Source organism: Hevea brasiliensis, chromosome 14 (assembly GCF_030052815.1).
Source record: "Hevea brasiliensis isolate MT/VB/25A 57/8 chromosome 14, ASM3005281v1, whole genome shotgun sequence".
In the NCBI taxonomy this organism is placed as follows: Eukaryota; Viridiplantae; Streptophyta; class Magnoliopsida; order Malpighiales; family Euphorbiaceae; genus Hevea; species Hevea brasiliensis.
In genome coordinates this window covers 1,160,731-1,232,819 of record NC_079506.1, presented here as the reverse complement: position 1 = coordinate 1,232,819, position 72,089 = coordinate 1,160,731, and the positions used below count along the sequence as shown (strand labels likewise).

General features: G+C 33.1%; 2 protein-coding genes, 1 non-coding gene and 1 pseudogene across 12 annotated transcripts; 1 reads left to right on the top strand and 3 right to left on the bottom strand.

The window, feature by feature from the left end:
* Positions 1-12,183: 12,183 nt before the first annotated feature.
* Positions 12,184-15,440, top strand: LOC131173125 (beta-glucosidase 12-like; annotated as a pseudogene).
* Positions 15,441-28,326: 12,886 nt separating this feature from the next.
* On the bottom strand, positions 28,327-28,434 carry LOC131173634 (small nucleolar RNA R71). Its single transcript, XR_009143948.1, has one exon. It is a non-coding gene; the product is annotated as a small nucleolar RNA R71 (small nucleolar RNA).
* A 10,527-nt stretch (positions 28,435-38,961) lies between these two features.
* LOC110650976 (putative disease resistance protein RGA3) lies at positions 38,962-43,966 on the bottom strand. Of its 10 annotated transcripts, none has more exons than XM_058134806.1 (7): positions 41,781-43,966; positions 41,577-41,667; positions 41,389-41,486; positions 41,176-41,285; positions 40,314-41,008; positions 40,109-40,182; positions 38,962-39,062 (listed from the first exon to the last, which is right to left on the bottom strand). In XM_058134806.1, the coding sequence occupies exon 1, from the start codon at positions 43,924-43,926 to the stop codon at positions 41,806-41,808; it is 2,121 nt and encodes a 706-aa protein (XP_057990789.1). In that variant the 5' UTR covers positions 43,927-43,966; the 3' UTR covers positions 38,962-39,062; positions 40,109-40,182; positions 40,314-41,008; positions 41,176-41,285; positions 41,389-41,486; positions 41,577-41,667; positions 41,781-41,805. The 10 variants fall into 10 exon arrangements, with proteins under 10 accessions (XP_057990789.1, XP_057990779.1, XP_057990782.1 ...); XM_058134796.1 differs by lacking the exon at positions 38,962-39,062 and adding an exon at positions 39,069-39,602 and having other exon boundaries at positions 41,389-41,458; XM_058134798.1 differs by lacking the exon at positions 38,962-39,062 and adding an exon at positions 39,679-40,011.
* Positions 43,967-49,326: 5,360 nt separating this feature from the next.
* LOC131173408 (putative disease resistance protein RGA4) lies at positions 49,327-50,955 on the bottom strand. Its single transcript, XM_058135737.1, has one exon. It carries the CDS (start codon positions 50,953-50,955, stop codon positions 49,327-49,329), a length of 1,629 nt encoding a protein of 542 aa, XP_057991720.1.
* Positions 50,956-72,089: the final 21,134 nt, after the last annotated feature.

Sequence of the window (72,089 nt, the reverse complement as noted above, 5' to 3'; positions counted from 1 at the left end):
TCCTCCCATACAACGCTTCATATGGAGCCATTTTTATACTGGCTTGGTTGCTGTTGTTGTAAGCAAACTCTACCAAAGGAAGATACTTCTCCCAACTTCCTTCAAAATCAATGATGCAGCTTCTCAACATATCCTCCAATACCTATTATATGATTCATGTCATTTTTAGTAGTCTTTTAACATTTATAATAATTTACTAGGTTTTAAGGGTTACCTGAATCACCCGTTCTGACTTTCCATCCGTCTGTGGATGAAAAGCCGTACTGAAGTGTAGTCGAGTGCCTAAAGACTCCTGTAGCCTCTTCCAAAACCTCGAAGTAAATCTTTGGTCTCGGTCAGATATGATCAATGTTGGCACTCCATGTAGCCAGACTATCTCATCTATGTAAATTTCTACTAATCTTTCTAATGAGTAGTTGGTTTTAACTGGTAGGAAATGAGCTGACTTAGTCAATCTATCCACAATCACCCATATAGTATCATGCTTCCTCTGTGTCAATGGTAGCCCAGTCACAAAATCCATGGTAACAACCCTGATGGAACCTGATGCTCAGCCTTAATCTGCTGGCATGTCAAACATCTAGTCACAAAATCACCAATCTCTTTCTTCATTCCAGGCCACCAATAATGTGTTTTCAGGTCTTGGTACATCTTGGTACTTCCTGGGTGCATAGCATGGAAGCTACTGTGCGCCTCTTTCAAGATATTCTTCTTCAGTTCCTCATCTCTTGGTACACATATTCTGCCTTTATAGTGCAGGCACCCATCTCCCTTCAACTCATAATCAGTCTACTTCCCCTTTTGAGTTCTGCCCATAACAGTTAGCAACTTTTCATCCCTTAACTGTGCTTCTTATATTTGCTGTAACAAACTTGGCTTTACACACAACTCAGCTAAAAGTACCCCATCCTGTGCTAAAGACAGCCGAGCATTCAATGCTCTCAAAGCCATCATGGACTTCCTGCTTAGGGCGTCAGCCACTATATTTGCTTTCCCAGGATGGTAGTCGATCACACAGTCATAGTCTTTAAGGAATTCAATCCATCTCCTCTATTTCAGATTGAGTTCCTTTTGAGTTGGCAAGTACTTTATACTCTTATGATCAGTGTAGATGTAACACTTCTCACCATATAGGTAATGCCTCTATATCTTCAATGCAAATATTATTGCTGCCAATTCCAGATCATGAGTTGGGTAGTTCTTTTCATGTGGCCTTAGCTGTCTAGAAGCATAGGCAACTACTTTCCCTTCTTGCATTAGAACACACCCAAGCCCATTGTGAGAGGCATCACTATAGATCACATAGTCTTTCTCTAACTCTGGCTGTGTCAACACTGGAGCTTCTGTAAGCATAGCCTTCAGCTTCTCAAAGCTGGTTTGACATTTTTCATTCCAGTCAAACTTTGCATTCTTATGCAGTAACTTAGTCAGTGGGGCTGCTATAAGGGAAAATCCCTTCACAAATCTCCTGTAGTATCCAGCTAACCTCAAAAAGCTTTTGACTTCTGTTACATTTCTGAGAGGCTTCCATTCAACTATTGCTTCAATCTTCCTTGGATCTACCCTGATTCCATCTGCTGACACAATGTTTCCAAGAAAGGATATCTCATCCAATCAGAAGTCACACTTGGATAACTTGGCATACAACTGTTTTTCCCGCAGTGTCTGTAGTACCACTCTCAGGTGTTCATCATGCTCTTCCCGGTTCTTAGAATACACCAAGATATCATCTATAAAGACCACAATAAACCGATCCAAGTAGGGATGAAAGATGCGATTCATTAGGTCCATGAAAGCTGCTGGTGCATTTGTTAGCCCAAATGGCATCACTAGGAACTCATAGTGTCCATCTTTGGGTCTGGCGATTTAGGAACATCTATCTCCTTCACTCTCAACTGGTGATAGCCTGATCTGAGATCTATCTTGGAGAATCCTCTAGCTCCCCTCAACTGATCAAACTGGTCATCTACCCTAGGTAAAGGGTATTTGTTTTCAGATCACCTTATTCATTTCCAGTAGTCTATACATAGCCGAAGGATACCATCCTTCTTCTTCACAAATAGCACTGGTGCTCCCCAGGGTGACACACTAGGGCATATGAAGCCCTTGTCTAGTAGCTCCTGTAACTGAACTTTCAACTCTCTCAGTTCAATAGGTGCCATCCTATATGGAGCAATGGATATTGGCGCAGTACTCGGCATAACCTCTATAGCAAACTCCACTTCTCTATCGGGTGGCAAACCTGACAACTCTTCCAGAAACACATCTGCAAAATCACATACAGTGGGGATCTCCTGCATGCTTGGGCTAGTCTTCCTGGTGTCAACCACATGTGCTAAGAAAGCCTCACAGTCCTTTCTTATCAATCTCCTGGCTGTTGTGGCTGATATGATGGTGGAAAGACAACCCGTTCCTTCACCCACAACTGTAATCACATCCCCATCTACTATCTGTAGTGACATTCTCTTTAGCCGACAATCTACCATCGCCTAATGACGTGATAACCAGTCCATACCTAATATCACATCGAACTCATGAAATGGTAGCTCAATCAAGTCAGCTAAAAACTCATACCCTTGTATTTTCAGAGGACAACCCTTATAGAACTTTTTCACCATGACACTATGGCCTAAAGGGTTTGTGACTTTTATGTCCTCCTCTAGCTCCTCTACTTATACCCCTCTATCAATTAATGGTGTGATACACACATATGAATGTGTGGAACCCGGATCAATCAATGCACATACTAACAGGTCATAAAAAGAAAATGTATCTCTAATGACATCAGCTGGCTCTGGCTCATCTCGAGCTCTCATGGCATAAGCACGAGGTGCTACCCTAATCTCCTGCCTCTGGACTGTCTCTGCAGTAGGCCTCTGTGATGTGCCAGCTATATCAGGCATCGCAGGTCTCCTACCCCTCTGTGCTGCTGGGGCAGACCTCTCCATCTGAGGTGGAGCAATGGGAGCACTAGTGTTCCTCTGTGGACAATCCTTCAGGAAGTGATCCGTAGACCCACATCTGAAACATCCACCTGTCAACAATCTACACTCTCCTCTGTGGGGTCTACCACAATGTACACAAGCAGGTGGTGGGGCTGATCCCCGTGTAGCTGCACCTGGTGAACTACCCACTGATGCACCAGATTGTCCTCCTCCTCTCCTTGGAGCAAACTGAGACTTATGTTTCTTGCCCCGACCTTGAGTCTGACCCTGAGACTCCTTGGGTCTCTTACTACCCGTGTCTGCTAAACTGGACTGACCAGACCCAGAACCCCTCTTGTGTTGCCTATCCTTTCTGGACTGCTCTTCATTTCTGACTCTCTCCACATCAAGGGCTGATGTTATCAACAGAGAGAAATCTGTGAAGTGGTGAGATGTCACTATCAACCTGATGTTGTCATTCAGTCCATCCTCAAATCTTCTGCATTTATCAATCTCTGCCGGCATCAACTCCAATGCATATTCGCTAAGTCTCACGAATTCTCGCTCATATTCGGAGACTGTCCGCTGCCTCTATCTCAGTGCCAGGAATTCTCTCCTTCTGGCCTCCAAGTACACATGACTGATGTATTTCTTTCTGAATTCAGCCAGAAAGAAATCCCAAGCGATCTGTGCAGGCTGTACCACTCTAGATACTATCACCCACCATCTATATGCATCCTCCTATAGCGATGTGAGCACACTCCAAGCTGCGCTCACGGGGTCGATGCAAGCTAACTGCAATACCCTCTCTGTCCTCTCCACCAATACTGCTCTGGTGGATCATCATCCTCTTACCTCAAGTCAATTGCCTCATACTTTCGCATCTCTCTAGTGGAGATCTGTGTATAGGTTCTTGATTGTGGGGGTGGAGGGGCTGTCACAGTGCTCCTATAACGATGTGTGAGCACACTCCAAGCTGCTTTGCTCTAGGGTGCGGTGCAAGCTGCTGCAATACCCTCTCTGTCCTCTCCACCAATACTCTGCTGCGGTGGATCATCATCCCTCTTACCTCTGAAGTCAATTGCCTCATACTTTGCGCATCTCTCTAGTGGAGATCTGTGTATAGGTTCTTGATTGTGGGGGTGGAGAAAGGCTGCAGTGGTGGTGGTGGTGATGGTAGTGTGTGGTACATGTGTGGCTGTGGAGATGGAGGCGGTTGTGGCTGGGGAATAGCTCCGGTGATCTGACGGAACAACTGTGTTATCTGTTCATAGAAGGCCTGCTGTGCCCTACTCACAGTACCTCGAGATGACTCTGCTCTACTACCACTTCTCCCCCGACTAGGAGCAGGTGCATGACTCTCTACTTCCTCCTCTATCAGTCCTGGAGGTCTGTGCTCTGAAGGATCAGATGCCATCGATCCTATAAAATAGACAAAGAAACAGACCTGCATTAGTGTCACCTCGACTCTATTTAAAGGCCCATGCATGTAATGCAACTATTTCTTTCTATCTATCTAGGTCTAGCACCGCTTAAACCTCTTCTCTGATACCACTAAATGTGACGCCCCTTACCCGTCTATTGTATAGCCAAGCAAGAAGTGCCACATTCGGTGCCGGAGCACCCTATCTTGTCTCGCCATGTCTATTGTAAATTTTAATGTCATTTAAATCAGGTAATTTACGTGTAGAAATTTTTTTTTTTTATCTTATTTCTGTGGAGACTCTGACAGATCCTCCTCTGTTTTATTAGCATCTGGCGGGTTCCACTATCACTTGTTAACATAATTATAGTCATCTCACATATTTCCATATCATATTCTCTTTTATCATATCATTCACAACTATTTATGAGATCTCAAAATGAAGTTTCATCTATTGCATTCATATGGAAATTCATAGATAATAAATTATAAGTTTTCATTTCAAGTCCAAAATGAAATACATCATAAACTAGTAATTACATCATGACTAAACATAAGGAACGAAAATACTAATCTATACATGGGCCCTAACAAAATACAAAAGACCAGTGAGGTAACTCTGGACAATGGCAGATCTGATCAGAGCTGCCGATTGCATTCTTGTGCTTCTTTATTTGCCGAGTCTTGCGGCCTTGGGGTGATCTCTCCAGTACCTACGCGATGGAAAACTAATGCGCTAAGCATAACGCTTAGTGGTGCATAATTTATAATAACAGTAATTTAACATTTGAAATAATATCTGCAACTCATAATTTCTGGGTCTTTTATATTTTTGTTACTCTTTGGAAATAATTAACATTATCGGGATCTTTTATGATTACTTATTGCATTTTAAGTCTTAATTAATTTTTATCAGTGCCCAAGAAACCTATAACAAATTATAAAAGCTGGATGCATGGGTGTATACTAGTTAAACGACCATATGTCTATCCAGTATACATCATCGAACCACGAGGCGGTATCGGACACGAGACCATTGTCGAGCTTGTAAAGCCATAAATAAAGTAGGCACAATGGCCAGTAAGTAGGCATATAGCTTGTAAAACAATCATACCAGACATATATTGTCAGTTCATGATTTTTTCGGTAGGCAGTACTGCTATCTATAGTCCCTAATTGGTATACCAATTTATCCAACTAAGTAAATAAGTCTAGGTATACTATGGGCAATTAAATATTTTTAATTAATTTAGCACTATTCACTGTTACTATTTTCTAGTACTGGTCATTGGTACCATTAATTTCATATTAATAGGACATTAGTCCTAATTTACATATTCATATCATTTTTAATATTTAAATTTTTCTTATGAGTATTTTAATTATCATATATAGCATTTTTCCCATGAACCTTTCTTTAGGTTCATGTTGATGTATTATCTTTATCTAGGAATTTGACTAGGTTAGGATGTCCATTTAGTCACACTTCCTTCATAACAATTGCTCCTCTATGTTTAAACTTGAATTTCAGTTTTTGAATCACTGAATTTGGGATTATAGAACTCAAGTTATGGTCAAAATACCAAAGGAACAGTATTTTGGGACAATTTCTGGGTTGGCAGTTTTAGTAACTAAATTTGTGCTAATAATTTGATTTGGTTAAAGGCAAAACTGGGTTAAGTGGTCTTCATGAAAAGTGTAGCACTATGTCTAAACTTTCCATTGGTGAAATTTTAGGTCATTTGGACCAGTATAGAGAGAGTTATGACTAAATGAACATGTACTGTTCATTTGGTCATTTTCTGGGTTGGCAGTTTCAGTGACCCAACTTATGCTAACAATTTGAATTGGTTAAAGGAAAAACTGGGTTAAGTGGTCTTCATGAAAAATGTAGCCCTATGTCTAAACTTTTCATTGATGAAATTTTAGGTCATTTGAACCAGTATAGAGAGAGTTATGATCAAATGAACAAGTACTATTCATTTGGTCCTTTTTTGGGTTGGCAGTTTCAGTGACCCAACTTGTGCTAACAATTTGAATTGGTTAAAGGCAAAACTGGGTTAAGTGTCTTCATGAAAAGTATAGCCCTATGTCTAAACTTTCCATGGGTGAAATTTTCGATTATTTGGACCAATATAGAGAGAGTTATGACCAAATGAACACATACTGTTCATTTGGTCATTTTCTGGGTTGGCAATTTCAGTGACCCAACTTGTGCTAACAATTTGAATTGGTTAAAAGCAAAACTGGGTTAAGTGGTCTTCATGAAAAGTGTAGCCCTATGTCTAAACTTCCATTGGTGAAAATGTAGGTCATTTGGACCAGTATAGAGAGAGTTATGACCAAATGAACACGTAGTTTTGGTCATTTTCTGAGTTGGCAGTTTCAGTGACCCAACTTATGCTAACAATTTGAATTGGTTAAAGGCAAATCTAGATTAAGTGGTCTTCATGAAAAGTGTAGCCCTATGTCTAAACTTTCCATTGGTGAAATTTTAGGTCATTTAGACCAGTATAGAGAGAGTTATGACCAAATGAACACGTACTGTTCATTTGGTCATTTTTTGGGTTTGGTGCAGGGTAATCCGAATTTAGGCAGTATTTAGGTCAAGTTTTGGACAGAATTTGGGTATGGTTTCTTCATAGAATATGGGCTATTTTGGGTCTAGTTTCACCTCCAATTAGCCTCATACCAATTGGGGTCACATAATTTCATTTATGGTCTAAAATGTATACTGCCCTCAACAAACACAACCTGCAGAAAATGGCACTTCCAATAATTCATTTCTCTTCCAACTTCCTTGCTTCAATTTGACATTCAAGGCACTTCTAAATATCATCAACACATCTCAACAATCCCAATTGCATAGTATAATACAAAAATACCAAAGTTAGGCCAAACCCTAACTCACAATTTCAACCTCATAAAATCTCAATGTAAATCAACTTCTAATACTTATAAATGCATCAACCAACATCATTAAATCACTTTATGTACATCATAGTCATCAAAAACTATCACTCACCATGGGTACCAAAAATTCACTCCCCTCATAACTCACCTATTTTTTTTAGTTTCTTACAAATTTCACTTCATTTTAACCTTAACTCAAGGATTAATAAAGAAAGAAAGGAAGATTAGGCACTAATCTCTTGGGTAACTTGTTAAACTTCAACTTTTCTTCTTCTTTTCACTATCAATGGCTTCCTTATGGAGTGGGCTAACTTTTTAATGAAGGGGACTATAGGTTTTGGTGAGGAGAAAGCTTGGAAAATCAAGCTTTAAGGAAAACAAAAATGGAGGGAGAGAGCTCCCATGGTGGATAGCTCAAAGAGAGGGAGAGAGAGAAGAGGGAGGAAGAAGATGGAGGCTTAGGGTTGGTGGAATTTTGTCTCTTATCTCATATATATATATATATATATATATATATATATATTTGTACTTTAAATTTTAAATTGTCATAAGCTCTTTATTTTCTTTTCTTCCCCTTTTCTTTTCTCTTCTTCTTTTTCCTAATTCAAATTCATAAACTTGTAATTTTAATTTATGTTAATTATTTCATTCTCTAAATTTTAAATTTGACATTTAGGTCAAAATTCACCTCTGGGGGGTGAAATGACCAAAATGCCCTTCATGGTGCATATCAGGTTATTTTTATTATTTTTGTATCAAATAAATAAATTCTATAAATTTTTCTTTATTTCCTCTAAATTTTTCTAATATTTTCTTAACATTTGTTCTTTTAATTTATGCCCCCTTATTATAGTTTAAGTGTAGTTCCAGACATTCTGACTGTTCGAACAGACATTAGTCGTCGGAACAGTAAAATGTGCAGACTACCTACGGTGAGGGCGTTACAAGTGTAGTTCCAGACATCCTGACTGTCCGAACACACATTAGTCGTCGGAATAGTAAAATGTACGGACTACGGCGTTACAAGAATTAATTTGAATTTTTTTATTACAAATGAATTATTTCAAAAGAAGTGTAATAAAAGTTTAATGTAATATTTTAAACTTTTTAACTTGGAAATTATTAATAATGCAAAAAAAAAAAAGTTGTGTAAATCTCCATAAATAAAATTTCAATTTAAAATTTTTATGAAAGATAGATATATGTTAAAGGAATAAAAAAGTAAAAGATGAAAAGAAATTATCACTTAATTTAAAGGTTGTAATGTTATAATTATTATATGATATTTTGGTGATGATAAAGGTCAAAATTAAAATATTACTACTTATCCTCGTTCTTGGATTCCTTCTCCTTTTTAAAGCCATCAAATAAAAATTTGTCAAGAATTATTAAACAAGTTCTTTAAAGGCTCAATGATAATGAAAAAAGAACTGTGCTTTTTAATATTGTGACTTTTTAATTTGATTTATATTTTCATATGTACTATTAAGATTTAAATTCTATACATTATGAGAGATTCGCAAATAGTAACCCACTGCACCTCTTGAAGGGAGAATACAGTTTTGATTTTTCGAGGGGCATTGTTGGGAGAGATAATTATGAATCATGAAAGAATTAGTCTTTTGTGAATCATAAAATAGATATAAAGATACCTAATGTGTAAAAAATAACTAATCCAATCACTTCTACTCAAATATTTTAATTTTAATAATTTTTTCAAGATTTAAAAATTGTTTTATTTTTTTAGATTAATTTAAATTAAGATTTGAAGTAAGACTTCACAGGCCTAGAGACGACTCATATTTTCAGAGTCACAATCCAGCTATCTCTTCTTCTCATTCATGTTTGCCTTCCCCAATTTACCCAAAATAGATATGTCGTTGTTGCAATTAGCGTTCCATTCAAGCTATTCTAAAGGAGGGAGAATCCAAGAGTGAGGAAGAGGAGTAATTTTTACATATCATCCCTAAATTTCCACTGTCATCATGAAAATCAAATGATGATGAACAAGTTAGTTTCTTTTTATGAAAAATATTTGCTTATAAAAAAAATCAAATGATAAGGATTGTAACTTTTCAGTCCCTAAATTAGGTGACAGTTTCTTTTCGTTTTCTATTATTCTTTGCTTTTGACATGAAGCTATCTTCCATTATAGAGATCTATGCAAAATTTGAAAATGGGTCCATCCACACAGAATCTATTTTTGCAGCTTAACCATATATAATTACTTAAAAATTCATAATTCGTTCCTTTAAGCATCGAATTGAGTTCGATTTTTGATTCTGAAACTAAACTCATGATTTTTTCCAATCATATATACATATTTTCAAATTATACTTCAATTTATACAGTTTTTATTTCAAAATTTAACTCATCTGCATTATTATACTTCAATTTATATAGTTAAAAGTTCTTTTCTTTGGGATACATCAATGAGAAGTTCATAAATAATGAATAATCTAATCTAAATATTTTGACATAATTTTAAACATTCATAATTATCAAAATTCTAATGTTTATTTTATAATATAAGATATCATGAATTCGAATCTATGTACTTTTAAGAATTTTTAATATAGAATAAAAAAATTATTAATTTAGTCTTTTAATTAAATTTTATGTTATTTGAGTCATGTAAATCGTCACGTTAATTCTCAATTAAATTATTAATTATGTGGATCATTTCTAATTTTTTTATAAATTATAATGAATAGAGTGAATTCGAATAAGATGATAAATTGAATAAAAATTGATCACATCTATCAAAAGTATTAAACAAATTATAAATAATCATAGCATTTTGTGCTGATATAAAGAAAAGAGGTTCCTTGGGACCAGGTCAAAAGAAGAGGAATAGGAAAAGAAGAAGAAACTAAAATAGCGTGTAACTCGATCAAGAAAGAAAGGCCAGGGCAGTCTTGTTGCATAAGGTAAAATGGGTCTATACCTATACTTATTCATGCTTCAAGTGTAACGAACTTTTTTATAAGGTCATATAATATAAAAAAGGTAAGGATATAGACCCACTTTATTGTGCACTAAAATATTCAATTAATAAATGGGTGATTAGATTCCAACTCTGAACTTTTTAATTTGAAAAGACCTAATATCATATCAACATATTATTCAACCTAAATATTTAAGCTTATAGGTGAGATTGTAAAAAATAGTATTTTATCTTTGTTATACCCCAACAAACCTCATCTCTCACTGTGGTGTTCCTCGTTTTTGGTCTGTTGCAATGCAGCCTAATTTATATGGTTAATTATATTAAGAATGATATGATTTTTTTTTTTTTTTTTACACAAAAACCTCCTCCTCTTCATTATCTTCTATGAACTATCTCTATGGATCAAATGAAACCATATAGTGGATTAGTGACGGTAATTTACTCAGGTGCCCAAAAGCTATTAAGTCTATTATATTTCAAAGTGGGTTTGATTTTACTCATGGTTTCTTAATTTATGAGTTATAACGTTGCAGTATTCTATTTTTCATTTACATAGTAAAACTCCTCAAGCATTAATTGAATGAACACTGAAATCACTATCACTTTCAAAGCCTTGTAGAATATCCTCGTACTTGGATTCTCCCTGATGACTTGAATGGAACACTGATGGATCTGTTGCCATCGACAGATCTATTTTGGACAAACTGGTCCCTGCTGGTGGTAAATTAGACCATATTCTCTAGCCCTTGTTTCATTGTTTTCTCTTTCAATGGTGGTCCGTGGCAGCATCTTCGAATTTCGAACAAGACTAGTAATATTTTGAGTCTCTTTCCTCAAGTGCGGGGCAAATTTTTGCTGGGTGGTCCATTGGGTTTGGTATTTTCTAGCTTTACTCTAGTGTGTAGCTCGTTAGGTTAATCTATGGATCTATCTGAATCTAGCTCAATTAGTTCAATCAATGAGTTTGGCTCGGTGCGGCTTAGTCCACTATTTTGAGATCCTGAATCTATGACTATTCAGTCTGATTAATCCCACCATCCATATTAAGTCTAAACAAATTGGTTTTAATAGGGTCAATTTATATTCTCACAATCCTAAAAATAAGTTATCACTAAATTAGATCTCATTTATAATAGGTTTTGCATTTTGTTAGATTCTATGCGACACTAGGCTTTTGCTGTTTGAATTTATTGATAATTTTAACTTCCACTGCATGAAATTTTCCAAGTGATCTGTGAAATTTTATCACTATGATTCCACGTAGACAATATTACATAGAATGATAATTTAATTAGCGAAAAACATAAAGATAATAATGAGCCCTACAAAATAATAACAAACCACTGACTAATTATTTTAATTTTTTTATTTTTAAAATAATTATTTTTTATAGATTTAATAAGTAAATTTACATGTCTTTCTTTAATTGGATTGCTATTCCATACCGAAAATCCTATCTGAATCATGGTTCCATGGTATAATTACTAGTGAATATGAACAATCCCAAGCCACACCAAACCACACCCCCCACACCCCCCCCCCCCCCCCCTCCCCCCTTTCCCCCTCCCTTCTTTTTTTCTTTCTCATTTTATGTTTTCATTATTTGGAGCTCTTTGAAATCATAAAATTTCCATTTGACCTATTAAAAATGTAAATTTTTCAGTATCACCATTTTTTCTAGTCCTAGTCGGAACTAACTGTACTTAAAAAAATAAAAAATAAAAAAAAAAAAAAAAAAAAAAACACAAACTTAGGATTAGTTCCCTAAATTTAAGAACGTTGCCGTCATGAAAGATTTGTTTTTCCCTTTTTTAAAAGAAAAAGTGGGCCTACATCCATCGAATCTTGCTTTGGCTTTAATACCTTTAGATGACGACGGGACCCTAAAAGGGCAAGTGCACAATCATGCATGTGGATCACGTTACCATGAACTCTATATAAAGGGGGCATTGTCATGACAAGTGAAAACCACACAAGCACTTGAAAATCGTTACAACATCAATATGTCTTTGGCTATCAAACACTCTCTTCTGTTGGGGATGCTCGTCTTCCTCATAGGCTTGTTGGCTCTTTCTCAGCCAGCAACCGCTGATTGTAACAATGGAGTCCCGGATAACTTTAACCGTAGTTATTTTCCGGATGACTTCATTTTTGGGACAGCCACTTCTGCTTACCAGGTATAAACTTTCATTTTTGGGCTTCTAGTTTTCTAGCCGTATGTGCTCTCCCAACATCTATTGGTTTCCAAGTTTGCGTTACTTACTCAAGTTTGCTTAAAAAAATCATAATAAGATTCACTCTCACGTTAGAATGAAAGTTCTTCATGTTAAGGATGAAGATAAACAACTAATTAATGAACAACTATGTATATATTCTGAGTATTTGTTCACTAACTGTTTAGGCTTATATGAACAAATAATTGTTTAATTCCTTGTTTATGGTATTCAGGTTGAAGGTGAAGCAAACACAACGGGCAGAGGACCTAGTGTCTGGGACATATTTACCCATGAATCTCCAGGTATCCTTGTATGTACGTGTGTGTCTGTGTCAGCATAATATATGTAAGTGCAAAATGTTTATAATTTCTATGTAATCATGCAGAGAGGATAAAGGATCACAGCAATGGAGACGTTGCAGTTGATTTCTATAATCGCTACAAAGTATAATAGCCAAACATTTTTTTCCAATTTTCCCTGAAAACCCTTGTTCATTGCCAATAATGAAATTAAACAAAATTTGTGAAACTGATGCTGCAGGAAGATATACAAAATGTAAAGGATATGGGTTTCGATGCTTTCCGATTATCCATTTCATGGCCCAGAGTTATACCTAGTGAGTATATTTTTATCAAAGTTTGAACTTACTCAACATGTGTTGGCTTCATATGAATTTTGCTATAAATTACACGTATTTATAATTTCTAAATTCACTCCTATTGATTTTATGAATTTTTAATATTCAGGTGGAAGGAGACGTGAAGGAGTGAACAAGGAAGGGATTAAATTTTATAATGATGTTATCAATGAAATTAAAAACAATGGCGATAATTACCTCCTTTCCTCTTAAAGGATTCAATATAGCGAATAGAAATTTTATACCCTTAATATTAAAAAAAAAAAAAGCTATCAAAAATAGTAATATATATTGAAGAGCAATGTACCCATTGAATTTTTTTTTTTAATTTTAAAAGCATAAACACCAAACATTTATTGAAAATTTTGAAAACTACAATTAATTAACTATCTTAATTACATTGTCTCCTAATTCCTACTTTTTTTTTTTTTTATCAAGGGAAAAGACTTTCATCTTCTAGCTCCTTCCTGAATTATAAAATTACATCAAACTTCTAATTTATTTTGTTGCAAAAAAATTCAGGCCTAAAACCTTTTGTTACTATTTTTCATTAGGACACTCCTCAAGGCCTAGAGGACAAATATGGTGGCTTTTTAAGCAGTAATATCGTGTAAGTATACTACTTCAAAACATATTTTCAAAATATTAAAATTCAAAATATTACATCAATTTCTTTGAATAATAATATTCTCATCTAATTGCATGGCATATAGGAATGATTTTCGTGATTATGCAGATCTTCTCTTTGATGAATTTGGTGATCACGTGAAGCATTGGATGACTTTCAATGAACCATGGGCTCTCAGCAGATTTGCATATGATGATGGAGTTTTTGCCCCTGGTCGATGCTCATCTTGGGTGAATCGTCAATGTCGTGCTGGAAACTCAGCCACTGAACCTTACATAGTTGCCCATCATTTACTCCTTTCTCATGTTGCAGCTGTATGAGTCTATAGGGAAAAGTACCAGGTTCGTAAAACAAACACACATATGTGTTTATTCTCAAGTAGATAAGTATCTAGATTTAACATTCTTATTATATTGATCATGTAGACAGCTCAAGATGGCATGATCGGAATAACACTCTTTACATTCTGGTTTGAACCTCTCTCCAATGAATCAATTGATATAGAAGCATCTAGAACAGCCCTTGATTTCATGTTTGGATTGTGAGTCTTTCTTCCAAATTACTATAATAATTAACCTTTGCATTGTACAAAATTTTTTAATCAATATACATTTTTTTTTCATATTTTTTAGGTGGATGGATCCTTTAACTTACGGTCAATATCCGAGAAGGGTGAAGGATTTAGTTGGAGATAGATTGCCCCAATTTACTGATGAAGAAACTCAATTGCTTAGAAAATCGTATGATTTTCTTGGATTACAATATTATACTTCCTATTATGCAAAACCAAATGCTCCATTTGATCCAAATCATGTTAGATACAAGACTGATAGCCGCATTATTGAAACTGGTAAGTTAATATGGAAACATAATACATTGAAGGTTATATATATAATCCAAATAAACTTCTATATTTATATATATTTGTTCATAAGTTTTTCTTTTTTAAAAGAGTTTAACTGATAATTTATATATATATATATATATTTTTTTTTTTTTCTTCACAGCTTTTGATTATGATGGCAACCCAATTGGTCCACATGTAAGTGTATAACAAAATGAATTTATGAAATATAGCAAAGAGAAAATTATACATTTATGGATGGCATTGCTAACATAAAAATAAAAAATTTACAGGCTTACTCACCTTGGTTTTATATTTTTCCGAAAGGCATCCGACATCTTCTAAACTACACCAAAGATACATATGATAATCCAGTAATTTTCATTACTGAGAATGGTAAGTATTTGATGACTTTCTCATGTAGCAATGCTATCTAGTTGACAGTTATATTGTATTCTCACTTATTTTTCTACGCGCTAATTTAGGGGTTGATAGATACAATAACGAATCCTTAACTCCTGAGCAATTTAAGGAGGATAAATTCAGGATAGACTATTATCGGGAGCATATGTGGCATGCATTGGGATCCCTCAAGTGAGTCTAAACTCCAATTTACTAATATAGAAGTTTATAATCCTTAATTAATTTTCCTAACGAAGGTTGGTTTTGGTAGGGAATACAATGTTAATCTCAAAGGTTACTTTGCATGGTCATATTTGGACAACTTCGAATGGAATATTGGTTATACTTCAAGATTTGGTTTATACTATGTAGACTACAACGATAACCTGACAAGATCCCAGAAGGATTCAGCTAAATGGTTCACGGATTTCCTGAAGCCAAACAAGACCACCAAGACTACTTCAAAGGGTTCAAGGAGGGTTGGCAAATACTACATAATGTAGTCTGTGTTGTGCCTTGTAGAGGTGCCATAATTATGTGTGACTTCTATGTGTCTTGCAATTAAATAATATCATTGGGCTACTTCCAAGCTCCAATCCAAGCTCCAATGACAGCTTGTGCTGTAATAGATTTGTGTGACTTTTTGTGTGTCTTGCAATTAAATAATATGATCATTGGGCTAGCTACTGCTTAGCTCCAATGACATGGCTTGTGATTTTTGGTGAAGTTGTATCTCCTATAGGAGTTCCAAACTTATGTTGTATTGCTGTTCCTTCTTTGAAATGTTATATGGTTTTAAGTTGTGTTTTAAATTAATATTGTCACCCTTTGAAATTAATTTTTTGATAACCCGGTCGAAACTAAATTTTATCAAATTTTAAAAATAAATACGACTAAATTAAAGTATATTATTAACCATAACAAAAGGTACAAAATTACATTACTAGCAGTTATAAAGTAGATTAAAAGAAAATATTAAACAAATTATTGAAAGAGATGCATTGAAACCAGGTCAAAAGAAAAGAAAAGAACAGAAACGAAAAATAGACTATCTCCAGATTGAGGAAGTGCAACGGTTATTATCATTTGATTTTAATGATAAGAGTTCAATGTAATATTCTGATTTTTTATTTTAATTTTGAAAATATTAATAATGTAGATGAGTTAAAGTTTGAAATAAAATTGTATTAATTGAAATATAATTTCAAAGTATGAGATATATGATTGGAAAGTTATATGAGTCTAGTTTTAGACTTAACAAATGAAACTTAATTTGAAGCTAGGCATTATAAAATTTTAAGCAATGGTCAAGCTCCCTTGTAGTTTGTAGGTAGACGGGTGTAACGGGGTTGGATCTATTAATCATGGGTTCAGCTCAAGCTGATTTTTAACTCTTGTAACGGCCTCACCGTAGGTAGTCCATACATTTTACTGTTCCGACAACTAATGTCTGTTCGAACAGTTAAAATGTCTGGAACTACACCTAAACTATAGTGAGGAGGCATAAATTGAAGGAATAAATGTTAAGAAAATATTGAAAAAAATTTAGAGGAAATAAAGAAAAATTTAGAGAATTTATAAATTGATACAAAAATAATAAAAATAACCCAATATGCACTATTAAGGGCATTTTGGTCATTTCACCCCCAAAGGTGAATTTTGACCTAAATGTCAAAATAAAAAAAAATTAAAATTAGAGAATAAAATAATTAACATTAATTAAAATTTATGAAATAAATTAGGAAAATGAGAAGAGAAAAGAAAAGAAAAGAAAAGAAAAGAAAACAAAGGAAAAGAAAAGAAAAGAAAAGAAAAGAAAAGGCTTAGGAAAATTCAAAAAAAAAATGTATATAAATAGGCACTAGAGGACAAACTCCCACCCACTTCCATCTTCTTCCTCCATTTCTTCTCTTTCTCTTTCCCTCATTTCCTCCATTGTTGTCAAGCTTCCAAGCTTGATTTTCCAAGCTTCTACCCATCAAAACCTTTAGCACCCTTCACAAAAAATACTCCCCACTCCATAAGGAAGCCATAGATACCCATAAGAAGCAAGAAAGTTGAGGTTTGGGAAGCTCAAGTAAGGTTAGTGCACTAATCCCTCTTCTTCTCTTTATTAAACATGAAAAGCATGTTTAGCTAAGCATAAATACCATTAAAACAAAAAGAAAATCTAGAGGAAAGAACCCTTGAATTTTTGGCAGCCATGGAACTTGAAGTTTATTGCTTTTAAGTGATAAAAAAATGGTTCCATGAGAATGTGTAATTAGTTGAAATATTTGGGTGTTTGATTGTGTAGTGTTTGTGTAAATTTGAAACTTTGAAAACTAGGGTTTGTGTAAATGTTGAGGACTTTGTGTAAAATGTTGAAATTGACCTATTGGGATGAGATTGTTGCTTATAGAAGTGTATTGCATGCAAATTGAAGTAAGGAAGTTGGAGGAGATTGAGTTTTGGAAGTGTTAATTTTCTGCAGGTTGTGTTTGTTGAGGGCAGTGTATATTTTAGGCCATAAATAAGATTGTGTGACCCCAATTGGTATGAGGCCAATTGGAGGTGAAACTAGACCCAAAATAGCCCATTTTCCATGAAGAAACCATGCCCAAATTCTGTCCAAAACTTGAGCTAAATACTGCCCAAATTCGGATTTCCCTGCACCCAACCCAGAAAATGACCAAATGAACAGTACGTATTCATTTGGTCATAACTCTCTCTATACTGGTCCAAATGATCTAAAATTTTACCCATGGAAAGTTTAGACATAGGGCTACACTTTTCATGAGGACCACTTAACCCAGTTTTTCCTTTAACAAATTCAAATTGTTAGCACAAGTTGGGTCACTGAAACTGCCAACCCAGAAAATGACCAAATGAACAGTACGTGTTCATTTGGTCATAACTCTCTCTATACTGGTCCAATTGACCTAAAATTTCACCCATAGAAAGTTTAGACATAGGACTACACTTTTCATGAGACCACTTAACCCAGTTTTGCCTTTAACCAATTCAAATTGTAAGCACGAGTTGGGTCACTGAAACTGCCAACCCAGAAAATGACTAAATGAACAGTACGTGTTCATTTGGTCATAACTCTCTCTATACTGGTCCAAATGACCTAAAATTTTACCCATGGAAAGTTTAGACATAGGGCTACACTTTTCATGAAGACCACTTAACCCAGTTTGGCCTTTAACCAATTCAAATTGTTAGCACAAATTGAGTCACTGAAACTGCCAACCCAGAAAATGTCCCAAAATACTATTCCTTTGGTATTTTGATCATAACTTGAGTTCTATAACCCCAAACTCAGTGATTCAAAAACTAAAATTCAAGTTTAAACATAGAGGAGCAATTGTTATGAAGGAATTGTGACTAAATAGACATCCCAACCTAGTCAAATTCCTAGATAAAGATAACACATCAACATGAACCTAAAGAAAGGTTCATGGGAAAAAATGCTATATATGATAATTAAAATACTCATAAGGAGAATTAAATATTAAAAATGATATGAATATGTAAATTAGGACTAATGTCCTATTTATATGAAATTAATGGTATCAATGAACAGTACTAGAAAATAGTAATAGTGAACAGTGCTAAATTAATTAAAAATGTTTAATTGCCCACAGTATACCTAGACTTATTTATTTAGTTTGGATAAATTGGTATACCAATTGGGGACTACAGATAGCAGTACTGCATATCGAGAAAATCATGAACTGACAATATATGTTTGGTATGATTGTTCTACAGGCTATATGCCTACTTTATTTCTGGCTTTACAAGCCTGATAGTGGATCTCGTGCCCGACAGCTGGCCTCGTGCCTGACAGACGTATTCTGGATAGACATATGGCTGTCTAACCAGTATACACCAGTGCATCCAGCTTTTATAATTTGTTATAGGTTTCTTGGGCATTGATAAAAAAAAAATTAATTAAGATTTAATATACAATAAGTAATCATAAAAGATCCCGATAATGTTAATTGTTTCTAAAGAGCAATAAAAATGTAAAAGACCAAGAAATTATGAGTTGCATATATTATTTCAAATTATTAAATTATTGTTATTATAAATTATGCACCACTAAGCGTTATGCTTAGCGCGTTGGTTTTCCATCGCGTAGGTACTGGAGATCAGTCCCAACAGCCGCAGCAGCCGCAACAGCAGCACCAGTAGTGCACTGACAGAGCTCTGATCAGATCTGCCATTGTCCAGAGTCACCTCACTGGTCTTTTGTATTTTGGTAGGGCCCATGTATAGACTAGTATTTTGGTTCATTATGTTTAGTCATGATGTAATTACTAGTTTATGATGTATTTCATTTTGGACTTGAAAGGAAAACTTATAATTTATTATCTATGAATTTCCATATGAATGCAATAGATGACACTTCATTTTGAGATCTCATAAATAATTGTGAATGATATGATACATGAAAATATGATATGAAAATATGTGAGATGACTATGAATATGTTAACAGGTGATAGTGGAACCCGACAGATGCTAATAAAACAGGGGAGGCTCTGTCTGAGTCTTCACAGAAATTAAAAAAAAAAAAATTTCTACACATTGAAAACATGTTTTAAATGACATTAAAAGTTTACAATAGATATGATAAAACAAGATAGGGTCTCCGGCACCGAATATGGCACTGCTTGCTCGGCTATACACTAGATGGGTAAGGGGCGTCACAACTCTTACTTTTATCTTAATAAAATTTTGCTTATAAAAAAAAAAAAGGCAATGGTGAAGCTGGCAAAACATAATTTATGCAAATGAATCGATTTTAAAATTTTGTGTAGATTCTTATAAAATGAAATTTCAATTTAATTTTTATGGGAAATTGCCATATGAAAAGAAAAAGAAAAAGAAGAAGAAAAGAAACTATCACCTGATTTTGGGGTTGAAATGTAATTGTCATTATCATTTGATTTTAGTGACTCATCTGCTTATAAAAAAAGAAAATTAGAGATGATATGTAAAGATTATCCGTTATCCTCTCTCTTGGATTCCTCCTCTTTAAGAATGGCTTAATGCATCTTTTAGATGATATGCAACGCCACCTTGTACTATAATCAAATTATCTTTCTATTAAAAATTGATGATAAAACATATATTTTTTTTTATTTTAATTTTGATTAATTTTTATCAATGTGACATTTTTCAGTATTTCAGTCAGGATAACTACTAGAAAGTTGAAATTTCTGAAAGGATTGATCTATCAGGTGCAGAAGTAGAGAAAGAAAAGTACTGGATTGGAGGATCTTGTTGGTATAGGCCCCATTCCATGAGAATTCTAGTGGGACTTCCTGTTGAGCTCACTGCTAGCCAATTCTCCTCTCGCAATGAAAGATCTGTGTTCCTCGAAGAGTCTATATCTAATCTCATACGACTTTTGCTTTTTCCTAGTCAATGATATGTTATAACAAGTACACAAATTTCAACTTTATATACACAATCGCACTATCACAATAAAGGGAAGAGAAGAGATACAAGATTTATATGATTCAACTGTAAAATTTATGTTCACAAGCAAAACATAAATAAAAGGACTAAGAGTTGTGTGGGCCTTTTTGTGTCCTTTTAATTTCAATAAGATTATTTTGCTTATAATAAAAAAATAATGAATGTAAGACACTCAAAGTTCTCAAATCCCAACCATAGTGTATTTTCCAAATTTTTCATAATACTGCCATAATCGGCAGCTATCAGCCCTTATCCTTTGATAGACCTTAAAAAATATTATAATCGAGTCCCAATACAAAACTTTCAAGCCAGGTCATAAATTAATTACCTTAGCTTGAAATTACCTTCGTCATAAAAAAAAAAATAAAAAAAAAAATTCAAGCCACCAACTACACTACACTCTTAGTCCGTTTCTCCGCCTAAATCTAATTTAGGACATTGTCAATTGCAGAAGAATTTTCCTGGAATTGGGAATTCTGAAGCTCTCAATTTGGTGGTAATTTACTATATATTTTTCCTTCTTCTAATCGCAGTCTTACCATTTGATCATTTTTTTTTTTTTTTTTTGCTAAATCAATTTAGTTATGCTTGGGAGAGTTCCCCTTGGCTTTGTTTCCAATGGCTCTGTGGTGTTCTTTAGTTTTCTACTGTTGCTGCCACAGTGCTACCCTTCACTTCATTCTGCATTAAGAATTTCACTTTTGGTACTCCTGTTGAATTCCGTCTGCCATTTTCTTGGTGTTGCTGCACAAGCTTGGCAAAATGATTTATTGCTTGCTTATTTGGTTTATCTTCTGGCATTTTTTTCGTCTTGCTTTGGAGTTCCAGGCTTTGGGTTTTCTCCTGTTGGTTTTTCGTTTTGCTTCTGTTCTCTCTTGATGAATACAATTCAATTTCATTATTTAAAAGAGAGGTGGGGAAGGCTCCTGATTTTGTTGCAGCAATCTGCAATTGATGGATTCTTTCTTTATTGGGAATCTACAGCAAAGTTATATGATCAATAATGAATAGATTTATTTTGATGTGAGAACTGGGATTCAGTGGTACAGATGTACGCTCCCTTTTTTTTCCCCCAGAAGATTAAGATTGATGGTCCATGTGGATGTTGACATAAAAAAAAAAAAAAATGTTTTTGAACTTATGATTTATCATTTAATTTTAGATGCCGTAATGTCAGTGATCAAAGTACCCTTCCTAGTAAGTGGTAAAGTTTTTGCTAATTTAATCCGAATCTGCTTGATTTAAAGTGATCCACAGTTTGTTTTAATTCACACAAAACTTTAAATGATTTGAACTTGAGTGATCTGTAAAATTAAAGATTTAATAGAAAATCAATTTGACAATTTTATTTATTCACATTCGATCTTTCCTCATCACCACCAAATATCATTGCCATTTGATGTCCCATGAATATCAAAAATGAAATTTTAAAGGCATCGGTGGTAGTAATAAGGCAAGATTTTCATGGATGATCACAGACAAATAAAAAAAAAAAAGTTAAAAATTCAGTTGACAAAATTAAACAAAATTACAACTCCTGACAATTTGAATAAAATTAAAAATCTTTAAAATATTTGACATTTTTTAAATATTATAATACACACAAGAATTTAAGACTCACACAATCGCATATATAAAATATAAATAAAAGAAGAAAAGTAATTCTACTGCAAAGCCAACGTTAATGGATAAGACACTAGAGAAAATTCCTTTATAATGAAAAAGAACATGTTACAATTACTTGACAATTTCTAAACTTTAATCCCAATAAATTTATCAAAATTTTCATACTTTATCGAAATAAACAAAATTTACAATATTTACGCTAGTTTGTATCGCAAAGGCATTCAACTTGCAAACTAATCTAAATTTAATATGAAATTATTTCCATATATCGACTTAATAGATGTATAGCTCAAATAAAGGCAAATCAAAATGACTTGTAGACTGACTTGTTTATCACCTTTACTATTGGACAAATATTATACTTACAATGACATGTCAATTTTTTTTTTTTTTCCTTTTCAAAAGTAAAAACGTAATAATAAAAAAGAAATATGCCCATTAAAAAGAGTTCATTGGAATATATAATAATGAAAAGCTCCTCCTTGGGATGTTCTCTGTGGTTGGGATCAAATCAAACCATGGTACTGATTTGCTTGATCGAGTTCCTATAAGTCCTGGTAACATACTTTCATTGCCTTGCAGAATTTAGATTAGAACTTTTTAATTTATTTCTACTTAAATTAGGATCTAGAACTTGATAAATATCCATTATATTTTTATTATGCACAAGTTTTTCATATTTATTCAATAGAGTTTTCTTTTTTATAAAGTTACATTTACTTTATTTTATTCTTAAATTTTGGAATTGAATCTTGTGTTATTTGAAGATCTTGAATTACATTTTTTTTTCAAGAGTTTGATTATGTATCGATACTTTTTCGTGCTATACGCTTCGTAAAAAAAAAAAGTCATGAGTATCGAACTCAATTGGAAGCTTAAAGGAATGAGGCATAAATTTTTTTATGTAATTATACATGGTTAAGCTGCCAGAATAGAGTGTGTAGATGGACCCATTTTCAAATTTTGCATAGATGTCTATAATGGAAGATAGCTACACGTCAAAAGAAAAGAATAATAGAAAATGAAAAGAAACTATCACTTAATTTAGGAACTGAAACATTACGATCGTTATCATTTGATTTTTTTTTATAAATAAATATTTTTCATTCAATCTGAAATTCAAAAAATAAAAATAACTTATTCATTATCATTTGATTTTCGTGATAACGGTCAAAATTTAGGGATGATACGTAAAAATTACCCCTTTTCCTCACTCTTGGATTCTCCTCCTTTAGAATAGCTTAAATGGAACACTGATAGATACATTTTTGCAACAACGACAGATCTATTTTGGGTAAATTGGGGAAGGTAAACATGAACGAGAAGAAGTGATAGCTAGATTGTGACTCAGAAAATATTTTTGAGATCATTTTTTCATAATTGGAATCAGTGGTCAGGACAAGACTCGATAACCAACAACTAATTAAACAACTAATATTGTTTCTATTTTTCATCATGTAATCTTCTCTTTTGTGAATAAAGTACAGTTTCATTATTAAAAGGGGGAGGCTCTTTATTTTGTGGATTTTTTCTTTATTGGGAATCTAGAGAAAAGTTTGTATGATGAATGATGAATAGAGTTAATTTGAGGTGAGAGTTGGGATTCAGTAGTGTAGGTGGATGCTCTCTTTTTTTCCCACCCAAAAAATGGAAGCTCCAAGCGGATGTGTAACATCATGATTTATCATTTAATTTTACACGCCCTAATATTTGCGATCACAATAATTTAATAATATTTAAATTTTTATAATTATATTATAAAATTTTAATAATAATAAAATTTTAATTAGTTATAATTTTATTTCAAATTTAATAAATAAATAAGTTGATTAATATATTATTTTTTTTATTAATCTTTAAATTATTTGACATATATCAATAAATGATAAATAAATAGAAAGAAAATACATATACCACTTGGAGATTTTTGAAATATCATTATTAAAATTCTTATGTTTTAAATATAGGAAATATTTTTAAAAATAAATATTTAAATTTTTTAAATAATTTTTAGTGAATATATATATAATTTTTAAATAAAATTATTATTTAATATGATAAGCTAATTTTTATAGATAAATTTGAAAATAAAGATAAAAAAATGTGCCACATGTCAATTTTGTAAATATGTTTATTAGTCTATGTGGTATACTCTCATAAAACCTTTTTTAATGCTTAACTTTAATATATATATATATATATATATATATATATATATATATATATATATATATATATATATATATATATATAAATGACTCAAACTCAAATGGTTTGTAATTTTATCTAATTTTTTTTCAACTAGTTTTTCAATTTCATTTTTTAACTGATCAAAAAGCACTTTCAACCCATTACTACTACTACTACCAATATCTCATATCTCAAAATTGTTAGCCATTTAATTAAATTGGGGTGGTTTTATAAATTTATTCTCTCTTCTCGCCACTATCAAGTATTGCCATTTGATTTCATATGGATGTCAAAATGAAATTTTAAAAGTGTTGGTGATAGTGATAAGGTAGGATTTTCATGTACCATCATAGACAAATCCAAAAATAGCGTTGAAAATTTGGTAGACAAAAATTAAATATAATTACAACTTTTAACAATATTTTGATGAAATTATTAAAATTAAAAAATCACCAAAATATTTGACTTTTTAATCTGTTATAATAGGCGCATGATCTAAACTACACACCCAATTGCACATACAATATAAATAAAAGAAGAAAATGAAGACAGAAGATTTTACGCAATTACCATGTATATATTCACAGACAAAATGCGAGAGAATTTTCACTATGATTAAATGAAAAAAATTACAATCGCTCGTAACTCTTCAAAATCTAATCTCAATAGATTTACTTAAACTCATACATTATGCTGAAATAAGCAAATTTACAATATTGCTATTGATCCATACTGCATAGCCATTTGGATTGGGGCTTGAACCTATTACGACATTCCCTCCAGTAACACCACATACTCCACAAAATATTCCATTTAAATTGTTTCAGATTAAGTCATAATTTAAATCAACAAAAAATATATATTTAAATTTCAAGCCATATCATTACATTATCATTAGCCCTAATATATTCTATTGGAGGACTATTATTTTACTTACAACGACATGTCAAATTTTATTTAAAGGAACAACAACGTAACTTAAAAAAAGAAAAGAGAGAGAGAGAGAGAGAGAGAGAGAGAGAGAGAGAGAGAGAGAGAGAGAGAGAGAGAGAATATGCCCATAAAAAGAAAAGGTGCATTGGAATAACAATACAATCCTACAGCATAAGCTCCTCCGATCAGCATCAAACAAAAAGCTGTGTCCTTGGAAAGTATCAAACAAATTAAATTCATCATATTAAGCGTATCCATATAAAGAAAAGAGGAGCTTGGGATCTGGTCAAAAGAATGAAAAAAAAATTTAAAAAAATGTTTAAAAAGGAAAAGTAAAGTGTGTGTACTGATGCATGTATTTTATGTTATCATTTATGTATAATTTTTTCACATAATTTACCCTTGTTCATAGCTATTATATAGATATTAGCATATATTTAGTCAATTTTGCCTTTTTACACTTCTTGGTTTAATTTTTAGAATTTATTTATTTTGTAGGTTAAATTTAGATAATTTTGGTGTATTTTGATCAGAGCAGCAGCCATTGAAAGAAATTATAGTTGAATTGCAAAATTTTGAAGTTGAGTTAAAGAAACCGAAAGTTGCACAATTTGTGACACAGCTTGTGTCACAGGTTGTGTCGTTGTCAGATATGAAGTTTTTCTCGGGCAGAAGGTTTCACAACCTGCAACACAAGGCGCGACACAACTAATTTAGCTTTTGTCGTTTTAATAAAAATGGCTGACGTGGCACTTTCGTCTCTCTGATTTAATACATCACTTTCTCTAGAATCTTCTGCCTTTTTACCCATTCTAGGGCAGACTGATGCATACATTTTGCATAATCATTTAGGTTTAATTTCATAACCATTTTTATTTGATTATTAGTCATCTTTAGCTAATTTTATTAGTTAATTAGTTAGTTTTTCATAATTGTCGATTTTGGATTAATTTGTAATTTTTACTTTGTTTTGTAGGAAAAATGGTGTTTTTGAAGGACTAAAGAGAATTTTGCCATTGAGGAGTGTCTTCTACAGCAAAAAGATGTCAAAAACAAGTTTTCAAACTGAAATATGCATTGACCAAACTGTGCATAACTTGCCGCATAAGCTATGCAGATCTGCATAAGGAGAAAGATCACTGTTCCAGAACCAGCCGAAATGTGCATAAGGAGACTGCATAGCTTATGCACATTCTCGCCTCCCTTATGCACATTCACGAAATTGTGCATAACCTATGCACCAAGTCATGCAGCTTCGCATAAGTGACCCAGAACCAGCCAAAAACTGCATAAGGGACTGCATAACTTATGCAGTCCACTTATGATCCATGAAGAGTTCATTAATGAGTCGGGAGATTCCCTCAAATAATTCCTCCTAGAACATACCATTTTAGGGCTCCATATCAGAAAAATGCTATAAATAGTCCCATTTTCTCATTTTAGAAAGGAGGCAAGGAGAAAAGAAGAAGAGGAGAAGAGAGGCAGAATTTGAGGAGTCATTTTCACCTTCCACACCATTTTTAACCAAGATTTGCAGATTTCTTCCTTCCTTTACATTTTTCTACATTTCTAGTGTTTAATTTCTTACTTCTTAGCTTAGATTAAAGCTTTATTTCCATTTAAACTCATCATATCTTGTAAGCATTATGGATAGTGAGTAGTTTACTTTTGATTCTTGAGTAAGGGATGTAATATTTTATTTATTATAGTGGATATGAAATGGGTTAGACCCAATTTAATGAATATAAGAGGTTTAAACCATTACTTGTGTGCTTATTCACATGCTTAAAGAAGAGCCACATTAAGTTATATTCTTAATCCTTGGTTGAAGCAGAAAGGAGAAAACCAAGTGATAGTTAATCAAGAAATTGGACTTAATTAACTTAGATCTAGAAATAGACTAAGGGTTAAGAGGGTTTTAATAGATTGATTAAAGAACCTAATGGGTCTTGGTTAATTTTAACTCCACGAAAGTAGGATTAAGTTAATTAAGGCACTCTTTGTCTCACTCGAAAGAGTTTTCAAAGGATTTTAGAATTAATCTCCTTTAAACCCATAAATTTCATGGATTGGGCTAGCTAGGGAAAATCCCAAAATAGCTTGAATATGAAATCCCGAACTCCGGAATCGCCTTTTTACCATTGTTAATTTCTAATCGAATTTAATCATTTGCCATTTTAAATATTGCCATATTTGAACTTGCTTATTTCAATTTGATGCAATTTTAGTTTAATTAATACATTGTTGAATAGAATATTAAATTTGCACATTTAGATTTTGTACTCCATTACCCATTAATTCATTATTTTAATTTCATGAATACTTCAATTTAGTCAACTTTTATATCGAAAATTCAATCATTAACACAACTCCTCGTGGGATCGATATCTTTTCTATATTACTTGTACGACCCGTGCACTTGCGGTTGGGACGCATCAAGTTTTTGGCGCCGTTGCCGGGGAGTTGTTTGTTTAAGATTGAATTCTTGATCATTTTAGTTGTTTTTAGTTTTATTTTTGTTATCTTTTCATTTTTATGTTTGTTTGTTCTTTTTCAGGTACTTTTAATCTTTTATGAGAAGAGCTAGAAGCTCAAGTGATACATCCTTATTGTTCAATCCTGAAATAGAGAAATTTTGTAAGGCCAACAAGAAAGAAACCAGAAAAAGGAAGGAAGCTTTGAGAGAAACCGAAATTGAAGCAGATATGGCTGATGAAAGAATTAGAATTGGTGTTGGTAATGCTGGAAATGGTCAAAACAATGAAAATGAAGCCCAAGGAGAAGAAGTTGTTAATGCAAACGTGCCTAGGGGAAGTATGATGGATCATGCTTTTCCACGTTTTGATGATTTGAGAGAGAGCATAGCAAGACCAAGGATTGATGCAAATAGTTACAAGATGGATTTTGGAGTTCTTCAAATGATTCAGAATTCTCAATTTGGAGGACATCCTTCTGAAAATCCACACACACATCTGAAGAAGTTTGCTATGATTTGTGACATGCAAAAACAACTGGAGTATCGATGATGCAGAAGGCTAAAATTGTTTCCATTCTCTTTGAAAGATAGAGCATTGGATTGGCTTGATTCTTTACCTCACAACTCAATTACAAATTGGGAGCAGCTCACTGATGTATTTCTTGCCCAATACTTTCCACCTGGAAAAACTCAAGAGTTGAGGAATCAAATGATTGCTTTTAGACCAAGAGAAGATGAGACTCTTTATGAGTCATGGATGAGATGGAAGGAGTTGGAGAGACAATGTCCACATCATGCCATTCCTAAATGGATGATAAACCAGAATTTTACACAAATGTCACTACGCTATCGAGGAATCATTGATGCTCAAACTGGAGGGGAATTCATCATTAAGCATGAAGATGAAGCTTATGAGTTATTAGAGAAAATAGCAAAGAATCATCTATGGAGTAGTCCAAGAGGGTCAACTCCAACTCAAAAAGGCAAGTTCTGGAATGTATGAGCTTGATCCATTCAACATGATCAATGCCAAATTTGATGCACTCACTAATGTCCTTGCTAAGAAAATGGAGGATTTAAGTATGCTAGTCGGTTCATCATCATGCTCGAAGTTCTCAACAAGTTACTTATGCAGAAGGAACAATGAGTCATGGAGTAGATTATCCTTCATATGCTTGGAGGAATCATCCCAATTTTTCATGGGAGAATCAGAAAATCAAGCTTCAACTCGTAACTTTCCATCACAACAACAAGAGCATCAATACCAACAACCTAGGCAACCACCACCTAGTTTTCAAGAAAAGAATGCAAATCGCACCTTTACCAAGACAAAGAAGAACAAAGTTCCACCACAGAGGCTTTATTACAACAAATTCTTGCTAATCAAATTAAGCGTGATGAAGAGTTGAGAGAGATGAAAGCAAGGCTGGAACAAATGCAAACACACAATAGGATCTTTGGAAAATTAGATTGCACAACAAGCATGCTCATCAAGTACCAATTCTATGGGGAAACTTCCTAGTCAAACAGAAAATCCAAGGGAGCAATGTCATGCCATCACACTGAGGAGTGGTAAAATAGTGCATAATGAGAAGAGTGAAAAAGTTGAAAAGAGAGAAAATGAGGACGATTTTGAGGAGATGAAAAACAAAAGAGTGAAAAGGGAGTGCAAGAAAAGGTAAAGAGGAGGTTGGAGAGAAAGAAGAGAAATATATACCTCCAGAGCCTTACAAGCCACGACTTCCCTTTCCACAGAGATTTCAAAAGCCAAGCTTGATAAGCAATTTGGGAAGTTCTTAGAGGTTTTGAAGAAGCTATATATAAATGTGCCTTTTATCGATGCTCTTTCCCAAATGCTTTCTTATGCTAAGTTTTGAAAGAAATTCTCTCAAACAAAAGAAGACTTGAAGATTATGAGATCAGAGCCTTCACTGAGGAATGCAGTGCTATCCTCCAAAGGAAACTTCCTCCAAAGCTCAAGGATCCAGGGAGTTTTTCAATTCCATGCCATATTGGGGAATCATGTTCTATAAAAGCTTTATGTGATTTAGGGGCTAGTGTAAGCCTTATGCCCCTCTCCATCTATGAGAAGCTTAACATGTGAGATCTTAAGCCAACCCACATTTCTCTTGATTGGCATGGATCAATTAAATATCCGAAGGGATCTTGGAAAATATACCATCAAGGTTGGAAAATTTTACATCCCGATTGACTTTGTCATTTTGGACATGGAAGAGGATTCTCATATGCCAATCATTTTGGGAGGCCTTTCACAGCTCTGGTGGTGCTTTGATTGACGTGAAAGGTGAAAAGCTTACTCTTAGAATCGGAGAGGATCAGTTAGTCTTCAATATTGGCAATGATAAGAAGAAGCAACATGAAGATGTAGACTCTTGTTTGAGAATTGATATAGTTGATGAGTTAGTAAAAGAGCACTTTAGAAAGAGCTATCCGAAGGCTTCTCTTGAAAGTTGTCTTAGCCATGAAGGGAGTATCAATGATGAAAATCCAAAAGAGGCTGCATTTGCACAAGATTTGAATAGTAATCCACCTTGTCCTATGGCACCAATCTTTCAAGTTGAGGAAGTGGAGAAAAGTGAAGTAAAGCAACCATCTCTCAAAGAAAAAGATGCACCAAAGGTTGTCAAGAAAGAAATGGTCGGATTTTTAGACAAAGCAACAAGGATCTTCTCATGTGATGGAAAGAAAATGAAGTATAGATTCATTGAAGCACCTATTGGAAACAGAGGCAACAAATTCCAATTTCAGCCACCATGAAACATGAAAAGAGTCTAGCTAAGGACTATAAATTAGCGCTCTTGGGAGGCATCCCAAGTCCTTTTATTTTGCTTTTGTTGATTTACTTTCATTTTCATTAATTTTGTTTTTATCTTAAATTTCCTCAAATTTAATTTTTGACATTATTAAATCTTGTCCCTTGTAGATGTATATCAATGAAGAAAGGCTGGTGAACTATTGGGAGCTGCAATATGGTTATTGCAGAGGAAAAATGCAATCTGCAGAAAGGAAAAGTCTGCATCATATAGATTCTATCCTTGAGCTGCAATCTGGTTTATGCAGAGAGGAAGAAGAAATTCTGCAGCAAAGAGGGTGTTTGCAGCAGATGGCTTGTGTTTTTGGTGAGGTTGGGTGTGAGACTTTTAAGTATGTGTGATTTTAATCTTAATATGGTGGTAAGTGAGTCATTTTTGCAGTTTTGAGCTTCTTTGGGTTGTAGGATTCAAGGTAAAAATGCTGCATTTTCTTGGCAAAACTTGGAGACTTCATTTCATCATTTGTGGTTAGATGCAACTTCATGCAAATTTTATGGAGTTTTATGTGCTAAATGTTGATTTGCAGAATTTGTCTTAAAATGGCATAGTTCTCAAAGGTCTTTTATGTAGGATCCATTTTTACATGCTTGTGTGATGCCTTTTTGATATACTTTGTATATATTGATGTGTTTTTGGTGAAACTTCTCATGGTTTATGCTTCATGGAATTATATTTCTTCATTTTAGGGTATTTTTCACACTTGCAAATCATGTTTCTTTGCAATCTTAATTTTGTTGAATTGTGCATAAGCAACTGCATAGCTTATGCAATCCTGCATAACCACAATTCTTGCCATTTTTCACCTTTATTGCAAGTGCATAAGGAGAGTGCATAGCTTATGCAACTCTGCATAACCTCATTTTGTCAAATTTCATATCTGTCAAACCTTGCATAAGGTGAGTGCATGACTTATGCACATTTGCATAACTTCAAATCCTTCATTTTCTCTCTCTGCCGAAGTTTGCATAAGGAGAGTGCATGACTTATGCACTTCTGCATAACCAAAAATCCAAAACTCCACTCGCGAAGAATTGCATAAGCAGAGTGCATAACCTATGCACTTCTGCATGACCAGAAACCCAGAAAAATCAAACCTGCCGAAGGGTGCATAAGGAAGGTGCATAAGTTATGCACTTCCGCATGACCAGAAACTCCAAAAAATTCAAACTTGCCGAGGGGTGCATAAGCAGAGTGCATAACCTATGCACTTCTGCATGACCAGCAACACAGAAAAACCAAAGTTGCCGAGACCTGCATAAGCAATGTGCATAGCCTATGCACTTCTGCATAACCAAAGATTCTGAATTTCAAAACCCACCGCAGAGTGCATAAGCAGAGTGCATAGCTTATGCACATCTGCATGACCACCAACCAAAATTCCAAAAATTGCCGAACAGTGCATGAGCAGAGTGCATAACCTATGCACTTCTGCATGACCCGATTTTCTGAACAACCACTTCTGCCGAGAGATGCATAAGGGGAGTGCATAACTTATGCACTCCCGCATGACTTCGCTCCTCAAAATTTCAAGGGTCACCGAAACTTGCATAAGGGGAGTGCATAACTTATGCACTCCCGCATGACTTCGCTCCTCAAAATTTCAAGGGTCACCGAAACTTGCATAAGGAGAGTGCATAACTTATGCACTTCCGCATGACCAAAAAAAAAAAAAAAAAAAAAAAATTTTGCAAATATTTTACATAGCCTATGCAACCCTTATTGCCACTCATGCAGAACCGCACGGCTTATGCACCCTACTTATGCACATGTTATGGAAAAGTTAAAACCAGCTGAGAATTGCATAAGGATAGTGCATAACTTATGCACTTCCGCATGACCAAAAAAAAAAAAAAAAAAAAAAATTTTTTGCAAATATTTTACATAGCCTATGCAACCCTTATTGCCACTCATGCAGAACCGCACGGCTTATGCACCCTACTTATGCACATGTTTTGGACAGCACTTTACTCTGCATAACCATCTGACCTCTTATGCATCACCATTATTCCTTGAATTCTCATCCATCTATACTGTAACTCTTTCCTTTTGCTCTTAAATTTCACAATTCCTGGTAATTTCTCTTTACTTTGAATTTTGATAATGCACTACTTGAGACATTGAGGACAATGTCTAATTTTGAGTTTGGGGGTGCACATTCATTTTGATTTTTGCTTCATTTTTTTTTACATTTTGAGTATAGGAACATCTCATCCCATTTCATTTACATATATTGTAAATATTTTACATATACATCCATACATACATATACATAACACATTTACACACACATTATACATCACTTAGAAATTATACACTTTGCACACAAATAGACTTCTTCCATTTAGTTAATGCATTGCTCATTTTTAGGAATCATGCATCATGCATTAAAATCTTTTGCCAAATCCCTTGAGTATTGAAAAGTTGCCTATGAGAGTGATTTGACTTACCTTTAGTTGGGTTTGTGGATCGAAAGTTTCCTAAGAGGTGCAAAGTTTTGAAGTGTTTATCCCTTGCCTATATCTTCTTAGCCAAAAAGCCACCCAACTAGTCCTTCAGAGATTGGAGTGTTTAGAGGATTTATTGGATATAAGGTAGTCAAATGATGTCTCACCAATCCTAGAACAAATTTTCTAAACCTTTCAAGGCGAAATATCAGCTTATACTTGAAAAGAGAGATGATTAGGCATTCTTTGATTTAAACCTTCTCATTTTAAACCTTTGGCCCTTTTTCCTAATTAAAATTGACCTTTGAAAACCCCTTTGAGCCTTTTTATCCCTAATTTTTCTTGAAATCCTTATTGCTACCTAGCCAATGAACCAAACACTCCAACCCTTTTCATGAGAATAATATTGAATATTAGGTACACTTTCTAAAAAATAAAAAAAAAAAAAAAAAAGAAAAAATATACAAAAAAAAAGGGAGAAGAAGTGCTTGTCATCTTGTAAAAGTGCTAGTATATGTGCTTTTCACTATTGCCATTCAAAATGAAAGAAATCCACCCAAAGTATTAAAAGAAATGAGTTTGGGGTGGCATTTTAGGGACACTCATCAAAAGAATTTGCAAAATACAAGTCTAAAGTATCAAAATGTCCCTCCATTTTTATGTGTTTTGTAAACTATGCTAGCACTTGACAATTCTCATTGTGTACTTCTCTCCTCCATATATACAAAAAATAAGAAAAAGAAGAAAAGAAAAAAATTATAATAAAATAAGAAGTGTACCTTATGTTTAAAAATTGAAAATATTCTCATGCTTTGAATACTTTTACCCATCTTTCTTCTTAGCCTCATTTTAAACCCCATGGCCTCATTACATCCCTAAAAGACCTTTGATCTCTTGATAGTACTTGCTACATTAGTGGAGATAGGAGTAGGGAATTTGCCTATGGGATTGGAAAACTATTCATCTATTCATTCAATTCTATCATTCCATGTTGAGATACTTTGGTTATCAATTGTCCTAGAATTCTTTTTGAGCATGACTATCTCTTTTGATTTGTTGGTTTGGGGATTTTGAATGATAATTGACTTGATGGCTAAGCGGTGAAAGCTTGGATAAGCATTATATTCTTTGCATTTTGAAGGATGGGTATATGGATTCTTTGGTATGGCTGAAGGTGTGTTAAGTTACTTTAATAGGTGATTTTCATAGTTCTTTGGATAAGGCACCCCCAAAAATTTTTTGCATTTCATTTTAAAGTTTGCTTGAGGACAAGCAAAAGCTTGAGTTTGGGGGTATTTGATGCATACATTTTGCATAATCATTTAGGTTTAATTTCATAACCATTTTTATTTGATTATTAGTCATCTTTAGCTAATTTTATTAGTTAATTAGTTAGTTTTTCATAATTGTCGATTTTGGATTAATTTGTAATTTTTACTTTGTTTTGTAGGAAAAATGGTGTTTTTGAAGGACTAAAGAGAATTTTGCCATTGAGGAGTGTCTTCTACAGCAAAAAGATGTCAAAAACAAGTTTTCAAACTGAAATATGCATTGACCAAACTGTGCATAACTTGCCGCATAAGCTATGCAGATCTGCATAAGGAGAAAGATCACTGTTCGAACCAATTAAATGTGCATAAGGAGTGCATAGCTTATGCACATTCTCGCCTCCCTTATGCACATTCACGAAATTGTGCATAACCTATGCACTAAGTCATGCACTGCATAAGTGACCAGAACCAGTTAAAATCGCATAAGGACGCATAACTTATGCACCACTTATGCAGTCCCATGAAGAGTTCATTAATGAGCTGGCAGGAGATTCCCTCAAATAATTCCTCCTAGAACATACCATTTTAGGGCTCCATATCAGAAAAATGCTATAAATAGTCCCATTTTCTCATTTTAGAAAGGAGGCAAGGAGAAAAGAAGAAGAGGAGAAGAGAGGCAGAATTTGAGGAGTCATTTTCACCTTCCACACCATTTTTAACCAAGATTTGCAGATTTCTTCCTTCCTTTACATTTTTCTACATTTCTAGTGTTTAATTTCTTACTTCTTAGCTTAGATTAAAGCTTTATTTCCATTTAAACTCATCATATCTTGTAAGCATTATGGATAGTGAGTAGTTTACTTTTGATTCTGGAGTAAGGGATGTAATATTTTAGTTATTTTTGTGGATTTGAACTGGGTTAGTCCCAATTTAATGAATTTATGAGGTTTAATCCATTTCTTGTGTGCTTATTCACATGCTTAATGAAGGGCCCCATTAAGTTATGTTCTTAATCCTTGGTTGAAGCAGAAAGGAGAAAACCAAGTGATAGTTAATCAAGAAATTGGACTTAATTAACTTAGATCTAGAAATAGACTAAGGGTTAAGAGGGTTTTAATAGATTGATTAAAGAACCTAATGGGTCTTGGTTAATTTTAACTCCACGAAAGTAGGATTAAGTTAATTAAGGCACTCTTTGTCTCACTCGAAAGAGTTTTCAAAGGATTTTAGAATTAATCTCCTTTAAACCCATAAATTTCATGGATTGGGCTAGCTAGGGAAAATCCCAAAATAGCTTGAATATGAAATCCGAACTCCTAATCGCTTTTTACCATTGTTAATTTCTAATCGAATTTAATCATTTGCCATTTTAAATATTGCCATATTTGAACTTGCTTATTTCAATTTGATGCAATTTTAGTTTAATTAATACATTGTTGAATAGAATATTAAATTTGCACATTTAGATTTTGTACTCCATTACCCATTAATTCATTATTTTAATTTCATGAATACTTCAATTTAGTCAACTTTTATATCGAAAATTCAATCATTAACACAACTCCTCGTGGGATCGATATCTTTTCTATATTACTTGTACGACCCGTGCACTTGCGGTTGGGACGCATCACAGACCCCTGAACCATATAAAAACTTCTTTTTCTCTTTCTTTCCAAAGAGGAGAAAAAGAGGGAGATTTTGCAAAAGAGAGAGAGAGGAAGAGGAGCTCGTGAAATCGTTTTGCAACAGCAGGGGACATTTTCTGCAATACTCCAGCAGCAGATTTTTCACCATTTTACTGGGTTTTCTCTGTTCCTTAGCTTAGATTTTCATTATTTCTTCATTTCTATACTTAGGTTTGTCTTGAAATCATGATTTTTGAGTAGATTTTTGAGATTCTAGAGATGGGTTTGTAAATATTGCTTTGTATTGTGGTTTTTGAACTGATTTGGTCATTTAAATGAGATTTGCTACATTTTGATTTATTGCTTGTGAGCTTGTTGCCTTGATGAATGGGCCCTCATTAAGTTAAATTTTAATCCTTGATAGATGGACTAAAAAGTGAATGTTTGGGATAGATAATCTTGCAATAAACTTAGTTTTTTTGGTGTTAGGGATAAGCTAAGAGGATTAAGGGGACTTTCAAAAATCAATTAGAGCTTTAATTGGGTTTTTGTCAGGTTTGAAATACCGTAAAAATAGGGTTTGATTCGATAAATACCAACTTTGAAATGCTTGAAAAATGTTTCAAAGAACTAAGAATTGATTTCCCTTAAAATTGCAATTCTCATGTGTTTGGCTAAATTGGGAATAAACCACATGAAAACAATATTGAAAACCCTATCTCTAAAATCACTTTAATTTTTATTGCTCCCATTTCATAATTAGCAATTTCAATTTAAATTTTGGTAATCTAGTCTAATTAATTTAGTTAATTGTTTGATTTAGTTTAAATTCCTCAAATACCAATTTTAATTTTAAATTTTATTTTTAATATCTTTAAACTTTACCATTCTAATTAGCTTATCCTTTTATTTCTAATTTAAGTACAATTCCCTGTGGGAACGATATTATTTTTAAAACTATACTACTGTGACCCATGCACTTGCGGAAGCTATTTCACAGCTAACACATCATGTACCCTACCAACCTCATGTGCTATTATCAATTTTCTCACAATGTTCTTTCATTTATGGTTTCATGCAATGATGGAGCTCGGTATACGTGGTTTCTTTTATAGGATTAATAAATCAACCTTAATGAATTGTATTAAATTACAAAATTTGAATTATAAGTACCACAATGGATCTAGGATGAAAAGCTCTCACAGCGAAGAGAAAGAAAACTCCATGTAAAGAGGATAAAACTTAATGAAGAGAGATAAGAAATGAAAAATTGGAAAAAAAAATCCACAAAAATTGAGAAAAACAATAAAATTCAGATAAAATTGCATACTTTATTAAAAAAAAATAAAAGGGAATGAGGCCCATCACTGATGAAAATAAGTGGCGACTTTCACAAGATTTTTATTTTTTTTGAATTTTTTTATAGCTAGAAAAGTAGAAAGAAGAGGAGGAAGGAGGGCAGCTAGGGTTCAAAGTTTAATTATGCATGATTTATTTTTTCTTTCTTTTTATACAAAAACATCCTTCTCGAAATGATCCTCTTCATGTCTTCTACTATATATAAATTATCTCTGTGGATCAAATCAAACCATAGAGGATTAGTGGCAGTGATTTTACTCAGGTGCCCAGAAGCTGTATATTAACTCCTGGTCTTATACTTGAAATCCTTACAGAATTTGCTAGTGGATTCCCCCTCCCTTTGGTCTGTTTTTGCATACCGACATATCTATGCAGTAAACTGGGCCCTGCTAGTATTGGAGAGCTTTTGCCTGACCAGATTCTGTAGTCGTTGTTTCATGATTATCTTCTTCGAATAGTGGTCCAAGGCAGCATCTTCCTATTTTGAACAAGACTGATAATAATATTTTGAGTCTCTTTCCTCGAGTGGCAAATTTTTGCTGGTTCTGATCCTTGCCCTTGGCTTTTATCAATGTTTCTGCTCGAATTTGGCAAAGATGTTATGCAATTTTTTTTTATATAAACAGTAATTTTATTGAAATAAAATGCCCAGGAAAAACGTAACATGAGCATAGTCGGCTAAACCCTTGCAAATCGGCCACGTGATCGTTTCACAAAGACAAATTTTGGGACTTCATGTATCGATTATTGTTGTAGTTTTGGTGGTGCTGAATTATTTGCTGTCACCAATGTTATTAGGTCCAGATGATTTAATAGCTTTTGCATTTTTTTCTCCTATTGAGCTCGAAGTTAGGTTATTCGATTTCATAATTATTTCAATTTCACCAAATCAAATTTTGTATGACTCTATGGCATTCTGCTTTGAAAAATTTTTGCCTGCACCTAGCGTATTATATCAAGTTACGCAAATTCTTGCTTAGACTGATCGATGCAATATGGATTCAAGGTATAAACATAATTAATAAATGGATCGTATTATATATATATATATTATATCTTATATCCATAGTGGACTGAATTTAAATAATTTAAATAAAAAAAAATCCATGAGTTAATAAATAAGTTTTAAATATGGATGAGTGCTATTCTGCTTTAAAAAAGTTTTTCCTACACCTAGAGGATGAAATGTGTTTTAAAAAACACTATGTTTGGAGGGGAGGGATTCAGAGGGATGTTTTTGTAGGGAAAAATGCTCATGATTTGTTTCTTTAACAAGTGAGCTCCACAGCCCATTGTCCTCCTAAAAGTCATTCCTCCCCTCCGCTTTCCATCCTTTCCCAAACAAAGCCTAAAGTTCATTGGATTCCTTGATATATAAGGACCAAAAAACCCATGGCGGAGGGCCGTCTGCTCAAAATTTAATACAATTTTTCTTTTTATAATTAGTTCTAATTGGAGTTTGAAATTGAAACCTCATGTTCTTACAAACGATTTTAGTATCACTGAATTAATTAAAGTAATTGATAAATTTTTATTTTTTATTTATGCCAAAATATGCATTGTCCCTCGCAACCTTTGAAATCTTGAAAATTTTCCATTGTTATCTTTAAATCTTGTTCTTCAAAGAAAAGCTACTACTTGACTCTTAAAATTAAGGATAATTTTGTAGATGTACTTTATGATTCAGCATTTTATTGCTTACAAAAGAAAATTTTCATTTTCATTAAAATAGTACCCTGAACTATTTTCTGTCAGATTGTTACTTGAAGTTAGCATTCTATTAATGGCTTAAAGGAAATCTTAATGTTATTAGATTTGATCTTCAACAACCTTAAGTCCCAAACACTTTGGATCTCACTCGAAACATGCATTTGGTGACAAAAGTTCCAAACAATTCTGCAATCACATAAATGATCTTTAAAGTGAAGAAACATATGAAAATAATTTATAAAAATGTAGAAGTTACATAAAAAAAGGAAAAAAAAAAAAAAAGAACAGAAGAGCATTGAACAGAGCATGTTTCTTCTAGATCACAAGCCTGGAGATTCGACCTTAATTTTGGGCAAATGCTTTACATTTTCTCGAAGAAACTCCTGATTTTCATTTTGTTTTCCCAGAAACCAAATCAAAGAAAGGTAAAACTATGGGGTTTTTGAGATTTAATTATTGTACATGAAAATATAACAGTAAAATGATAGAAAAAAACCAACCCGGTAATATTACTTACCACACAACTGGTGGAAGGAGTAAGATTTGAAGCAATATCAAGTGTTGAATCTCCTTTTTTTTTCTTTTTTTTTTCAGAAACAATGATTTTTCCACTACTGAATGCCGTATATCAGAAGACAAGGTTGTTATTTGTGGACAATCCCAAATATTATGGCATTGAAGTGAAGTGAGGTTTTGCAGCGAGTTCTCTAGCAGAAATTCTAGATCCTGAATAAGCAGAATTTTCAACTGAATAAGCAGAAATTCTAGATCCCATACACACGCACACACACACACGCATTAATTTTTGAGAAAAAAAGACCATTAATTGTTCATTTAAAATCTAAAGAATGAGGAAATTCCATCAGCATGTCCCACATTGCTAGTTCTTACTTGTGCCTTCAAAGATCATAGTTGATTTCTCCGTAATTTTAAGTTGCTAGAACGAAATTCAAACTAGTTCTGAAACATCTGGCTGTGATATTAAATTGCAGTAAAAAACTGCAATTTCTTGTGCAATATTAAATTGCAAGTCCATATATATAAATCAATTGAGCAGGTCTCTGCTAGTGAGCATCATTGAACCTTTCCTGATTATAACTATTAAATTTGCTTGAATCAGATGTTCACTTCAGGCCTAGACACAATGACACACATTAGAAGTTTTAGTTTTTCAACACTTCCCAACTTTGTAGAAGCAAACAAGAGAATAAGGTCTCTAAAAATCTCCATACCTTTAGCAGATGATTGCAGATAAGTTAGATGATCAGTTGTCCACCTGATAGGCATTGGCCCCTTAATTTTCATGCTGTCGGACATGCAAGTACAGCAAAAGCAGCAAGCATTAAGATTGATGGAAACTATAAGATATTACACACCAGTCAGTCATAAGAAGCAGAAATAAACATGTTCCAGTCATAGCAATAAACTAGCACTTACTAGCACACGAGAGGCCAATCCACAATTGCTCGTCTCTGGCATCTTTTGAAAAGACAGAACCAACCATCATCAATTTCCAAAGTCTAAAAGTGAAGAAGCAAGGGTTGCAGAATGCTCATTTGACACTCCAAAGCTCACACAAGCTTATATGGGAATGCTTCAATTTCTTTGCAACATATTGCCACTTAAAATGCCAACCAGTTCAAGATGGGGAAAATTATGCATTCTGGGCCTCAAAATCTCCAAAACAGAACCACACGCAAGAGATAAGATTTGCTTTCATGTAACTGTAAAGCAGTGAACTGTAGGATCTTTTCTTTTTATGCCAAATACAACCTCTCGGAGGTGAGCATTCTTGGGCTATCCCTTGAGTTCTCTAATAATTGCAAGGCCAATTCACAATTGCTCTTTTCTGGCTTCTTTCAACAAGATAGAACCATTATCAATTTCCAAACTCTGAAATTGAAGACCATATTTGCAGAATGCTTATTTGAAATTCCATAGCTCACTTAAAATTACATGGGAATGCTTCAATCTACTGAGTCGCACTATCAGCAGAACAACCTCAGACTACCATTAAAAGGATAAACAGTAGCCAAAGTTCCTCCATTCATTTGATTGATCGCAAACCATGTTTGATTTAGTACTGCCCAATAGTATAAATTCACAGAACACATTGTGACCAAGATGCCAAACTGTTCAAGTAGAGGAAGAAGAAATGATTTCCAGTCTTTAAAATCAGAAATGAGACTGAGAATATTTTAAAACCAATCTGTAAGAGGTGAGAATACTTTGGTAGAGCTTCTGTTACTTAATGTAATATGGGAAAGCTAAATATGACAAGACAAGAAAAATGGAATACCAACTTAAAATATAATTCTTATTAGATTTGATCTTCAACTGCAATCTTAACCCAACCTGAAGTCCTGAACACTCAGAACATGCATCTGGTGGCAAAATTTCCAAACAATTCTGCAATCATATAAATGATTTCGAAGGTGAATAAACATATGAAAATAATATATAAAATGTAAGATTACGAAAAAAGCAGAGCATCATTTCTGATGGTGAGTACCTTCCAGATCACATGCCTGGAGATTAGACCTCAATTTGGTGCAAATGCTTTAGATTGTCATTTTCTTTTCCTGGAAACCAGCTCAAAGGAAGGCAAAACTGTGGGCTTTTTGATATTTAACTTGTTCATGTGCAACAAAATTTCAGGGAAAGTGTTCATAACAATAAAATGATAGCAATAAGACTTACCACACAATTGAATGGAAGGAATAAGTAAGATTTCAATAAGCGTGAAAAGTTGAATTTCATTTTGTTTTCAGAACAAATAAATTTTCCATCTCTGCATACAGGACCACAAAACTTGCAAGCATTTGATTGAATGCCAAACATAAAAACGCATCAACCACAAAAACTAGCGTGTGCGTCTAAAATAGAGAGACAAAGACTGCATACCCCAAGAAAAGTCTGATTCTTCTGATTATAGTTTGTATATGCCATCCACTTGAATCCATCCTCTCTCAATATCAATATTTGGTACGTGAGCAATCTTGGGCCAATCAGCACCCATTTTGCTTTTGCATCTTTCTGACAGTTGAGGACATTCGCGAATCCCAAAAGCTTGTAATGCGGTAAGGCTTCCTATCCACTCCGGTAAAGATATCAAATTAGGACAACTTTCGATTAGGAGTCTGCGCAGAGTGGGAACATGTTGAAGTCCCTTTGGGAGGGACGCCAATTTGTTCAAAGTTCTCAATTGAAGCTCCTGGAGGCTTCTAAGGTACTGCCACGGCATATCACTATGATCCTCTGAATCAGATAAATCAAGCTCCTCACAAGCCAAGAAGACAAGATGCTCGAGGGAGGTTAGATGCTGCAAAGCAGAAGACACCTTTGTTATTCGTGGACAATAACGAATATAAAGTTGTCGGAGTGATATGAGATTTGTTAGCAACTCCTCTGGCAGAACTTCTAGATCCTCAATATTCTCGATATGCAGACTTGTCAATTGAGAAGGGGAAATCGAAGCACAAGAAGAGGTAGATTGTGACACCGAAATCTTCATCTTCAGTATGTCCTCCAATGACTTCTTGCTGGCATTTTTTAATACCAATTTTTGGACAGATGGAATGAGAGGCATTGAAGTGAGGTTAGGGCAAGACATGATTTCCAAATAATCAAGACAGTGAAATTGTAGCAACTGAGGCGTGGATGTATCCCTCCTCCATCCCTTCAGATTTGGGCAGTTTGAGAGCCAGAGTTCCTCTAAGGAAGGGAATAATAATGCATTGTCGCAATTAATCCCACTCTCTATGTACTCCAGATCAGTTGAATTATAAATCCCCAAAGTTTTAAGTGAAGGGAACCGATCCAACGGTGGAAAATGCTGGCATTTTTTGCAGTTATCAATTCGAAGTTTCACCAAATTAGTGAGGGAAGAAATCCAGCTTGGAAACATGAGTCTTCCGCACCCAAACACAATCAACCATTTTAGATTAAGGTGTGGCCGCAGCTCTTCCAATGACATTTCTTCATCATTTTCACCATCATCTGGACCACTATCACTATTATTATCATAGGGATCGCCCAATTTCCATGATAATCTCAAGAATCGAAGGTGTTGCTTCTCTTTCAAATTGGCTGCCTTAAATTCAGATGCTGGATTTTTCACATACCGTAGATTCATGATCTCTAGACTTCCTCCCAGCTTGTTCAAGTCACGTAATTCACCTAGTCCACCGCTACGTTTGGCCACCATGAATAGTGATAAATTCTTAAGGGAAGTCAGTTGACCAATCCCACGTGGCATATGAGTCAAACTAACACAACCGTGAAGTTCAAGGGTCTGGAGATTGACCAACTTTTTAATGTGCTTAGGCAACCGTTTAAGCCCTTCACAGTTGATTAGGAACAGAGCTTGCAGGTTTTGGAGTTTAATAATGGAATCAGGAAGGATTTCAATGCCTTTGTTATCAGAAAGACTGAGAAGCCTTATGTGCTTCAATTTATCAATTGAACGTGGCACTCTCTTAATTCCCCAACCACGCAAACTTAATACTCTTACATGACCTAATTTGGAAAAAATTTCCTCACATTCTACTTCTTTAATATCATGCTTTTTTGACCAATCAAGTGATGTAAATGTTCTCATCTTTGACACATTAGGTAAGCAACTTGCGACTTTTTGCCACGACTCAACTTTAAAATCAATTGACAAATGTCGAGTGTTTTTTTCAACACGCTTTGCATCTGAATTTAATAAAATGATTTCATCTCCTGCTACTTGCGCAGCAAGATCATGCATCAAATCATGCATTTTACAACTCCATAAATTGCCCAACGCATTTTCTTCTACTTCTTGAAAGAAAGACCTCCATGAAAGATCTTTAAAATATTTTAAACCTCTATCTTGAAGACTTTGTTCTGAATTTGATGATTTAATAAATCCTTGTGCCACCCAAATGTTCACCAAATATGGGATGTTAATTTTACAATCTTTTGGAAATAATCTACAATAAGCAAAGCAACACTTTAAATGTGAAGGTAGATGATTATAACTCAATTTAAGAGTTTGAATAATACTATTTCCCTCTTCATTCATATTTGGAAGTTCTTTTTCTTTGAAGTGTTGCCATTCATCTATTGAAAAAAATTTTGGAAAAAATCCACTGTTTGATGGAATGTTCAAATTAGATTGGGAGAAAATATTGTTGAATATCATTTTGCTTTTCAGAACCAATGTTTTATCCACCTCTGCATTTAGCAGCACAAATATTGTTCATAAATGATTTAACTTACAAAGGAATGAGGTGAAGAGAGTTGATAGATGAAAATGACCTTCATCACAATGATTCCCATCCTACATTTTAGAAGCCGCATGATGAGAGGAAAAAAAAAAGAAGCCAGAAATAAACTCTTACAAACGAATTTAACTACACAAAATTGTCATAGTTAACTCACCAATTGTCAAAATCAACATCCATAAACAACTGCTTTGAGGTGAGTCATTCATTGAGGTAAATGACATCAAATTCACAATGAACAAGAATACACACTTAGAGACAGGCACACAGCATCATTTTAGAGAACAACAAAATAATGCTTCAGCTTAAAATTTGGATACAGGGAGGTTCATCATCTTATTAACAGGATGCAATTACCACTTTGTCAGCTTCTGCATAGAAAACCAAGTCTCTTGGGTAAAGGGTAGAAGCTAAACTACAAGGGATTATGGGACCTCTCACAGGCAACTCCAGTTAAAACTAGAGAGTCAAGAAAACAAATGTAAAATTAAGTAGGAACTGGTCTTAAGTTTTATAATCAAGAGTGACAGTCATATTGTTTTTGTGCTCATTGGAAAAGGCAAATCAGTCCACCAGATTGATTTCACGCTGCTCATTCAACGTTGCCAAATTAACACAAAGAAAATGAGGAGTACCATGTAGGTTCGTATGATTGTTGTGCCTACAGGTTTTCCTTTTGAAGTCTAAACTGAAATTGGGTCCATAGACTGAAATTTTTGCACAATCTACCAGACTGTCAAAAAATAGAAAATGAATAAAAAAATGGAACATACTTGGATTATATCTAGTAAGTATGGAAGGTGATGAATATACCAAAACAAACACTTTCTGCACAGAGAGACCAATTGTAGCTGTTTTCTCAGCATCTTTCAACAAGACGGAACCATTATCGTTTCAAACTCTGAATTGAAGACACAATTGCAGAATGCTTATTTGAAGCTTGATGGAAATATAGAGATGTGAAGAAAGATCTATATGATTTTTATAGATTTGGAGAAGGGCGGTGATAGTGTCTCCAAGAGATGTCTATGGAGAGTGTTAGAACAAAAGAGGGAATCTACAAGTGCCATAAAATGTTGGAAAGATATGTAAGGAAGGAGCAACTATTGTGCACACAGTGGAAGTGGGACACAAGAGATTTGGAAAAGCACTTCTAGAGTCAGAGGGCTTTAAGTTAAGTAGAACGTAAGATAGAATATTTGCATTGCAAGTTCAGTGGGAAGGCTGAACTAGTGATAGGAAGGAGTTATTTTGATAGAGTAGTATTACCTCAAAGTAATCACTTTAAATATCTCGACTCAGTCCTTTAATTAGATGGGGGATGTGAGGAGGATGTTAGTCATAGGATTAAAGTCGGATGGTTGAAGTGGAGACATTCCATGGGAGTTTTATGTGATCGCAAGATTCCCAATAAGTTGAAAGAAAAATTTTACTGCATAACCATAATGACTAACTATGTTATATGGTAGTGAGTGTTAGGCAATAAAAGAGCCATATGTATCTAAGATAAGAGTTATAGAGATGAGAATGCTAAGGTAGATGAGTGGTCATTCTAGACTAGATAAAGTCCGTAATGAGAGTATTAGAGAAAAGGTAGGAATGGTGCCAATTGAGGATAAGTTGAGAGAAGGGAGATTGAGGTGGTTTGGTCATGTAAAGTGTAGACATACGGAGGCTCCAATTAGACAAGTAGAGAACATTGGGTTAGAGGATAGAAAGAAAAGAAGGGGTAGACCTAAACTGACTTGGAGGAGAGTAATACAACATGACCTAGAAGCATTACACATTTCCGAGGACTTAACCCAAAATCGCTTAGAGTGGATAAAGAGAATCTATATAGCCGACCCCAATAAAATTTCGGGAGTTGAAACGAGCCAGAGCCTAATTTGAAATCCACAGGTCAATTAAAATACATGAATGTCAATCTACTGATTCACAATATCAGTAAAAACAACTTGAAACTAAGATGAAAGGACAAAATAGGGAATCACAAGTCTCACCATCTGACAGATTGTTCGCATACCAGTTTTTGAGAAAGCACATTGCTAAAAGTATAAATTCACGTAATACATTATGATTGAGATGCAAACTGCTCATGGAGAAAAAGATTTACAGTTCTGAAAAATTGACAATGAGAATGCAAAGAGCAGATGTGATTTTTTGAAATCAGCATGAGACTGTAGGATTCTTTGATACCAATTTGTAAGAGGTAGAATACTTTCAGAGTCATGATATTATGTTTTGGTTTGTTATCACTAATAAGGTGGAAAGTAACATGCAGATGTATGAAAATGGACACTGCATGTAAATCTTATTCTGCAAGATTTGGATTTTCTTAAATAACCTTTATATTCCAACTCTAGATCTCATTCAGAACATAATCAAAGATACAAAACTAAATAATCTCAACCACATATTAAATGATCTCTGTATGAAGAAAGTTTATAGCAGAAAAATATAAAAAATGTAAAAGTTATATAAAAAGGAAAAAATGAAACAGAGAGCATTGAATGAGAGCATGTTTCTCTGTGATCACATGCCTAGAGATTAGACTCACTTTTTGGCAAATGCTTTACATTTTCTCAAGAAACTACGATTTCATTTTGTTTTCTCCAGGAAACCAAATCAAAGAGCAAATCAAATTTGGATTTAATTATTTATGTAATGTGAAAAGAAAGAATAACAGTAAAATGATAGAAATGAGCCCAACCTAGTAATGCACTGGTCACTCAACTGGTGGAAGTGAATAAGATTGAAGCAATATGAAGTGTTGAATCTCTTTTTTTTTTTTTTTTCCAGAACCAATGATTTTTCCACTTCTGAATACAAATCAGAAGATAAGGTTGTTATTTGAGGATAACCAGTAAATACTATGGCATTGTTTTGAAGCAGAGGTTTTTGCAGCAAGTTCTAGCAGAAATTCTAGATCCCGAATAAGAATTTTCAACTAAATAAGCAGAATTTCTAGATCCTATATATATCTATTAGTATACAGTATTGGCATTAATCTTTGAGAAACATAAAATAATTGTTCAGATTTAAATTGTAAAATGGAATGAGAAATCACATATATCCATTGCTAAGCCCGCTGTGCCTCAAAGATCATAGTTAATTTCTCTGTTATTCAAGCTGCCAGAACTAAAATCTAACCTAGTTCTGTAAAAGATCTTGGTTGTATACAATTGCAAAAAAAAAAAAAAAAAAAAAAACTGAAATTTCTTGTGCATGCAAACAAAGTCCATGCATATAAATCAATTATGCAGGGTCTCATGAAGCCAGCATCATTGAACCTTTCCTGATTGTGACTATTAAATTTACTTGAATCGTGATACATTTTCAGGCCTAGATACAATGAAGACACACACATTACAAGTTTCCGAAGCTTTTCACAAGCAATTTTGCAGAAGTAAATAAGAATATGGTCTCTAAAATCATGCGATTTCAGAATGTGTTGACAGATAAGTTGACGCATCAGTTGTCCACCAGATAGGCAATGGCCCTTAATTTTCATGCTGTCAGACATGCAAGCACATGGTGCTAAGTAAGCATTAACTGATTTGATGGAAAACTATAAGATATTATGTAAACAGTCACTCAAAAGAAGTAGAAATAAAATGTACCAAACAGAGCAATAAACTAGCACTTATTTGGTACATGAGAGGCTAATCCACAATTGCTCGTCTCGTTATCTTTCAAAAGACAGAACCAACCATCATCAATTTCACAAAGTCTAAAGTGAAGAAGCACTGCGTTGCAGGAATGCCTGTTTGACACTCCAAAGCTCACATAAGCTTATATGGGAATGCTTCAATTTCTTTGAAGGCTAATAAATCTCACAGAACATATTAAGCCACTTAAAATGCCAAATCCAGTCTAAGATGGGGAAAATAAGTATGCATTCCGTGGCCTCAAAATTCCAAAACAGAACCACACGCAAGATGAGTAAGATTTGCTTTCATGTAACTGTAAAGCAGTGAACTGTAGATCTTTTCTTTTATGTTGGGCCAATACAACCTCTCGGAGGTGAGCATCTTCTTGGGCTATCCTCTTGAGTTCTCTAATAATTGTAAGGCCCATTCACAATTGCCTTTCTGGCTTCTTTCAACAAGATAGAACCACATTACACTTCAAACTCTGAAATTAGCACCAGACTATATTTCAGCAGAATGTCTTATATTTGAAATCTCCATAGCTCACTTAAAATTACATGGGAATGTTTCAATCTACTGAGTCGCAATGATCAGCAGAACAACCTCAAACTACCATTAGGATAGCAACAGTAGGTACAAAGTTCCTCCATTCATTTGACTGATCGCAAACCATGTTTGATTTAGTACTGCCCAACAGTGTAAATTCACAGAACACATTGTGACCTAGATGCCAACCTGTTCAAGTAGAGGAAGAAGAAATGATTTAGTCTTTAAAATCAGAAATGAGACTGAGAATACTTTAAAACCAATCTGTAAGAGGTGAGAATACTTTGGTAGAGCTCTGCTACTTAATGTAATATGGGAAAGCTAAATATGACAAGACAAGAAAATGGAATACCAACTTAAAATATAATTTATTAGATTTGATCTTCAACTGCAATCTTAACTCAACCTGAAGTCCTGAACACTCAGAACATGCATCTGGTGGCAAATTTCCAAACAATTCTGCAATCATATAAATGATTTCTAAGGTGAATAAACATATGAAAATAATATATAAAATGTAAGATTACGAAAAAACAGAGCACTATTTCTGTGGTGAGTACCTTCCAGATCACATGCCTGGAGATTAGAACTCAGTTTGGTGCAAATGCTTTAGATTGTCATTTTCTTTCCTGGAAACCAGCACAAAGGAATGCAAACTGTGAGCTTTCTTTTTTGATATTTAACTTGTTCATGGGCAACAAAATTTCAGGGAAAGTGTTCATAACAATAAAATGATAGCAATAAGACTTACCACACAATTGAATGGAAGGAATAAGTAAGATTTGAATGAGTGTGAAAAGTTGAATTTCATTTTGTTTTCAGAAAAAATAAATTTTCCACCTCTGCATTCAGGACTACAAATCTTGTAAGCATTTGATTGAATGCCAAACATAAAAACGCATTAACTACAAAAACTAGTATGCTTCTAAAATAGAGAGACAAATGTACCTGAAGAAAAGTCTGATTCTTCTGATTATAGCTTGTATATGCCATCCACTTGAATCAATCTTCCTCAATATAAATTTTTGGTATGTGAGCAATCTTGGGCCAATCAGCCCCCATTTTGCTTTTGCATCTTTCTGACAGTTGAGGACATTCATGAATCCTAAAAGCTTGTAATGCGTTAAGGCTTCCTATCCACTCCGGTAAAGATATCAAATTAGGACAACTTTTGATTACGAGTCTGCACAGAGTGGGAACATGTTGAAGTCCCTTTGGGAGGGACTCCAATTTGTTCAAATTTATCAACTGAAGGTCCCGGAGGCTTCTAAGGTACTGCCACGGCATATCACTATGCTCCTCTGAATCAGATAAATCAAGCTCCTCACAAGCCAAGAAGACAAGATGCTCGAGGGAGGTTAGATGCCGCAAAGCAGAAGACACCTTTGTTATTCGTGGACAATAACGAATATAAAGTTGTCGGAGTGATATGAGATTTGTTAGCAACTCCTCTGGCAGAACTTCTAGATCCTCAATATTCTCGATATGCAGAATTGTCAATTGAGAAGGGGAAATCGAAGCACAAGAAGAGGTAGATTGTGACACCGAAATCTTCATCTTCAGTATGTCCTCCAATGACTTCTTGCTGGCATTTATCAATACCAACTGTTGTACAGATGGAATGAGAGGCATTGAAGTGAGGTTAGGGCAAGACCTGATAGCCAAATAATCAAGACAGTGAAATTGTAGCAACTGAGGCATGGATGTATCCCTCCTCCAGCCCTTCAGATTTGGGCAATTTAAGAGCCAGAGTTTCTCTAAGGAAGGGAAGAATAATGCATTGTCGCAATTAATCCCACTTTCTATGTACTCCAGATCAGTTAAATTCTCAATCGTCAAATGTTTAAGTGAAGGGAACTGATCCAACGGTGGAAAATGCTGGCATTTTTTGCAGTTATCAATTCGAAGATTCACCAAATTAGTGAGGGAAGAAATCCAGCTTGGAAACAAGAGTCTTCCGCACCCAAACACAATCAACCATTTTAGATTAAGGTGTGGCCGCAGCTCTTCTAATGACATTTCTCCATCATTTTCAACATCATCCGGACCACTATCACTATCATTATCGTAGGGAGGGCCCAATTTCCATGATAATTTCAAGGATTGAATGTGTTGCTTCTCTTTCAAATTGGCTGCCTCAAATTCAGATGTTGGATTTTTCACGTACCGTAGATTCATGATCCGTAGCATATCTCTCAGATTGTTCAAGTTACTCAATTCACTAAGGGCACCGCCATGTTTGGAGACACCGTTATCTTTGTCTACCATGAATAGTGATAAATTCTCAATAGAAGTCAGTTGACCAATCCCATGTGGCATATGAGTCAAACTAACACATCCCTTAAGGAAAAGTCGCTGGAGATTGACCAACTTTTTGATATGCTTTGGCAACTGTTTAAGCCTTTCACAGTTGACTAGGCGTAGAATTTGCAAGTTTTGAAGTTTAATTATGGAATCAGGAAGGAACTCAATTCCTTTATTATCAGAAAGATCGAGAAATCTTATGTGCTTTAATTTATCAATGGAATGTGGCACTTTCTCAATCCCCAAACCACATAAATTCAATAACCTTACACGACTTAATTTGGAAAAATTTCTATGTAAACATTCTACTTCTTTAATATCATCCATTTTTAACCAATTGAATGGATGTAAATGTTCGTGACCTTTGTCACAACATGCAGTAAGCTAACTTGCAAAACTTTTTGCCATGACTCAACTTCTTAAAACCAATTGAAACATGTCGAGTTCCTTCTTTAACAAGTTCTGCATCCTAATTTAATAAAATGATATCATCTCTCTAGCTACTTGCACAACAAGATCATACATTAAATCATGCATTTTACAACTTCTAATAAATTACTCCCGCATATCTTCTTCACTTCTTGAAAGAAAGACCTCCATAAAAGATCTTTGAAATATTTTAAGCCTCCTACATCTCTAAAACTTTGTTTTGAATCTGATAATTTAATCAACTTGTGCCATTCCAAAAAGATCCACTAAATATTCTATTTTAATTTTTTGAACCTTTGGCCACCTAAATAAAACTACAATAGGCAAATAACAACATTCTTTAAATGAGAAGGAGATGATCATAACTCAACTCTAAGAGTTTTCTAGCATAATATTAATCTCCCCTTCATTCAAATATAAAAACTCTTTTTCTTTGAACGATTCTCACTCCTTTATTGTATTTTTATAATACAATAAACTTCCTATTGCTCGAATGGCTAAAGTGACTCTAACACATTTTTTGTCACAATTTCTCTTCCAATTTTCTCATAAGCTTATGCGCTTGTTACTTGCTCTTGCTTGAAAGCCATTTTTAAACAAACAACCATGACTTAGCATCAAGCATAGGCCTTGCAATTTCACTCTGTTTCATCTGATCTTATCATCTTTGCAACATTTTCAAAGACGCGTAGTCACTATTATTTTACTTCCACATGCACCTCCGGCTAACAAATCTTTCTGTTAAACCATTTTTGAATCCTCATTCCATAAATCATCCAAAACAAGTAAATACTTTTTTCTATTAATTTTCTCCCCAAAGTAGATCTTTCAGGGTATTCTATATTTCCGATTTTTAGTATTTCACCAACAAGAGATTCCAAAATCTTTTCAACAACTATTTTTACATCAAAATTTTCAGAAATACACACTCACACTTTTAAGCTCAAAAAATGATTTCACCGCATCATTGTATGCAAGTTGAGCAAGTGTTGTCTTTCCCAATCCTCCAATACCTTACAATGGAAATGATTGACACATTCTCACCATAACTCAGACGACAGAAGAAAATCAATGATTTTCTTCTTATCATCTTCTACCAACAACCACAGGAGGCAAAAGCATGAGTGAGCTTGCTCTCTCTTCCTCAACCATAGGAGGTGTGATCACTCTAAGTGAAACTTCTTTTGCAACAGTCTCATCTAATTTACTTCTAACTTTCCCAATCTTAGAGAGCCAGTTTAAGACCATAAACAAATGGGTTTGAGCTTGAAAAGAAGAGGCGTACCTCCTTCACCATTTTATTGCCAGTCATCATCCGCTTCCACTAAAACATCTGTGGAGAATCTCATCTAGCAAGTCATCAGCATCGTAAAAAGTATATCTTTAAAGCGAGTCAACCCAATCTTTGACTTGATGGTTCTGGCAGGAGCACTGCTGCTCTGCATCATGAAGCACAGCTTGGATGGTTGAAACTGTCCTCCTGAGTTTCTCAAGCTCCTCTCTTTGACACCTCCCACCAGAGCCTAGTCTCTTGGGCAAGAACTCGAGAACCCAGCTTCTGTAATGATTTCCAATAACAATGCCGGAGAGAATTGCATCTGCCATTACTTTTCAAGTGAGTGGAAAGTGAAGGTAAGTCAGAATTGGGAAGTAAGCTTAAGGTTTGGAAGAGAAGGATTATAAGAAGTGTGGAGGATGAAAATGCTATGGAAATATGTATAGAAAGGGATTTAGGCCCTTTGTAGGAGATATATTCATTTCTTTAAGGACAAACTGCAATCTTAGGAAAAAAAAAAAAAGGAAAATGACTTCACTCTGTTTGTAACGTACTGCAAACCAAGGTGGAGCTCAAGTAGAAAATTCTACAGATGCATACTGAATTAATTATTTGAAGCTGGAAAGAAATAAATCTTAGAAACAAAGAGAGTAAAATTCTCTCCCAGCAGCTTTTAAGTAAAATTATGGTGTGAATGAATACTAAAAAGAAATACAAAATGTTTCACTCTTTATCCTAAAAGCATTTTCTTTATCAACTTTAGGTAAAAGCAGATTTAAATGAATGAATTATTTGGCACAAACCGTGTGGATTCCATGAAACAAAATCCAAGCAATACTGAATTATTTGAGGGGGAAAGGAAATAAAATTTCTTATATTACAAACTATTCCATATTGATTGACATTCGGGAAAGGCTGTGACATGGTTGAAGTGTTCGAAGAAGAAACAACACTCAGAGGATTTGGTATTTAGGTTTGCAGGGAGTAAATACTTTATAAAAAAATTATATTTTAAGAGACATTAACGTGGAAACTAGTTATCACTAAGTCAAAATTTTCAATTTGGATAAAATACTTTTTAGTATAATAAATGAATAAAGGAAAATTAGGTAAAATAAAAATAAAAGAAAGATCCATGGTTAAAGTAAGACGTACAGTTCATGATTTATTGAATTAATGTTTTTACAGCATAAATTTTTGTGTATGGCTTAAGATTACACTTGTTTTAAAGAGAATTTCCATTTGCTAAGTTGCAATCTAAGTATGCACTTTGTGATTACCACTGCATGTTACTTGAAAAGCAGGTAAGGAAATTTAATAATCTAATTATTATTTAAAGGACATTGAATATTATATTCCTTTGTATTGATTTCTTGTGAATTTATACTTTTGAAATATAATATATCAATAGATTTCTATTGATAATTTTTTATATAATTTTGTGAATTATGAATCATTAAATTAAATGATGTAATTATGTAAAATTAGATATCATTGAGGTAAAGTCATTGTCTATTCATAATGATGATAGTAATTCTTCAAATATGCATGAAATTTGGATTTTATATAAAGGTATGAGATTGGGTTTGAGATTTATACACAATTTTCTTTTTAATTCAAAAGTTAATTATTAAAAAGAAATATAATAATAAAGATTTTGATTAATAATAAACCCAGAGAATTGCATCATTGGTTTTCAAGTGAGTGCGAAAGTAAATAATGCACATATTGTTATGGCTAAAAGGACATTTCTTATAACAAATAAGGCCTGCCAAAGAATGCTATTATATGATGATGATATAAGTTAACTAACATCTCTTTGGCCATGTAAATGCTTATTATTGTTTATGATCTCAATTATTTTCCTCTTTCAATAATGATGAAAAAGACACTGTTATTAATTTACTTGAAGAAGCTTTTCAAATCACTGAGCTAAAATCAAGGTTGGTGAGCTTCACTTTTTTTTATTTCTCCTGAAAGGATTTTCATTTATCAAGATTTAGCTATGAAAATTTGCAAATGATAAGAAAAGAAACTTAGGACCTTTGAAGGAGATATTCATTGCTATAAGGACAACCGTGTGGGGTCTTGTGAAAAAAAAAAAAAAAAAACAAAATGAAGGTAAGTCAGAATTAGGAAGTGTTTAAGGTTTGAAGAGAAGGATTATGAAGATGTGTGGAGGTTGAAAATGCATTGGAAATATTTATAACAGGATTTAGGCTCTTGAAGGAGATATTGATTTCCTTAAGGACAACCGTGTGGGGTCTATTGGAAAAAAAAAAAAAAAAAAAGACCCCATTCTGTTTGTAACGTACTGCAAACAATGTGGAGCCCAAGTAGAAAATTCAATACATACTGAATTAATTATTTGAAGGTGAAAGAAATAAATCTTAGAAACAAAGAGAGTAAAAAAATCCCAGCAGCTTTTAAGTAAAATTATGGTGCAGATGAATATAATTAAAAAAAATACAAAAATATTTCACTCTTTATCCTAAAAGCATTTTCTTTATCAACTTTAGGTAAAAGCAGATTTAATGAATGAATTATTTGGCACCGCAAACTGTGTGGATTCCATGAAAACAAAATCCAATTAATACTGAATTATTTGAGGGGGAAAGGAAGTAAAATTCTCTTATATTAAAGCAAAGTATTCCATATTGATTGACATTCGGGAAACGCTGCGACATGGTTGAAGTGTTCGAAGAAGAAACAACACTTTCAGAGGATGACATGGTGTGCCATGAAAGGAAAAATATGAATATATATATATATATATATATATATATATATATATATATATATATATATATATATATATATTATCTGGGGAAAGGAAAAATAATGGATATTTAGAATAATTATATATTAACTATAATAATGAAAAAAAGAAAAGTAAAACGGAAACTATAATTAAATTAAGAACATAAATAATAATTATTAATTAATTTACAGATTACATATAAGTTATGATTTTTAATTTGGATTAAATAAAAGTTAAAACATATTCTATATGGGTAACATTAGAGATATCAAAATTTGTTTATTAAATGTAAATTTAGGATTTTTGTTTGTTAACTATAATGATGAAAAATAAAATAAAAGGGAAATAATAATAAAACTAATTAAAAATAAACATAATTAATAATGTGACAGGACGTATGACTTGAATTATTGTTGTCAATCAGGAGCACTCATGTCATGTGCTTGAATTATTGCAGGGAGAACACCTTAACAAATTTTATATTTCTGCATTATTGATTTAAAGGACAAACGTGTGGGGACATATATGGAAATATTGGTTTATTTGTTTCCTGTGATATTATTGATGCAATCAATGAATATTTCAGCTTAAGAGAAGAAAAGGAGGATGAAACGGATGAATTCATTTCAGCTTAAGGTAAGAATATGAAGAAAATACCATGTTCTTTGCCTGGTTAGATAGGTACTAATCACCTTTAGTAAGACGCATTCTTGAAATTTTTATTACTGTACGATATTTATTTTTCACATAATATTTATTTTTCACATAATATTATCTCAGATTTTATTTTAAATATATATATATATAATTAATTAAAATTTAACATGTATAATTATGATGTCTACTCTTTGAACAACTAATGTTAAATAAAAAACTTTTCCAGGATTCACAATATCTAAGATAAGAAGAAAAATCCCTTTCAAGTTATTGGAATTGTGGACTGTACTAAATTCCTCATTATTAAATTAGTTTAGAAAATTCACATTACAATTCCTTACATGAGACCTAACCATTCATCGAAATTCAGAAATTATTAATTAATTTACAGATTACATATAAGTTATGACTTTTAATATGAATTAAATAAAAGTTAAAACATATTCTATGTGGGTAACATTAGAGATATCAAAATTTATTTATTAAATGTATATTTAGGATATTTGTTTATTAAAAAATAAAATAAAAGAGAAATAATAATGAAACTAATTGAAAATAGACATAATTAATAATCTGATGGGACGTGTGGATTTGAATTGTTGCTCTCAACGATGTCCTATACTTGAATTATTGCGGAGAGTAAATATCTTTCTCTGATTATGATGTTGACGTCGATATTCCCCACTACAGATATGTGAACTTTGAAGTTATTGACACAAAATATTAATTTTTTGATGAACTTTTCTCAGCATTTTCATTAGAAAATATTTTTAAAGAAATGTTAAATTTTGAGGTTTTGATTCAAAATTCTCTATATTGTTTTTTTATTATATTTTATTAATTATAATTTTTTTAAAGATGATTTAAGTATTATTAAATTAAAATTTATGGATAAAAAAAAATTCTTCTTATTAGTTCAATCAGTGAATGAATGTGAGCAAACAATAAGTAAAAAAAGGAAAATTAAGTCTATAAATTTTTTTTTTTAAATATTCATTCTATTATCACCAAAAATTTGAGTGGTTGTAAATAAGCCAATGTCAACTTCTTAGAACTGTGGATTCCAGTGAATTATTCAAGTTGGTTTCAATTTGTAAATATAATTAGCAAATTTAAATTTGATTACATAAAAGTTTAAAAATAGAAAATCTATAGCCTTATACGATAAAAGCTTGTGGATCCCATGAAGTGACAAGACATATAGACTTTGAAGCACCCTTGTCATAGACTTGAATTATTGTAAAGAGTAAATAAATTGACCTAGAGGATATTTTTATCTGGATTAAAGAATATATATATATATATATATATATATATATATATATATATATCAACATTAATGAAGAAAATTTTATAATTTGATTTTAAGGTTTCTCTTATATTATATTTTAATTTTTATATTATAATAAATTAATTATTTAATCCATAAATTTCATATATCATATTTTAATTTATATAATTTTAATATATAGAATAATTTAATTATTTTACTAATGGATAAAATTATTGAACTATTACATTTCATAAAGAAAAATTAATAATTTAATTTTTAAATTTTTTCTATATTACAGTTTAGTCATTAAATTTTAAAAAAATTAATTATTTAATTTTTTAAATTTTAAACTATATCATATTTTAATCTCTCTCTTTCAAAATGAATTATTTAATTCATGAATTTCATAATATAATTTTAATATATAAAATAATTTAATTATTATATAAATGAGTAAAATTATTATAATATTAAAATTATAAAGACTATATTTTATATATTAAAATTAAAAAATGACAAATTTTATGTTTCTTTTTATTATTTTTAGACCACTAAGTCAAAATTGGTGATTTGATAAGCTTGTGAGCCTTCCTAAAGACTATAAAGAGGAAATTTTTTTTTATTTAAAAAAAAAACGAAGAATAAGGGAAAATAGGTAGACGGAAATAAAAGAAAAGGTAAGGGTAATGTGTTGTTTCCACGAAACAACTGCTTCATTTATAATGTGTAATAGCTGACTAATTGCAATAAACAAGAGTAGAAAGCATTAATGTTGCTGGAAAATGCAAGATAATTCTTCTCTATGTAAAAGAACTAAGAAATTTTAGAATGAGAATTTCTGATCTTTATTGTCACAGAAATCAAAGATATGTATAAAAAATTACAGCTAACAAATAAGTTCCTAATCAAGCTAAACTATCAAAATTGTATCAGAATCATACAATAAAAGGTAAGAACAGATATGCACATAAAAATTCCTAAACAAATGCCCTAAATAAATATAAAATAAGTGGCAGCTAACAGCTACCTTTCCAATACCCCCCTCAAGTTGGAGCATGGAGATTTTGAATGCCCAACTTGCGAAGAAGAGAGTCAAACTGATCCTTTCCCAACGCCTTTGTGAAGATATTTGCAGGTTGCATTGAACTACGTACATAATCTGTTCGAATGTTACCATTCAATATCTCATCACTGATAAAATGACAGTCCACTTCAATATGCTTGGTACGTTCATAATAGACAGGATTAGAAGCTATATGCAGAGCTGTTTGACTATCACAATACAAATTCATAGGTTCAGTATACGCCACACCAAGAGAATTCAATAATCCTTTCAACCATTTAAGTTCACAAGTTGTAGTACTCATAGACCGATATTCAACTTCAGCGGATGAGCGAGACACTGTCTGTTGCTTTTTAGTCTTCCACGAGATAGGGGATTCACTCAGACGCCTATACTGAGCAGGGTCATCCACATCATCACTCTTGGTAAGGGCCAGCTTGTGATTTTGTTCAAGAAGAGTTTTAGCCGGCTTGTAACCCAGTAATCCAACTTCTGAAATTACATCCAACGCATACTTACGTTGACACAAGAAAATACCATTCGAGTTTACGCTACTTCAATCCCTAAGAAAAATTTGACTTCCCCAAGTCTTTCATATGAAAGCAATGACTCAAAGAGTTCTTGAATTTTTGTGCAGTAAAACATCTTTCTTTGGAGATAATAAGGCCATCCACATAAATAAGCACATTCAATTGAACAGTCCCAACTCGAAAAGTGAACAAAGAGTAATCTGAATATGATTGCTGAAATCCATAAGCTTTCAGAGATGCAGCCAATTTTGCAAACCAACATCTAGGTGCTTGCCGCAAACCATATAGAGATTTTTAGAGTTTACAAACCTTCCCTGGTGATTGAGAAGCAAATCCAGGTGGCATCTTCATGTAAACCTCTTCCTCCAAATCTTGATTATCTATCATAGATTTTCACCTCTCAGTCATTCAGTCTAAGATTAAGAATAAAACTCAAAAGGTACCAATAATGGGTATGTAAATAAGCACACAAGTTAAGAATCAAAGCTTATATATACTAAAATTTGGTTAAAACCAGTCCAAATCTACAAATAAAACTTAAATCATTACACCAAACTCTGAAATCTTAAGTATCTACTCACTCATGCTTGTATTTACAAGTATAAAATATGAAATAGAGTAAGAAAACATAATAATAAAACTAAAAATAAAAGAACTCAGAAGAAAAAAATCTAAATTTCTAAAAATGGAAGCTGGAAAACGTCACTCTGCAGGTGTTCTTTCTCCAAAAATGGCGTGATTTCCTCTTTCCTTTCTCTTTTGATTTTTTTCTCTCTTTCTCCTTACGGTAAAAATGAGAATATGATGCTTATATATCCCCTCAAGGTTTGTGGCCTAAAAATAGTCTCTAAAGGGATAAAGACAAAAAGTATAAAATGTGTGAAAAGAGAAATTTTTTCCATGTCAGTAAATCTGCTAGCGCCATCCCACATACCTCATGTTGATTCAAGTTATTTTCAAATACTATAAAAATATAATTTTTAAAGATACTCTTATTAGATTTAATTAATTATAATTTTTTAAAGATGATTTAAATATAATTAGATTAAAATTTATGGATAAAAAAATCTTCTTATTGGTTCAATCAATGAATGAATGTGACCAAACAATAAGTAAAAAAAGAAAAATCAAGTCCATAAATTGTTTTTTAAAATATTCATTCTATTATCACCAAAAATTTGAGTGGTTGTAAATAAGTCAATGTCAACTTCTTAGAATTGTGGACTCCAGTGAATTATTCAAGTTGGTTTCAATTTGTAAATATAATTGGGAAAATTTAAATTTGATTACATAAAAATTTAAAAATAGAAAATTTATAGCCTTATATGTATATAATTTTTGGATGAACGATCATATGTGAAGGGTAAGAAAATACTATAAAAATGTTAAAATGAGGATAAAAGAAGAAAGGTTTCATAATTAGACTTTATTTATCAAATACATCGTCCTAACATTTTAAAACTTATTTAAAAATATAACTTTCAAATCTACATGTTTTATATACGAATATAGGCATGAAAACTTCTTAATTTAACAGTTTATTGGCACACATAAACATTAGCTGAAAGTAAACCTAGGAGTCTAATACCAAAGAAAAGTCCCAGTAAATTTTGGTGTTGTTGACACAAAATATCAATTTTCTTGATGGATTTCTCTTAATATCTTCATTAAACATTTTTAATGAAATGAAAGCAAAAGGGAAAAAAAAAGTTTGGTTGTAAGTAAGTCAAGGTCAATACTCAATTTGAGAAATTAAATTGCTTTTGATTTGTAAGGTAATGAAATTGTTAATGCAATTAATGAATATTTCAGTTTAAGAAAAAAAAAAAAAAAAAAAACAACTCTTGAGATCCAGGAAGTTATAATGGTGGCGAGAAATAGTCCTTGTAAAAGAGTATATTAATTTGTTTAAAATAATGAATATATTGATACGATATTCGAGGTTTGTAAGATATTATAAAAGGATGTGGGTTCATGAAGTGATGGGATGTATAGACTTTAAGACACTGTTGTCTTAGACTTGAATTATTGCATGGAGTAAATAAATTGACCTAACAATATTTTTTACTGTATTAGATACACACATATATATATATATTAAAAAAAATTTATAATTTAATTTTTAAATTTTATTTTATATTATATTTTATTTTTTAAATTTTAAAAAATTAATTATTTAATTTCTTAATTTTACGACATATAATAATTTAATTTTTATAATTTTAATATATAAAATAATTTAATTATTTTTTAATAAATAAAATTATTATAATATTAAAAATATAATAATTAAATTATTTTATATATTAAAATTAAAAAATTAAAAAAATTATTTTTTAAAATTACAATAATAATGGGGTGATTTTAAATAAAGTGATTCATGATTAATTCTAATTTATCTGACGCTCCATTTATTAATGTTGCTCAGTTATTAAGAGACAGATTGTTAATTTCAGTCATTTTGTGAGAAATTTCAGTCATATTTCACATAATCAAATTAATATTGGTATTGTCTAATGCATAAACCTCATGTTTAGAAACTTGAATTTTGTAAAAATTCAATTAAATTAATTTATTTTTAATTAATTTTCATATTTAGAATAAAATTTTTTAATTTTTTTAAAATTAAAAAAATAATTTTAAAAGAAATATAAATTAAGTAGATTGTTTTTTTTTTTACAAATTATTTATTAAAAAAAAATTAAAAAGTTCATAAGATGTTTTTTAAAAAATTCGTAGATAAGTCAAGGTCAATAGCATTATTTTATTTTCCCTAAAGGAAAAATGCCTTGCAACTTATTGGAAATGCGGACGCCACTGAATTTCTTCATCATTCAAGTTGGGTTTCCCTTAATTGAACATTTTTAATGAAATAAAAGTAAAAGTTAAAAAAGGGAAATGTATGGTTGTAAGTACGTCGAGTTTAAGAGAAGGAATACTTAAAAAAAAAAAAATCAAATACATAAATTTATTCTTAAATTTTATTAAAATTTATTTTATCACATTTTAAATTTTTAAAACATTTCATAACAAATTTTAATTTTATAAATGTCTCATAATATATTTTTTATAAAAATAAATTTAAAATATTTTTTAATTTATTAAAACTAATCATGTAATATTTATAAAAATTAATTTGTGTCATAAAATATTTTAAAATTTTAAAGTATTATGTGATTTTTTTATTAAATCTTATGAGTAAAATAATACATTTGAAAAAAAAAAAAAAAAAAAGGTTTGTAAGATACCATAAAAGCATGTGGATCCCATGAAGTGACAAGACATATAGTGTTGACCCTACAAGCTCAAAGGAGCATAGATTTTGATGATACCAAAACTCAACTAGAATCAAACTAACATTGTTTTAAGTGTTGTGTATCTCAAAGAAAAAGGACAAAAGGATTTTATGATGGATTGGTCCTTATGAAGAAAAGATGACATTCTAAGGATAACACAAGGCGAAGCAAAGAGATAAAAGAAGAAAAGGTTACCTTCCAATTTGCATTGAAAATCAGAATTGAAGGTATATATAGTATTAGAGTTAGTTTTATTTCTTAGGATTTCTTGTGAAAAGAATTGAGGAGTAAAAGTCAATGATGCTTATTTTTAATCCCTCAAAAGATTTTCTTTTTAAATATCATTACTGGCCTAAAAAGTTTTTAACTATGTTTTGGTGTGAAGTTTTATAGTTTTGAAATTTATGCAGAAAAGTTTTCCTGGTATGATAACTGGTTTGCTACTTATATTAGTACGCTAACTGGTCTGCTATTTTCTCAAGTATGCTAACTGACTCAACTCTGCACAACATCGCATAAACCGACAAAATAACTGCTATTTTCTTGAAATTCGTATACATAACGTTCAAATGTGTTACTGCAGCGGTAAAACGTTCCCAAGCTATAAATACACCTTCCTTTGGCCATTTTGCACTTAATGAAAGTCCTCTCTTGTTCAAAATCTTTAAAGCTTTCATTCAAAGTGCTCAAAGTGATTTATTGCTCATCATTGGCTTATTTACTCAACTCTTCTTTATAGTTGCTGTTGTAATTGAGTGAGAGTGAGTTTTTCAACACATTATTATCATTTGTGAGAGGTCATTCAAGCACCTATTGAAGCTTGGTTGTGATAAGTGTTTGGGATAACACTTGGTAGAAGTGTGAAGCTACTTGTAAAAGCTTTGTTGAGAAGATTTGTAAAGGGCTTTGTCTCTTGCCTTGAAAAGAGAAGAATAGTGGAGTGAAGACTCAAAGTGTGATCTTTGAGAGAGTGGATGTAGGCTAGTTAAAGCCGAACCACTATAAAAATTCCAGTGTTCATTTTCTCTACCCTTGCTCTTTACTTTTATGCAATTTAGCTTTATGATTGATATGCTTTTACTAATATGAAAATTGATATCATATGCTGTTGATCTTGCTGCTGTTTGAGAAAATCAGTTTACTGCTAAATCTGCTTTTACTGCTAAATCTGTTGATATCTGATATATTATGCTGGTTATCTGTTGTGCTGTCAGATAGGATATTTGGTATACTGCTTTGGTTGCTGTATTAAAAACGTATTCAGATTACTGATATATTTACTGAATGCTTGTATAGTCTGTTATATCAGTATACTGATTGCATACAGCTTAACCTTGAGTGAACTTGTAAAAAGAGTTATACTGTTCATAATTCACATTAGCAAATTAAGTTGAACCTAGCTGCAATTTTCAAAGGTTTTGAGCAAGAACCGAAAATTGTTTTTAAAGTCCAATTCACCCCCCTCTTGGACATATTTTGGGACATCAATTTGGTATCAGAGCTTGTCTCTCTTGCTTGAGGATTAAACCCCTTAGAGTGATCCACACACATGGCTAGTTCATCTAGAAATTCTGCTGGTATACCTGCCCCCTTAGCTGAAGGTTATTCCATCACTAGACCACCACTTTTTAATGGCACAAATTACTCCTTTTGGAAAACTAGAATGAGAAATTTTATACAATCTGTTGACATTGATGCTTGGAGAATAGTTAAAGATGGTCCTTATATTCCTTATAAAACCAGTGAAGGAACTGTACAAATTCCTAAAGCAGAAGTTGAATTTGATGATAATGATTGGAAGAAAATTTCTACAAATGCCAAGGCTATTAATATTCTTCATTGTGCTCTTGATATTAATGAGTATAATCGTGTTTCAGGATGTCAAACTGCAAAAGAGATATGGGACAAACTAGAAGTCACATATGAAGGCGATGTGGTGAAAGAGTCAAAGGCAAACCTCCTCATCCGTGATTATGAATTATTTGAGATGAAACCTGGTGAAACTATTGCTGAAATAAGTACCAGATTTACAGACCTTGTAAATCTACTTAAAGCTCTTGGAAAGAGATTTGAAGAACAAGAACTTGTAAAGAAAATTCTGAGGTCTCTTCCAAAGACGTGGGAAGCAAAGACTACTGTTATTCAAGACACCAAGGATTTCAGAAAATACACCTATGATGAGCTGATTGGTTCTCTCATTACACATGAGATGATTTATAAGAAAGATGAGAATGAAGGTGATCAAAAGAAAAAGAAAGGGATAGCTTTCATATCCGAAAAAGCAGATGAGAAAAAGAAAAATGTTGCTCTTAAAGCTGGTTCAAGTGATGATTCAAGTGCTTCAAGTGATGATGATGAAGACATGGCTATGATAGTCAAAAGATTCAAAAGAGCATTTAGAAAAGGTGGAAGCAAATACAAGAAGTTCACAAAGAAATATGCTCCAAAGACTCCAAATCATTCAAGTGAAATAGTTTGTTATGAGTGTAACAAACCAGGCCACATTAAGCCAAAATGTCCTACATTGAAGAAGAAAAACAAGTTCAGAAAGGACAAAAGCAAAAAGGCAATGGCAGCAACTTGGAGTGATAGTGACTCTTCATCAAATGATGAAACAAGTGACAAAGAGGCTGCAAACACTTGTATGATGGCAATTGAAGAAAAAGGTGAAAGCTCACACATCGAAGATAGTGAAAATGAGGTAAATCTTGAACTTTCTAATGTTGATGAATTAGAACTTGCATTTGTGAAGACATATGATAAATATAGAACTTTTAAAAAGAAATGCAAAATTTTAGTTCATGAAAATTGTGCTTTAAGATCAGAAAATATTTCATTGAGTATGATTTCAAAGGAAAATGAATTTTATAAATCTCAAATGAAATTATGTAAGGAAGTTAATGATAAGCTTCAAAGATCAAAAGAAGTGTGTGAACAACTTCTTGAGAAAAACAGAATTCTTGAAGAGAAAGTTGAATCTTTGACAAGAGATTTAACTAAATTTACAAAAGGAAAAGAAACACTTGATATGCTTCTTGGGAATCAAAGATCCACAAATGAAAAATCTGGAATTGGATATGATGGATTTATGAAGTATGGAAAATACAAACAATTTTTTGTTGAAGCTACATCCTTTTCTCAACCAAGTATTACATGCTTTTATTGCAATCACAATGGTCATATGATTAATGCTTGTCCTATTAGGAAAGGAACCTTTAAGGCAAAGAAAGTATGGGTGCCTAAAGGAACCGTACCTAATGTTACTAACATTCAAGGACCCAAAGTTGCTTGGGTACCTAAGAACGATTAAGCGATTTGGTCTGCCTAAGGAGTATGCTGGAAACAGAACATTGGTACATTGATAGTGGCTGCTCTAGGCACATGACAGGAAATAAAGGCAAGTTTTCCTCTCTTACCTTGAAAGAAGAAGGTTATGTGAAATTTGGTGATAAAAGCAAAGCTAAAATTGTTGGATGTGGAACTATTGGTAAAAATCCTTGCATTGAGAATGTTGCATTAGTTCAAGGATTAAAGTATAATCTTTTAAGCGTTAGTCAATTATGTGATAACGGTTTTAAAGTGATTTTTACTTCTACACATTGTGAAATTCATGGAAATAATGTCATGTTTGCTGGTGCTAGAATAGATAATATTTATCTACTTGATTTAACAAGTCTTGAAGAAAATTGTGAAACATGCTTTATGACTTCGGATGATAATGCATGGTTATGGCATAGAAAATTAGGACATGCTAGCATGAGTACACTTGCTAAACTTTCAAGAAAGAACCTTGTTAGAGGACTTCCAAAGCTAAGATTTGAAAAAGAATTTCAATGCAAAGCTTGTGCACTTGGTAAGCATGCAAAATCATCTTTTAAATCAAAAAATGTTGTGACTACGTCTAGACCATTGGAATTATTACATCTTGATCTTTTTGGTCCAATCACACCTAGAAGTCTAGGAGGCAAGGCATATGCATTTGTAATTGTTGATGACTTTTCAAGATTCACATGGACTTTCTTTCTTGCTCATAAAGATGAAACCTTTGATATATTTGAAGCTTTTTGCAAAAGAACTCAAAATGAAAAAGGATATTGCATTACATCCTTGAGGAGTGATCATGGAAAAGAATTTGAAAATAATTTGTTTGAGAATTTCTGCTCTCAAAATGGTATTTATCATACATTTTCAGCTCCTAGAACTCCACAACAAAATGGAGTTGTTGAAAGGAAAAATAGATCTTTGCAAGAAATGGCAAGAACAATGCTGAATGAAAACAGTTTACCAAAATATTTACGGAAGTGTGTAAATCTGACATGCTACATTTTGAACAGAGTTTCCATTAGAGCTATTTTAAAGAAAACTCCTTATGAACTTTGGAAAGGAAGAAAACCCAATATTGCATATTTTCATGTCTTTGGTTGCAAATGTTACATTTTGAATAACAAAGACAGCAATCTCAAGAAATTTGATGCTAAATCTTGTGAAGGATTATTTCTAGGCTATTCAACAAATAGCAAAGCATATAGGATTTTCAATAGAAAAACATTAACCATAGAAGAATCAATGCATATACTTTTTGATGATGCTAACACTTCCTTGCAAAGGAAAGATTCTTGTGATGATGAAATTGAGCAGATTCTAAATTCAAAGAATTCGAATAATGATGAGCTTGAATCAAAAGAACCAGTGGAGGATGATCAAAATGATAAAGAAGAGGAACTCCCTTGCTCCACAAATGTTGAAATTCAAGATGACTCCCAACCAAATGTGGAAGAGCTACAAATTGAGGAACCTCAACATCAAGATATTCCACAAGAATGGAGGTACCATAGAAATCATTCCAAAGATGACATTCTTGATAGTCCATCACAAAGAATGATGACTAGAGCTCAACTTAGAAGATATTTTGGTAATGTTGCTTTTGTTTCTCAATTTGAACCCAAAACATATGATGATGCTCAAAATGATGAAAATTGGCTTTTTGCTATGCAAGAGGAATTAAATCAATTTGAAAGAAACAAAGTTTGGAAACTTGTTCCTAAACCTAAAAAGCATTCTGTTATTGGAACTAAATGGGTATTTAGGAATAAGATGGATGAAAAAGGACATGTAGTTAGAAATAAAGCTAGACTAGTAGCTCAAGGATACAATCAAGAGGAAGGTATTGATTTTGATGAAACCTTTGCTCCGGTTGCTAGAATTGAAGCTATTAGAATGTTGTGTGCATTTGCATGTTTTAAGAATTTCATGCTTTATCAAATGGATGTTAAAAGTGCATTTTTAAATGGATATATTGATGAAGAAGTTTATGTAGCTCAACCTCCTGGTTTTGAAGACCCTCACTTTCCAAATCATGTTTACAAGCTTACTAAAGCTCTCTATGGTTTAAAGCAAGCTCCTAGAGCATGGTATGAGAGACTTAGTAAATTTTTGCTTCAAAATGATTTTAAAAGAGGAAAAGTAGACACTACTCTTTTCATTAAGAAAATAGGAAAAGACATGCTTATTGTACAAATTTATGTAGATGATATTATTTTTGGTGCTACTAACCATTCTCTTTGTAAGAAATTTTCCAACATGATGAAAAGTGAATTTGAAATGAGTATGATGGGTGAACTTACCTTCTTTCTTGGATTGCAAATTAAGCAAATGAAAGATGGAATTTTTATAAATCAGTCCAAGTACATAAAGGATATGCTAAAGAAGTTCAAAATGGAAGATATGAAGAGTGTTGGAACTCCCATGAGCTCAACAATTAAATTGGAGAAAGATGAAAAGGTAAAGAGGTAGATAACAAATTTTACAGAGGTATGATTGGTTCTTTACTTTACTTGACAGCATCTAGACCAGATATTCATTTTAGTGTATGTTTATGTGCAAGATTTCAATCATGTCCAAAAGAATCTCATCTTGTAGCAGTTAAGAGAATTTTTAAATACCTCATTGGCACTCACAATATTGGCTTATGGTATCCAAAATGTGAATCATTTGATATTATTGTTTATAGTGATTAAGATTTTCTTTGGTAGTAGATTGGATAGAAAAAGCACTTACGGAACTTGTCAATTTCTAGGTCATGCATTAGTTTCATGGCACGATAAAAGCAAACTTACATTGCACTTTCTCTGCGAGCTGAATATATTGCGGTGGAAGTTGTGTTGCCTGATTTTGTGGATGAAACAACAGCTTGAAGACTTTGAAATTAAGTTTGATCACATTCCCATAAGATGTGACAATACTAGTGCTATAAACCTATCAAAAAATCCTGTTCAACACTCTAGAAGCAAGCATATTGAAATTAGACATCATTTTATTAGGGATCATGTTCAAAATGGTGATATTCAAATCGAATTTGTCCCTTCGGAAAAACAGCTTGCTGATATTTTTACAAAGCCACTAAGTGAGGAAATTTTCTGCAAAATAAGAAGAGAACTTGGTATGATTGATGCTCTTGATTAAATTTTGATGCATTCTCATGTTTCCATATGAAAATGAAGTGATATATGTTGGTTTGTAGTGTTAAAGATGCATTCTGATAATTTTGGTGCAATTTGAAAAATTAGGTGATATCGGATATGAGCGATGTCTATGAATTTGATCTCAGTGGCATACTAATCCGTTTGCTAATTTTCTTGTTTGCTAAATGCTTTACCACTGCTCCCACTTTTCATTGTAAGCGGGAATCAGTGTCGATTGTTCTAAAACTCTAAAATTATTTTTCTCGAGCGCCTATTCTGCATGCTTAAAGCCCATATGACTTAAATACCCCTCTACTTAAAGTAGCATCTTTATGTATTTAAGGGCAAAATGGACTTTTTATCACTTTGATTTGCGCGGGATTTATTTTTTTTCTGAACCATCAGTCTTCTCGCCGTCTCTCCTCTGCTACACGCTACCTATTCCCTGCAAAAACACACAGTTGTGTCTTTTCAAGTTTTAAAATTCAAAACTCTTCTTTCATCAGCCGTTTCCCATAAACCCAGCGGCCGTTTTCTTTCCACCTGCTAATCCGTTTCGGTCGCACCATTCCAAGCCGTCGTCTCCCTTCATCGTCCTCAAATACTTCCGAAACCCTTTGACAGTGAATCGATTAAATCGATTATTTACAGAAAGAAAATCCCCGAAATTTTTCGTTATTTCACTGAAACTGCCGAAAGAAATCATTTCCTGTTGCTTATTTTTTTTGTCGATTCGCACACTCTGTTTCAGTGTATTTCAGGTATAAAATTTAAACCTTTAATGGAATCGTGTTTCATATTCTATTTATGCCTGTTTGTTCTGCTATCGTAATGTGCTGATTTTTTTTATTATTGCTCTCGGTTGTTTGTTCTGTTCTAGCGACTCTGTTGTTAATTTTTTTTTGGGCATTAACGTTTCGTAAAATATGGTATATAATAATAACTCGACTGCTATGGATGTTGAGTTAATTTTGTTTGATATTGTTCTTTTTTTTTGCTGACTGTTTTAATTTTTTTTTGTCATTGCGCTCTGTTGTGATAAATGGATGTTGATATGCTTAAATTGATTATATATATATATCTATTGGTTGCTCACATCACTGATTTTATAATCTCAGTTCTCTCTGTCATTTCGGCCTAATTTATTTCTGCAATTGGTTATGGCGCGAGACAAAGGAAAAGGGAAAGCCAAGATAACCACGTATTCATCATCAAACTCAACTGACGCAAGTGTCCCTGCGTCACCACCTCCACAAAAAGACGCTCCTCTGGTAATTGGTAAACCAAAAGAAAGAACCAAGAAAAGAACCAGTGAGTCAGTTCAAGAGAAGGAAACCAAAAAGAAAAAGATTTCAAAAGCTCCAGTTGTGCGTATGGAAAGGGCTATTCATGAGCCAAGGTATATTCACTGGCCTGCTTTTGTTGAAATTTCGGTTCCTTTGCAATCTTTGTTTGAGTATCAAAAATGGGATAAACTGTGTTCTGACACTGAAGGAGTGTATGTGGACTTAGTGCAAGAATTCTATAAAAATCTAAGGGTTGATGATTCTGACAAAGATGAGTCTTTTAAGGTGAAAATGAAAGGGACAATTTATGAAGTGACAGTTGCTAGATTAGCTAAAGCCCTAGGAATCCCAAACAGTGGGAACAAAATCTGTTCTCACAAAGATGTTTTTGCTGTTGGTGGGTTTAACAAAAGGGATTTTGAGGGTGAAGTGTTTAAAGGAGAAGTGAAGGATAAGACTAGCATTACCCATGCTCATCAACACATTAAAATTCTTCATAGTTTTATTATTTATGTGTTGAATCCTAGAACCGGCAGTCCCAACTATTTGAGTACCCTTGACCTCTGCATAATTTGGCATATAGTGAACCAAATTGAGTTTAATCTTGCCTATTTTATGCTGAAGCAAATCATGAAATGGAAGTCACCTTACAAGCTACCCTATGCTCATCTTCTAAATGGTCTATTTAGAGACTTTGGGATACCTTTGGAATCTGAGAAACTTAGAACCAATATGATCCCAATCACTAGCTTGCAAAAAGATGATGATGGTAGAAAGCTTAGATTTGAGCAAGGTGCTAGCTCCAAAGATAGTGCAAGTGGCACTTTAAATGTTGAAGGTATTTTGGAGGAAGTGAACAATTTGAGAGAATTTGTTGAAATAGAACTTGGGGAGATACAAAAATTTAGAAGTTTCCAAACTGTTCTTATGAATGCTCTTGACTCTAAAGTTGATGGATCTTTGATGTTAATATACAAGATTGTGGAAGAGTTGTTTAAAATCAAAGTCCATTTGGGTATTTCAACCACTGAGGCTGGAGAAACCAGTAAGGTTGCTACTGGATCTGTTCCTCTAGCCGAGAAAGTAAAAGAAAAGGAGAAAGAGAAAGAAAAAGAGGAAGAAGAAGAAACAGAAGAGGAAGAGGAAGAAGAAACAGAAGAAGAAGAAGCTGAATCAGAAAAAGATGAAGATGAATCTGATGATGAGAATGGTACTGGAGGCAGCAAAGAGGGAAGTGGAAAAGATAAGAGTGACTCAGAGTCTGAGGCAGAACCAGAGACACCTGCTCCTGCTGCTCCTGCAAAAGGAAAGGGCAAAACAGCTCAACAGGAACAGAGAAGCAAACAAAAAGAGGAAACTGGTAAACCCTCTGGCAAAAAGACTAAAACTGGCAAAAAGTCTGCGGTGAGTGCAGTACTCTTGAGTTAGCGGTGGGCCTATTGTTCCTTTGACACCGGAACCAATTGGCTGCTGCAATTCTTCAAACTTTGAGTGACAAACCTATCAAGCCCAAAAAGCTGAAAATGGGTGCTCCAAAACCAATCAGGAGAAGTTCCAGGCTGAAAGGATAAACTGAACCTTGATTAAATTTTGTCTAACAGTCTGTCTGTTAGTTTGCTACTTAGCTTGCTACTTTTGGTTTTTCTGAACTTTAACTTAGTCTGCTATATCAGTTACTGTATTGACTGTTTATTCACTGCACTTAGACTGATTTTTGACATACATGATTTCTCCCATATTCTTTTGATGCTGACAAAAAGGGGGAGAAAAGTAATGAATGGTAATCTTGACTTGATATAGTTTGTGAATAGTATATTGTTGATATCACTTGTGAATGATATATACAGTTTGTGATTAGTGTGTATATTGTGCATATTTAGTTAGTATCTTTAGTCACACTTGACTCCTTAAGAAAATGCTTATGAATATTTTATTGAAATTATTAAGGGGGAGTTATTTGTGATTAACTGTTGATATAAGCACATACATAGGGGGAGTTATTCTCACATACACATTCATACACATACTCACACTTATTTGCATTTACTTGGTGATTCAATTGAGTTTTGTCATCATCAAAAAGGGGGAGATTGTTGACCCCACAAGCTCAAAGGAGCATAGATTTTGATGATACCAAAACTCAACTAGAATCAAACTAACATTGTTTTAAGTGTTGTGTATCTCAAAGAAAAAGGACAAAAGGATTTTATGATGGATTGGTCCTTATGAAGAAAAGATGACATTCTAAGGATAACACAAGACGAAGCAAAAGAGATAAAAGAAGAAAATTTTACCTTCCAAGGCTGCATTGAAAATCAGAATTGAAGGTACATATAGTATTAGAGTTAGTTTTATTTCTTAGGATTTCTTGTGAAAAGAATTGAGGAGTAAAAGTCAATGATGCTTATTTTTAATCCCTCAAAAGATTT

Coding starts and splice junctions, on each gene's coding strand:
- LOC110650976 (XM_058134806.1), bottom strand. CDS start 43,926: ATGAATGAAGAGGGAAATAGTATTATTCAAACTCTTAAATTGAGTTAT.
- LOC131173408 (XM_058135737.1), bottom strand. CDS start 50,955: ATGGATGATATTAAAGAAGTAGAATGTTTACATAGAAATTTTTCCAAA.